Genomic DNA, 72,089 nt, shown 5'->3' with positions numbered 1-72,089 from the left:
CAATGTAAGGATTGTAACAAAACCAAATGAAATAAATATTCACACATGCCTGCAATGCTATGGAGCGATGCTTCGGTCTCAGCCAGGGATATGGTGGGAGAAATTCAGTTCAGTTCCCTTTTAAAGGCAAATCCTCATAATTCACACTTTCTGAAACAAGAAGTGAACTGAAACCTTCCTTCATCCTTCAAAATTCTCAAAATGTTGCAATGAGGTTCTGTGGCCAAGCCATGTGCGCAGAGATTCAGATACTGGGGCAAAGCACGCATAGGAATGCATGCACCAACCCACAAAAAAGCAAATTGGGGCAGTGGGGGGGGACCTGCATATTAGGCAATAATTGTAGGCAAAAACGTGTGTGTTAGGAGAAATTCGCACTACGATGCTGATGAATTTTCGTGAGGTTTATTTGTTTATTTTTAAGTCATACGCCGATGTGGGAATGTGGACATCCGAACTGGAGATTGGGGAGCGAGGAGAGAAACTGAGAGAAACTGAAACTGACAGGCTGCAGTTGACATCCTGGACTGAAACTGACATCCCTAGCCTCGGACATGGTGTTCCTAAGTATGTTGGCTCTTGAGACTTGCCAGGCAAAGCTTTGTTTAGGCAAAAATGACACCCTCTTCTCCCTTCCCTCCTCCCATGAAAGCACCGTTTCCTCCTGCAGACAGAAGACCAGACACAAAAGGCGGCAGAAATCAAATAAAAGGAAAATGCAGCAGCCACAGGTCAGGCTTGTATAAATATTTATGCTGGAGGAAGACATGGTGCCTGAGTAATGACCTTGTGGCTGGTATTAATAGAGATAATGTGGAGCTGGGAGACTCGTTGCCAGAAAGAGGGTGAGAGATAGGAAGGTTTTAAAGCTCTGGGCAGGGCACCACTTCTGTTTGATCTTTGGTTGGTGTTTTTATTTATGCATCCAAATTCCTGCCCTGCCCTGTTCCCATAAGAGCAGAGTAGGCAGGCGGATGGGCCAATAGCTCGGTGGCAGAGTGCCTTCTTTGCATGCAAAAAAAGTCCCAGGTTTAATCCCCGCCATCTCCAGGTAGGACTTGGAAAGGTTCCCTGCCTAAAAACCCCAGGAGAGTTGCTGCTGTAGAAAATATTGAGCTAAATGGACCAGCGGTCTGACACGACAATGATTTAGAGAAGTCAGAAGCAGCCTCGCTAGATAACCTGTGGAACTCACTGCCACAGGAGGCAGTGACGGCAGCCAACTTGGATGGCTTTAAAGGAGGATTAGACGGGATTGTAGGAAAAGACCTGCCAAGGAAACTGAAGAACATATTCATGTATGCGACAACAGCTGCAAGAGTCTTAATAGTACAAGGATGGAAGAATGAAGATATCCTGACAAAAGAGCAGTGGCAAGGGAAATTGATGGACTATGTGGAACTGGCAAAACTGACGCCTAAATTACGTGACAAGGACAACTGTGATTTTAAAGAAGAATGGGAACCTTTTACAAAGTACTTAAGAAATGAACTGATCTCCTTGGCAGGTTTTGAATAAACAGACACAAATTTATTATTGGTAACATATAGGCAGATAAATTAAGGAGCATTACAATTTGGGAACATGCAGAGAGTAACATGTGTTTAAAAACCAGAGAGAGGAGCTGAGGGAAGTCCGGGAGGGAGTGGGAGGGTGGGTTATTTTCAGGGAGGGGGGAGGAGAATTTATGGGGGCGAAATGAGGTTGATATGTTTTTGATAAATTGTTATGTTGAAATGTTTAATAATAATAAAATTGTAGATCATTTTAAAAAATAATAATAATAAAGGAGGATTAGACAAATGTATAGAGGAGAAGGATATCAGTGGCCACTAGCCTCAGTGGCCGTGCTCTGCCTCCACGGCTGAATACCAGTCACTGGAAACCACCGGAGGGGAGAAGCCTGGGGCCTGTTTGTGGGTTTGTCACATGCGTCTGGTCGTGAGCATAACCAGGGCATAGCCAATCAAGTAAATAAATAAAAAATACTTAACTAAAAGTAGAAATAATCAGAATACTTGAAATTGAAATGCTTGCTGAGGTCACTTATGATGTTGTGGCACATTCTAGCGATGCAACTGGCAACCCGACTGAGTGATAGGCGTGGCTTCTGCAAAATGACCAATTGCGTCACAGGTAGCTTGATTCTGGAACAGGATAGGAAGGTCTCCTGCCTCCTCTGATAACCCTGGCTACACCCATGCACCTGGTTGGCCACAGTGAAAACAGGATGCTGGACTAAATGGACCATTGGCCTGATCCAGCAAGGCTCTTATTGTGTTCGTGCATTCTTTCACACAAACATCTGCTGCTGGTTAACTTTCTCCATTTCAGCAGCCTAATTCAGGCAGAAGAGGTCAGTTGAAAGTCAGAAATCCTTGCTAATCTACTGGAAATCGTCCAGTGATTAATAAGTAGATCTACCTTCGCGCTCACCCCTGCTCACTGTGGAATTCTCTGCAATGCAAAAAAGATCCCAAAGCATGCATGAAAAGGTTCCCAATCAGATCAGTCAAAATGGTTCTTTGAAGGAAGAAAACCTGAAAAAATTGTGCCTTGGATTAAAAGGGGGGGGAGAGAATTATGGATAATTCATGAATAAAACGAGTGGATGATTTGGTGTGTGATAGCGATCATTCCCTTTCAGCTACTGCAAATGGTGTGGTTTACTGCCTCTTAATTTGCAGCTGAAGTCATCCCATCTTCTGTTTATAATGGGCACCAACAATTTAGGTAACTTATTCCGTATAATGGCTTTCTTTTATTCACTGCTTTTCTGCTGAATGAAAGCAGTAGAAAATAAAAGTCCTCCACGCGAAAATCACAGTGAAAGCTGAATAAAAGGCTATTCCAAAGCAATAAAAACCCAAATCTGAAATTAAATCCCAATTTCTTCATTCTTAAAGCAGCAGCAAAATCCTAAAGCAGGGATGGCGAACCACAGGCCTGGGGATAGAATGTGGCATTCCATACCTCTCTACCTGGCCCTCAGGACTCTCTGCCTTCCAAATCCCCTCCCCAACCACACCCTCTCTCTGCCACACCCCCCCCCCAATTAATCTTGCTACACGGTTTCTTCGCAGACCTTCCAAGTATTCCCATTTTCCAGTGACAGTCCTGGATCTACAGAAGCCGTCCCAGTTTCTGATTTGATCCCAGAATGTCCCCCCTTTTCCTTAGGATGCCCCTATTTTTACCGGATAAATGTTGGAGGGGATGTCCCTGTTTTCACCAGAGAAACGAAGGGTATGGAATAGGACGTCCCTATTTTCAATGGAGAAATGTTGGAGGGGATGTCTTCAGGCACTTTCCCCTGGCTCAGATGTGTCTCTGTGCTTCTTGCTTGTCCAGAAGGAGAATAGAGAGATGGTGAGTAGGTGTCTATAGAAACCAACTTCCTGTACAAAGGCAAAATCCCCCTAAGTTGCTCCACCTCCTTTTGCCTCTGGCTCCGCCCACCACCAGCACAACTCTAGCTCTGTAAGGGGGTCTCTTGAGAACTCTCAACAACCTTAACAAACCACACTTCCCAGGGTTCTTTGGGAGAAGGCCAATGCTGCTTTCAATGTACAGCGCAGGTAGAGCCTTAGGTTGTTTCTGCCTGCCATTTGGCTTTGCCTGTCAATGGGCTTTTGGCTCTGCCTGCTGCCTGCTGCCTGCTGCCTGCTGCCAACCTCCCTGCTTCCCACACTACCCGCCTCAAGAACGGTTTAACAACCAATCCATCTTTCCAGGGAACTATGGGAATTGTAGTTCTGGGAGGGGGGATAAGGGCTCTCCTTGCAACTCTCGGCAGTCTTGACAAACCACACTTCCCAGGATTCTTTGGGGGGAAGCCATGACTGCTCAAAGCAGCTTTAAATACATAGCGCAGATGAGGCCTGCATGTGGGGCCCACAAGAGGTTTTCTAGTTGGCAAATGTGCCCAAATGGGTCCCGAACCCCTGTAAAAAATGGCAGGTGCTCCATGCTGCCTCTGTTTCCATCGTGTTGGAAGGCAGGCGTTTGCCCAAACATGATTCTCCAGATTTTATCTTATTCTCCTTTTCTTGTTTCCTCACAATTTCTGAACACTGCAGACTGTCCAGAGCGAAGCTGAAAGCCCACCCCACCCTCCTCTGGTGTATTAATTTGCCCCCACCTGATTCCCCAGCTCAGACCCTTTTCTCCTCTTCTGTTTTTTTCTTTCTTCTTTCTCCAGAGCGAAACCAGGAGAGGACCTGCCACTCTTGATCTGTGAGAAGGAGGATCCCGGAGATGAAAGCGTCCAGTAAGCCCTGTGATTGCCTCCATAATGGACCACACGCGAGAAATTAAATAAACATCATTCATCACTGCCCTTTGTCGGCTTCCAGCTGTATTTATTTCCAAGCCGGGGCCTGTTATTTATGGGCCTGTGCTCTTTATGGAAAAGCTTTGTTGAGAAGTGGCGCTGACGAGAGAGGGGCGGCGGACGGGGAACCTGAGCGGCTCATCGCTTGAACCAGCGCTCTGCCCTCCCGCCTGGACTGAAGAGGGGCTCCCCTGCTTACCACTGTGCCGTCAGCTCTGGAAGGAGCGAGCTAGCCAAAGATATCGGAGCATGTGGGCTCCGTTCTGAAGGATAACTGAGGCAAGAGGGGCAAGAGGAACAGCTATCAAGAAGCAGCAGCAATATCTGTGGAGCCCTCGGGTCTCTAGGGGCCAGTTTGTGGAGTGGGGAGGGGTCACCTCGCTGCCTCAGTGGCAGAGCATCTGTATGGAACCCAGAAGGTCCCAGGTTCGACTCCAGCATCTCCAGGAGGGACCGGGTGATGCTCCTGGTTGGAAACCATGGGGAGCTGCTCAGTGCCGCTCGGTGTAGACTATACTGAGCAAGATGGACCAGTGTTCTGAATTGGTATACAGCAGCTTCCTATGTAACCTGTGTAAGTGTGGTCCACCAGGCATCGGGCCTTTTCCATAAAGACATAAATAGAGCCTATTGGATCAGGCCAATGGCCCATCGAGTCCAGCATCCTGTTCTCACAGTAGCAAATGCCTGTTGGAAACCACACACACAGAGAGAGAGAGTTTTTACAAATATCTTTTGCATTCAAATATAGTCAATTTTATACATACAGTGGTACCTCGGGTTAAGAACTTAATTCGTTCCAGAGGTCCGTTCTTAACCTGAAACTGTTCTTAACCTGAGGCACCACTTTAGCTAATGAGGCCTCCTGCTGCTGCTGCGCTGCCAGAGCACGATTTCTGTTCTCATCCTGAAGCAAAGTTCTTAACCTGAGGTACTATTTCTGGGTTAGCGAAGTCTGTAACCTGAAGCGTATGTAACCTGAAGCGTATGTAACACGAGGTACCACTGTATATAGGATTCTCTGAATCCTTGGACTTCCCTCCACCCTCACCCCCCCCCGGTTACCATAGTACTTCATTTTATACTACATCTTATATAATATTACCCAAATTTATATTCAAATTTCCATTTATAACCATTGAATTATTACATTACAAGTGTTATATTATTCCTGCTAACATTTTAAACTGTGTACAGTGTCCTTTAAAATTATATTTATATATATATATATATATATATATATATATATATATGCAGGTTTTGGTGTCTTCGGGTGTCTTCCCGTGTAAGAGTCGGGGTGTCTGTGCGACGTTTCGACGAGGTCTCACTCGTCATCTTCAGGCTGGTGCTTTCGGCTTCTTGTTACTGGAACAAGAAGCCGAAAGCACCAGCCTGAAGATGACGAGTGAGACCTCGTCGAAACGTCGCACAGACACCCCGACTCTTACACGGGAAGACACCCGAAGACACCAAAACCTGCATTCCTGTACCCGTGAAAATCTATGCTTTCGTAGATTTTCACGGGTACAGGAATGCAGGTTTTGGTGTCTTCGGGTGTCTTCCCGTGTAAGAGTCGGGGTGTCTGTGCGACGTTTCGACGAGGTCTCACTCGTCATCTTCAGGCTGGTGCTTTCGGCTTCTTGTTACTGGAACAGAGCAGAATCTGGTGTTTGAGTTCCTATAAATACTGTTGAGGGGTGTGGTGTATAGCCTCCAACGTTCTGGGCAGAGAGGAAGTTCCTAGATTAGTGTGCCTTTTCTTCTTTTGTTCCTTAATTACTTGAGGGATATCTTGAGTGATTTCATGAGTGATATTCTGAATACCACTGGGTGGGTCATTAAGTGTAGATTAGTTGCTAAAGCTTTTGTGTCTTGACCTCTTGAGCTTGTGAAGAGTTTTTCTGAGAAGATGGCTGTGCTGCATTTAGTTGTGCTCTGGCTTGGCTTCGTGTATAGGGGCGAGCTGTGGTTTTGTGCCTTGTGCCAGCCAGATCTGTGTAGGGATTGCAGGGGGGTGCAGCATCCGGAGGTGCCACTATAGTTTGGCTACTGGATGGAGTCTGTAATATGTCTGTGGAGAGGGTCTGGGTTTGGGTCTGGTGTGGTTGATTGGTGACGGCGTTCTGTGTGCCTCTGGTTCTGGTGTCGGTTTTTGTGGGGAGGGCTAGTTTCCAGATGTCTGGCAGGCGGGACGTGTCGTCACGCTTGTTCATGTTGTGAGGGTGTTTCTCTATCTCGATGGCTTCCATGATTATTCTCTTGTGGTGATGTTCCATGTTAAAGAGCAATTTGGAATCTGCAAAATTAATTTCGTGTCCTGTTTCTTTCATGTGTTGGAAAAGAGAGGAAGTTTTTTCTTCTTTTTTGACGGCATTCTTGTGTTCTGCGATACGTGCATTTATTCGTCTGTTTGTTTGTCCAATGTACGTGGCTGGGCAGACTTTGCAGGGTATTTCATAGACCCCTTGGTTTTCCAGCTGGATTTTGTCTTTTGGGTTTCTGAGGATATTGGCTATTTTTTGGTTGGTGCAGAAGGCTGTTTTGATATTGTGTTTATGGAGGATTTTGCTGATTTTGTCTGTAGTGCCCTTGATATAAGGAAGGAGGGCCATGCCATTGTTTTCTTCTGTGTCTTGGTTTTTGGGGGGTGTTTCTTTTTGGATTAGCTTCGTAACCCTGTTTTTCTGGTATCCATTGGCGATTAACACATTTGAGAGATTCTGTAACTCAGTTGTCAAGTGGTCTTTGTCAGCCAGGCGTTTGGTTCTGGAGATGAGAGTCTTGGCTACGGAGTTTATTTGTGCAGGGTGGTGGTGTGATTGTGCATGTAAGTAGCGGTTGGTGTGTGTTTTTTTCCGGTAGATAGTGTGTCCTAGGGAGCCATCAGGTTTTTTGTAGATTAGGACGTCAAGAAAGGGGAGTTGGTTGTTGTCTTCTATTTCCATAGTGAATTGTATTTTGGGGTGTAGGCTGTTGAGATGTGTGAGGAAGCTATCTAGTTTTTCTTTCCCGTGTGGCCAAATTACAAAGGTGTCGTCAACATATCTGAGCCAAAGTTTGGGTTTGTGTTCTGACTTGTCTAAAGCATTGGTTTCAAAGTGTTCCATGTACAAATTTGCGATGACCGGTGAGAGGGGTGATCCCATAGGTGCTCCTTCTATCTGTTTGTATCTTTGTCCATTGTGGATGAAGTACGTGTTGGTTAGGCAGTGGTTGGTCAGGTCCAGGATGTATTTGGGGGGGTTGTATTTGTTTTGAATGGCTGTCAAGGCTTCATTAATGGGCACTTGAGTGAAGAGAGATACAACATCGAAGCTCACAAGTAGGTCATCGGGATGTAGGTATTGCTTCTTTATTGTTTCTATGAACTGGAAGGAGTTAGTAACGTGTGAAGCGATGGATTCTGCATAGGGCTGAAGTTGCTTAGCGAGAAATTTAGCGAGATTTTGTAGAGGTGAGCCTATGGAGCTGACTATTGGTCTGAGTGGTGTTCCTTCTTTGTGTATCTTGGGGAGACCGTAGAGTTTGGGGCATCTGGAAGATTTTTCTCTGGGGATGATTCTTAGCTGGATTTCTTCACTGATAGGAGAGGCTTTTATTTTGGATTTGGTGGTTTTTTCCAGATAGGTGGTGGGATCTGTTTTTATAGGTTGGTAGGTAGGGTCTTGGAGTAGATTTGATAGTTTTGCTTGGTAGTCCGATGTGTTCATCACAACAGTGGTGTTGCCTTTGTCTGCTGGGAGAATGATTATGTTGTTGTCTTTCCTCAGGTTGGTGAGTGCTTTCTGTTCTTTTTTGTGTAAATTGCTTCTGGGTGACTGCAAAGTTGAAACCTTTGGAGAGTACTTTGGTTTCAGTTGGGGTGAGGATCCTGTCTGATATGTTATGTACTGTTTGTTTCATGGGTTGTTGTGGAGGGTGGCTGGGTTTCTGGCGTTTCTCTACACACCAACAAACTCTACAAACTAGAGAAACGCCAGAAACCCAGCCACCCTCCACAACAACCCATGAAACAAACAGTACATAACATATCAGACAGGATCCTCACCCCAACTGAAACCAAAGTACTCTCCAAAGGTTTCAACTTTGCAGTCGCCCCGAGACGCATCCCCACGGAAAACATCATATGCGGAGTCGAAGCTAGCCTGACCAAAATCGACCCAGATGAAGCCAATAAAATCAGACTTGAAGTCACCAACATCCTCTGCTCCAGCAAACCACCCAGAAGCAATTTACACAAAGAAGAACAGAAAGCACTCACCAACCTGAGGAAAGACAACAACATAATCATTCTCCCAGCAGACAAAGGCAACGCCACTGTTGTGATGAACACATCGGACTACCAAGCAAAACTATCAAATCTACTCCAAGACCCTACCTACCAACCTATAAAAACAGATCCCACCACCTATCTGGAAAAAACCACCAAATCCAAAATAAAAGCCTCTCCTATCAGTGAAGAAATCCAGCTAAGAATCATCCCCAGAGAAAAATCTTCCAGATGCCCCAAACTCTACGGTCTCCCCAAGATACACAAAGAAGGAACACCACTCAGACCAATAGTCAGCTCCATAGGCTCACCTCTACAAAATCTCGCTAAATTTCTCGCTAAGCAACTTCAGCCCTATGCAGAATCCATCGCTTCACACGTTACTAACTCCTTCCAGTTCATAGAAACAATAAAGAAGCAATACCTACATCCCGATGACCTACTTGTGAGCTTCGATGTTGTATCTCTCTTCACTCAAGTGCCCATTAATGAAGCCTTGACAGCCATTCAAAACAAATACAACCCCCCCAAATACATCCTGGACCTGACCAACCACTGCCTAACCAACACGTACTTCATCCACAATGGACAAAGATACAAACAGATAGAAGGAGCACCTATGGGATCACCCCTCTCACCGGTCATCGCAAATTTGTACATGGAACACTTTGAAACCAATGCTTTAGACAAGTCAGAACACAAACCCAAACTTTGGCTCAGATATGTTGACGACACCTTTGTAATTTGGCCACACGGGAAAGAAAAACTAGATAGCTTCCTCACACATCTCAACAGCCTACACCCCAAAATACAATTCACTATGGAAATAGAAGACAACAACCAACTCCCCTTTCTTGACGTCCTAATCTACAAAAAACCTGATGGCTCCCTAGGACACACTATCTACCGGAAAAAAACACACACCAACCGCTACTTACATGCACAATCACACCACCACCCTGCACAAATAAACTCCGTAGCCAAGACTCTCATCTCCAGAACCAAACGCCTGGCTGACAAAGACCACTTGACAACTGAGTTACAGAATCTCTCAAATGTGTTAATCGCCAATGGATACCAGAAAAACAGGGTTACGAAGCTAATCCAAAAAGAAACACCCCCCAAAAACCAAGACACAGAAGAAAACAATGGCATGGCCCTCCTTCCTTATATCAAGGGCACTACAGACAAAATCAGCAAAATCCTCCATAAACACAATATCAAAACAGCCTTCTGCACCAACCAAAAAATAGCCAATATCCTCAGAAACCCAAAAGACAAAATCCAGCTGGAAAACCAAGGGGTCTATGAAATACCCTGCAAAGTCTGCCCAGCCACGTACATTGGACAAACAAACAGACGAATAAATGCACGTATCGCAGAACACAAGAATGCCGTCAAAAAAGAAGAAAAAACTTCCTCTCTTTTCCAACACATGAAAGAAACAGGACACGAAATTAATTTTGCAGATTCCAAATTGCTCTTTAACATGGAACATCACCACAAGAGAATAATCATGGAAGCCATCGAGATAGAGAAACACCCTCACAACATGAACAAGCGTGACGACACGTCCCGCCTGCCAGACATCTGGAAACTAGCCCTCCCCACAAAAACCGACACCAGAACCAGAGGCACACAGAACGCCGTCACCAATCAACCACACCAGACCCAAACCCAGACCCTCTCCACAGACATATTACAGACTCCATCCAGTAGCCAAACTATAGTGGCACCTCCGGATGCTGCACCCCCCTGCAATCCCTACACAGATCTGGCTGGCACAAGGCACAAAACCACAGCTCGCCCCTATACACGAAGCCAAGCCAGAGCACAACTAAATGCAGCACAGCCATCTTCTCAGAAAAACTCTTCACAAGCTCAAGAGGTCAAGACACAAAAGCTTTAGCAACTAATCTACACTTAATGACCCACCCAGTGGTATTCAGAATATCACTCATGAAATCACTCAAGATATCCCTCAAGTAATTAATGACCCACCCAGTGATATTCAGAATATCACTCATGAAATCACCCAAGATATCCCTCAAGTAATTAAGGAACAAAAGAAGAAAAGGCACACTAATCTAGGAACTTCCTCTCTACCCAGAACGTTGGAGGCTATACACCACACCCCTCAACAGTATTTATAGGAACTCAAACACCAGACTCTGCTCTGTTCCAGTAACAAGAAGCCGAAAGCACCAGCCTGAAGATGACGAGTGAGACCTCGTCGAAACGTCGCACAGACACCCCGACTCTTACACGGGAAGACACCCGAAGACACCAAAACCTGCATATATATATATATATATATATCCATTCTTTATTAAATTTCTTATCCTCATGGTTTCTGGTTCTCCCTGTCAATTTTGCCATTTCAGTATTATCCACCATCTTGATTATCCATTCTTCTCTGGTTGGAACTTTGTCTTCCTTCCATCTCTGGATGAAAAGCATCCTTGGAGCTGTCAAGCAGGACCCCAGGGCGAAAGCCTTCTCCTCTCCATCAACTATGGAGACAGAACAGAGCCATCATGGTCAGTAGCCATTGAGAGTCTTATTTATCCTCCATGAATTGACCCAATCATTTTTTAAAGCTATTTAGGTTGGTGGCCATCACCGCCTCCTGTGGGAGGGAGTTCCACTGTTTAAATATGTGCTGTGTGAAGAAGTCCCTTCTTTTCTCTTCTTTGGATGTCCCCACTGGCCACATCCTTTACCGGCCCTACTCCAAAACCTCGTTGCCTGTTGACACCTGGCTGCAAAGTGGCCTCAAGCTCTGATCATGCCCCCCTGCTTGTCTGGATGCAGGGCAGAGTCAGGTGTGTGCAAAAACTAACCTAGTGTACAAAGGTAAGATTTGCATGTGTTGCTCCTTCCACTTCTGCCTCTGGCCCTGCCCACCACAGGGTTGTGGCCCCCAGAAGGGGATGTGGCCCTCAGGCTGAAAAGGATGGTCCCCTGTTGCAGATCACTGTGTGGAGGGAAAAAGCAGTTGAAAATTAGAAAGAAAGAAAGAAAGAAAGAAAGAAAGAAAGAAAGAAAGAAAGAAAGAAAGAAAGAAAGAAAGAAAGAAAAAGAAAACTGAGACAAGGAAAATGCAGGTGACTAACACTTGAGTGTATGTGTTTCTGTATAATTTGTTCCCTACCAGGACAGACTTTGCTCATGTGCTTAAGACATCAATTCCATAAAACATATTTTCTTACACTGTGCAAAATATGAGCAAGCCAGGGCTGAACTGATATTGCCCTTGCTGGTACCTTTCCCCGGGAAATCAGAGGCTCACTATGTCAGGTTCCTATTGGAAGACCGGACAAACGCTAGAACATTAGCAGTGGCAAAGTTTTTATCAGTGGTTGCAAGAACCAATGATCCCTATCTTTTGAACCAAATGCTTGTTTAACCTGGAGGTAGGCTGTATGAATTGTGTATTGCTTTGTAACAATTTGTTGGGTCTCCGGACCATAATAAAGATTGATTTGATTTGATAATTTGTTAATAAAAAATATTTATATGCCGCTATTGATAAAAGAAACCCAGAGTGGTTTAACCACAATTTCCAGATTTTACGCTGCCATGGTAGATAGATATATATTCATCGAAGGATGATCTATGCTACAAATCAGTCTTAAATAGAAGGTCCATATTGTTAGATCCGCACTACTGAAGCCCCACCCCATATAGCTGTTTTTAACTGATCTCTTTTAATTTCTCTTATCAGTTTTTACTCATTCATTACCTATGTTTAATCAAGTATTGTATATGTTTTAATCTACGTTTGGTTCTTGCTCCCATTTATTTAATAATCATCCACTTAGAGATACTGTTATGCTATTTATTTAGATGTTTTGCTTATGCTGGTCTGTGACCATAATAAAGTAAATTCATTCATTCCTTCATTAACCACAATTGTACATAAAACCATATGTTGAAGAGCCTATAGAAAGTTAAAATCAGAAACCAGCTATTATGGAAGGGTGTATTCCAAATTGCCTGCACAAACCGGATGGAATACAAAAGTTTTCAGCAGGCATTTAAAAGTTGGCACAGAAGGCACCTGCTGGTTCTCAAGTGGCAGAGAGTTCCACAGGGCTGGTCTGATGACACTAGAGGCTCCCCATTGTTGTCAAATGTGCCCCACCAATTCTGGGAAGGACCAACTGCACTCCTGCAAGTGACCTCAGTGTTTGAGCTGGGAAAGAAGGGTTCAGGTGATCCCTGAGGTACCCGGGGCCGAAGTTATTCCGGGCTTTGTAAATTTGTACAAGGACTTCGAACCTGGCTCCGTAGTAAATGAGCAGCCAGTGCAGCTGTTTCCACAATGGTGTCGCACGTTCTCAAACAGAAGCTTCCTTCAGCAATCTGGCCACAACATTTTTCACCAGCTGGAGCTTCCAAACCAGCCCCAAGGGCTGCCCCACACAGAGCACATTGCAGCAGTCCAGCCTCGAGGTTACTAACGCATGGACAACACTGGTCAGGAACAGCCATGGCTGGTGAACCAGGCGAAGCAGGTAATAGGCATTTCTAGCCACAGAGGACACTATCTATTAGCAAAAGAAACGGAGAATAATCAAGGTTGTCAGTAACAAAGATGAAAGGCATCCCAGACAAAAAGGGAAATGATTTCTTACCCACACGACTGAAGGAATCTCTACGGCCATCTGCTAGGATTCCTCCGGTCTATGGTTTAGACAGGAGAGGGTGCCGCATTCATAAATAAACCCACCCTAATGATCCTTTAATTGGGTATTTTCGTGGCAATCCATTTATGCTTCTCAAAGAGTGGTTAAAGACGCCTGGCTAATTAGAGAGATTTTCTGAAAATGCATGTTTAACCACACAAACACACACGTACACCCGACACACCCAAACAGACACATTTAGGCAATGCAATGGGATTGACTTAAAACCACACACACACACACACACACACACACACACACACACGTTGTCTGAGTCTGTGAGCTGTGGTTTTGGCCTCGCCATTAGCTCATGTCATTTGGGCCATTGGGCCATATTTGCTCAGGAGTAGGCACTCCCCCCATCCCCCGAATAAAAATAGGCTTTTTAAATAGGGCAGAGTGATGGCCACTGAATTGGATGAGGGGAGACGACGTTTTACTGGGATGAAAGTTGCAGGGTAGCAGGATGGCAAACTGGATTCGGGCATGTGGGCTGGCTCAAGGCACTTTGCTGAGCAACAAACCCTATCCCTCCACCCACCCCAAGTTAAGATGCATAAGACCCAAAACAACTCATTTTGGGGAGGAAATTCACAAGCTCCTCTCTCACAAGCGTAATTGCAGATCCCACCCAAGATATTTTGCTGCCTGAGGGGCAGGACAAAATGCTGCCCACCAGGGGCAGAGCTACCTGCCCTGGCACCTGGAGCGGTGCGGTGGCGGGGCTAGCTACCCGCACGGCAAGCGTCCCTAGCCGCCCACTACCTGCGTGGCAGGGGGGCAGCGCTAGCTGACCACGGCAGCATTGTCCCTAGTGGCCCGCTGCCCATGCAGCGAGCGTCTGAGGGTGCCACCTGCACGGCGAGCAGCGGGGTGGCGCGGTGATGTCACCTGCCCTCATGGCTGACACTCAGTGCGCACCTCCGCCCCCACACCCACCTTCCTCCGCCAGTCCTGCCCACCACCATCATTAAGCATAGCTGTCAACATTTCCCTTTTTTTAAGGGAAATTTCCTTATTCCGAATAGGATTCCTCACAAGAAAAGAGAAAACTTAACAGCTATGCCATTGAGAAGAACCTGCTAGATCAGTTAAACTGTGGAACTCACTGCCACAGGACTCAGCGATGGCCACCTACTTAGATGGCTTTCAAAGGCGATTGGACAAATTCATGGAGGGCAAGGCTATGGATGGCTACTAGCCTTGATGGCTATGCTCTGCCTCCATGGTCAGGGGCAGTAATGCTTCTGAACACCAGTTGCTGGAAGCCACAGAAGAGCACTCTCCTTATGTTCTTCTGTTTGTGAACCTCTGTCGTCTGCATGCCTTCTGTGTTCAAACTACGCACCTCTTTTGGAAGCTTTCCACTTGCGTTCTTCGAAACGATTATATAAGCTGCCCTCAGGCTGCACCCATGGGTGCTGATGAGGCCCACCCATCTCTCTGTCACTCCTTCTGTATAGAAAACACGACTGTTTCGGAGGAGAAAAAGTTAGCACAGAACTCTGGAAAAGGAGTCGAAGGAAAGAAGGGCTAATAAATTATCAGGGTGAAGGGCTGACACCTGGGTGGAGCGGTGCATTGTTTCGGGAGGCCTGCCCGGTTCATGTACATTTCCCACAATTTCTGATTCACGCGGTCATCCCAGACTTTCAGCAATAAATAAGGAGCTCCACCTGACAGCAGGCACATAGCACGTGAGGCAAAGCAGGGAGTCAGCAGAGATGTAGGGTGAATATATGTCGTTGAAACAGAAGAGTGCAAAAAAATGGAATGCAAGAAGAGAATTTCCCAAGATCCAAGAGCAATAGAAACACAGGATTGTCAGGTTGGAATGGGCCATGAGGATCATCTAGTCCAGCGGTTCTCAACCTGTGGGTCCCCAGATGTTGTTGGACTACAACTCCCAACATCCCTGAGCTCTGGCCTTGCTAGTTAGGGATGATGGGCATTGTAGTCCAACATCTGGGGACCCACAGGTTGAGAAAGGCTGATTTAGTCCACCCTCATGCAATGCAGGAAGCTTTTGCCCAACACATGGCTTGAACCCACAACCCTGAGAGGAGCTATCCCAGCTCTACCAATGGAGCTATCCCAGCTTTCCCTTCATATTCCAGAACTTCACTGCACAATAAATGACCCAGTGGTGCCTTTGACACTAGCAGGCTTAATTTGGCATCAACAGCACAACCCACTTCTTCAGCTATAGGAAGCCTTGTCCTCACTTAACAGGATACTTCACCTGCCAGCAGACCTGGTGCCAGCATGAGGCAGTCTAGGGCAGCTGCTGAGGCCCCGGAAGGGGCCTCCAGTGATGCCCACCCTGGGCTTTCTCCATTGGGCAGCTGGGAAGTCACAGTGCAACTCTGGCCACACTGGAGCATTGTGGGAAATCAAAATAATGGTTCCTCCCAGACTCAGCCATCGAGGGCTGATTGGACTGGGTGGGAAGTGGCCGTCCACCCCCATCCCTGACTCTGCCACAAAGTAAGCCCAACGAGGAGGCCACGGATGCCAAAGACCATCCACACAAATCGGAGACAACCCACTCCTGTCGGTTAGTCTTGTTGGTGCCTCATTGATACTTTTTTTATTAATTAATCTCATATATGTTATTTATTCATTATTAGATTGTGGCCACATTTAATGTTCTCCCATCCCAAGTGTTCTGGTGCAGGTATGCTGGTGCCTCTCTTTTCTCACCCTTGTATTATGCCCCCATAATCATCAGGAGATCAGGGGGTGGGATCTATAGAACCTTGTCCTTCTCTTCTGCAATTTCTGCGCTGGAGCACAGCAGCACGACACGTGCTCCTCGCTGAACAAACTACCAGGAAGGTCAGTTCAATGTTATGTAAAATATATCTAATGGAAGATGGAAACCTAAAGGCATCACTGGTCGTGGCTAGGAGCATTGAGAGCAAGAAAACAGCCCACCACTTGAAACTAGAAGAGGAGTAACTCAAGATATTTGTAGACTTATATGATTTTTCTTATGCTACACTTTGCAGTCTGGTTCATTCTGAAACTTCTGTGTACAGTATGCTTTCTATTTCAGGTCTGCTGACTATTATAAATTGGTTGATTGGTGTGTGTGTGTGTGTGTGTGTGTGTGTGTGTGTGTTTGCATGTTTGCGATAAGTGGCCCATCTAGTCTAGCATCCAGTTCTCACAGTCGGCCAACCAGATGTCCCAATGAGAATCCCAGAAGCAGGACACAAGCTACTGTTCTTCTTAAGCAACTTTCAGTGATGTCAGAAGCCATCAAAGCTGAGATATGGTTCCCTTTGCTCTCCGTGTGAATAAGGCCAAGGCTTATGAACCTTGACTTGTAGCACTCAGGTGTCAATCAACCCACTTCCCTGCAGAGACAACAGAGAGAGAACTTGGAGTCTGGATCATGGCCCAAGAACATGAGATAAGCTTGCTGGATCAGGCCAATGGCCCATCCAGTCCAGCATCCTGTTCTTCAAGAAGCCAACCCGATGCCTGTAGGAAACCTGCAAGCAGGACCCCAGCACAATATTGCTCTCCCCTCCTGTGATTTCCAGCAACTGGTATTCAGAAGCACTGCTGCCTCCAACTGGCAATTATGGATATCCCAACACAGAGTGGACTCCACAAAGTACTGACTCCACTCCACTGAGACCCAGTGTGGTGTAGTGGTTAAGAGCGGTGGACTCGTAATCTGGGGAACCGGGTTCGCTTCCCCGCTCCTCCACATGCAGCTGCTGGGTGACCTTGAACTAGTCACACCTCTCTGAAGTCTCTCAGCCCCACTCACCTCACAGAGTGTTTGTTGTGGGGGAGGAAGGGAAAGGAGAATGTTAGCCGCTTTGAGACTCCTTCAGGTAGTGGTAAAGCAGGATATCAAATCCAAACTCTTCTTCTTCTACTACTAGTGCCATGGCTGCCTACAGATGCCATGTTGGCAACCCTCATGGTAGAATTAAAAGGAGGGCAATATATGGGCTGCCCTGAACTCCTTGAAGAAAAGGCAGGATTTTTTTTTATTAAAAAAATGAAAGTAAGATATATTGGTCCCAGGCTGTGAAGGCCATAAACTAGGCGTGTCCTCACCTGACAAGGTTGAACATTAATAATCTGGGCTGCTTCAGAGGTGGAGAGACCAAAACTGTCATTAACATTCATTGCCATCCAAATGTGCCTGTTCTTTCCTGCTCCTTTGGGGTGTTTTGTTTGCCCACGGTGCCCTCGACAGAGCAGAGTTGAGAAGGGGACAGCCTGTACCTTGTAGCTCAGAGGACAATGTCCTGCCGGGAGAAGGAGCGTCCTTTTCTCCCTTCTCCCACTACAGGATAATTATATCTCAGCGTGTAGCTCTGCCCATCTCGGAACAAAAGGAGGAGATTCAGTGTGAACAAATTTATGGCTTTTAACAGCCCAATTGGCCTGGGCACATAATTTGGGCACCCCCGGTGGCTCAATCTTGCGGGAAAGAGGTGCCAGAGCTCAAGGCTGTGCCTGGCGCGATGCATGCCTACGCTAGCAACACAAACCAGTTTCAGACATGACAAGCCAACTTCTTTCTCTTCCTGTTCCATGAAGCGCTAAGAAGCCTTAGTAAAAGCTGCTAGCCAAAGTGAGCATGTTCTTATGCCTCTGAATGTCACGAGCTGGGAGTCACAAGTAGGGAGATAGCTGTTGCATTTGTGTTCTGCTTGCAGGATTCCCACAAGCATCTGGGTAGCGGTGGTGAATTTGCCCAATTCTCTTTTAGAGCCAATCATTGCTTTGCAAAGGAGGAGGGAGGGGAGGGAGTGTATTTTAGGTCAAATGCCATACCAAAAGATGAATCCGTTCAGGGGAATTAGCACTAAAACATTGATAAATATTCAAGCAGCTACAAAAGTTTGGAGAACTGAAGTGAGAAGTGGAAAAGCAAAAAAAAAAAAAAAGAAAGAAAGAAAGAAAGAAAGAAAGAAAGAAAGAAAGAAAGAAAAATGGGCAAATTTGTTCTTCCTTATAGGCACCAGAGTTGAAAACCTCGGTTGTCGAACGTAATCTGTTCCGGAAGACCGTTCGACTTCCGAAAAGTTCAACAATCAAAAACTGAAATCAGAAGCCTCAGTACAATAGGGAAACTCAAAATGGAAGCTGCGTAGCACGTTCGGCTTCCAAAAATCGTTTGAAAAACGGAGCAGTTACTTCTGGGTTTTCAGCGTTCAGGAGCCAAGACGTTCCAAAACGGAGGCATTCAGGAACCAAGGTTTGACTATATCCCTGAAACCACCTGAGACAAAGAGAATGGGCAGTTCAATTCAAAAACAAAATTGTCCACCAACTGCCCCTCTCTGCCCTGTCCTGTATTTTTCCAGGACAAAGGTGTCCACCCTAGGTAGGCAGTCCTCAGCTAGATGGGGCAATGGTTTGACTCAGCAAAAGGCAATGTCCTATGTTCCTAAGATCAATCACCCAGATTTTGAATAGCCACACCAAACATCAAAGGCCAATATGCAAGTGGGCGGAAAAACCTAGCGAAAGAGTGAAACCCTTCCCTTGAAACGGCACAAGAGCAGGTCCATAAATTGTGTCCTAATTTCACTCAAGCAATCCTCATGGGAGGGAAATCTTATTATATGGGTTTTGCGTGTTGCTGTTCAGATCCAGCAGAACCGATTCTGGCAGCGTGATACAGACTCCCCTTTGTGGAGCAACACCGAGAGAGCGATTTTGGCTAGGAGCCTCTGTTGTTATTTTTGGCAGGTGAGGGCAGGACATGAGCTGGAATAAATGGCTATTGCAGGCACACCGAGAACAGCCAGCGCCTGCTGGGATACTGCGTGTTCCCAGCAGTGTCTGGTATGTTTGCTAAGCGGCCGGCATAAATCATTTTCGGCCTGGCTGATCTGGGGCAAACTCACAGCGATGGCTGGAGAGGTGTTGAGAAGTCAGGACTTGCAAGGCACCTGCCTTTGCCCCACAGAGAGTGGCATGGTTGGCGTGGGAGCAAAGAAACTCGCTGGACTCCAGAGTTGGAGTTTTAATGGCCACAACCTTGTGGGATGCAGTTCCGCAGAGCCAAATGGCATGGTGCAAGGTTGGGGTTCAGTTTCGGGGGGGGGGGGGACAGCCTGACCCCAGAACCTTTGGCTCAGCTTGAGCTGCTAAGTTGGGAAGTTCACACCCTCCAACATTCCTCAGATGAAAACAGGGGCTGGACAATCTCCTCCCTGATATTGGTAGCGGCAGCACTGGTGGGAGAAATAGGGACATTCCAGAATCAAATCAGAAGCCAGGACGGCTTTTGTAATTCCGGGACAATCCCTGGAAAATTGGGACGCTTGGAGGGTATGGAAGTTGAGATAGTCATGTTGGGAAGTCAGGTACTTTCCTTTCGGTTCTCTCAGTTTCTTGTTTTCAACTTTTAAATTCAGTTCACCACATTTTCAGCAATTTGCAAATTGTTCCCCCCCACCACCACCACAATCACCCTGAAAATTCATTGGCATTTTAGTGCAAATTTCTTCAAATATACACATTTTATATGAAGTTTTTCCAAGAGGGTATGGCTTTGATGAAGATCTTCATTGGCTGAAAGCTGCCTTTGGGTCATTTGTAAACATGGTTGAGACCAAGAAGAGGAGGTTTGACAGGAGGAGAGAAAATGGAAGGGTTCTTTCTGCACTTACTAAGAAACAAAGCTAGCAGTTGACTGGCTCGGAGCTTTTCCTTTTTCTCCCAATGACGCCTGTAAAGAGTCCCCGCTGACTCACATTTTATTTTCTGCAGGAATGGCCTTGCCGAATGTGTGACAGGCACGAGCTATTCGGCGAGTTCCTGAGATACGAATGGGAAAAACATGTGGCTTCAAGGCAGGGGGGAGTCAGAAAGCACAAAATCTCAAAACAAGGTGCGTGTGAGTGTATGTATCAAGGGAACCTCAGCCCCTTTCCACAAGGATGAGAGAAATGGCTACCACCATCTTCTTTGTACCCCATGAAATTGCGTTATGGGGATTTTCCCCTCCCCACATAATTCCCTGGGGGAGATTGAGTTCTTCAACAGCTTGGGAGTTTGAAAAAGAAACTTCTCCCCCAAATTACCCTCATATGAAATTTCAGCTCATTTAAAGTTGAACGGAACTCTTCTCACATGGGTGGAGAACTTTTCTCAGCCAAAAGGACCACGTTCCCTTCTGAGCATCCTTCCAGGGGGTGCATGGCAGTGATGGGCAGAACCAGTGGGGGGCAGGGAGTGGATGCAAGCAGTGCTTTTTTCTTGGGGGATGCAGGCGGACGCATACCTCTAAACATTTTGTTTGGCCTCATTGAGGGGCAGTATTTCAATATGAGTAGGAAAATGAGAGTACCCCTAAACATTTTTTTGGGGGGGAGCACTGGATGTAGGCAACAAACATACATATTGTCTCTGTTACCACAAACTAGTTTCTACATGCAATTTCACACTCTCTACTCTCCATCCAGGCAAGCAGGAGGCATGACCAGGGTCCAAGAATGCATTCCAGCCAGGCAAATGCACTGCAGAAGGATTTTCAAGCAAGGGGTTCGGGGGGGTGAGCCTGGGGAGACAGATTAGGCTGTGTGGCCTGGGGAGAGTCCCAAGGGCCAGCAGAGAGGTTCAGGGGTCGCATTTGGGGTCTGGACTTGAGGTTCCCCATTGTTGTGAGGATAAGATGTAAAGATACTCACAGACTTTGCAACTCCCTCCCTAGAGAAGCTAGACTGGCTCTCTCCTTGTTGTCCTTCCACCAGCAGATGAAGATGGTTCATGCCAGTTTGGGAACTGACTGTGTTTTTAAATGAATAGGCTTTTAATAGTGCTGTGCTGTTTTTACTATCTGTATTTTAATAGAATTCTTTTAATATTGTTTTAATTCAAGTTACTTTTTAACTATTCTCTTTTACATGTTTTGTTTTGTTTTGTTTTGCTTTGCTTTGCTTTGCTTTGCTTTGCTCTCTGTATTTTATCTGTGTTACAATTTGTGTAAGCTGCCTTGAGCCGGGGGGGGGGAGAGAAGAAGAAGAGGAGGAGGAGGAGGAGGAGGAGGAGGAGGAGGAGGAGGAGGAGGAGGAGGAGGAGGAGGACCACGATCACCATCTTGAGCTACTTGGGGGAACAGTGGGGTAGAATCATCATTGTCATCACTGTTTTAATTTACTTTGTAATTGTATTTTCATGTTACAACAGCAGCAACAACAACAGCAATATTGACCAGGTAAAGATAATGCTTACACCCATGTGGAGTACATTACTTTCAGTTGGAAAGGGAAGGGAGGATGTAACAAGCACCAAACAAAGGGGAACAATTACAGTGGTATCATCAACTATCAGTAGATATATTTATTTGAAAACCAGCTGGTGAAGGTATCTGACCTGATGGGGGGGGCAATAAGTGTTCGTTGTTGTTACCTACTATGAGCTATAAAGAGACACTCCAAGTGTCCCTATTTTCTAGCGACAGTCCTGGATTTCCACAAGCCATCCCAGTTTCTGATTTGATACCGGGATGCCCCTCTTCTCCTTAGGACATCCCTATTTCCATTGGAGAAATGCTGGAAAGTATGGAGTTATATGACCACCAAGCCATCTGAAGACAGTCCTATATAGGCAAGGTTTTTAATGTTCAATATTTTATTATGTATTTATATATGGTGGAAACTGCCCAGAGTGGATAGGGCAACTCAGTCAGATGGACAGGATGTAAATAGTAGGAAGATGATGATTATGATGATGATGATGATGATGGAATAGGACTGGAGATATGTTGGAGTGTGTGTATAAATGGCCACCATATTATTACTATAATTATTTAATCACGAACCCCCTCCCCAAACTGGAAAAAGCGCAAAAGGAGGGGAGCAGTTCCATCAGCAGTTTTTGCAATCAATCTTCCCCCTGGGGGAAAAAATCAGGGACCAAACTTTTGACAATTGAGCCCAGCTTGGGGGGGGGGAATGTGTGGGGCAGTGAAAATGCAGGGCAATGGACCTGTGTAAGGTTCTGCTTACACTGATAGCTGGGGGGTTGGCGGGGGAAGATAGCACAACCAACCCAAACAAGAGGCTGATCATTTGGCAGGGGATTCCTTCCACCCTGCTGATGCTTAAGAAGTAAGTATAGCCAGATGGGCTTCACAAGTGGAGGCAATCACATGCCTGATGAATCTGTCTGGTAGAGTTTCCTGAGCTGCCAGGAGACTGAGTGGGAATAAGTTTGGATGCTGTGTGTACATATTGCATTATGTAGTTCCTCATGGAGGACAGCTGGAAGCGGGGTCGGTTTGGCTTTTGTGTATGTGATCATATGCTATCATGTATAATGCAAGGAAACCTGGCTGCGTCTCCTTCCCTTTCTGAAAACAATATGGCAGCGTGGTTGGGGCTTCCTGCACATCTCAGCCAGAGAAAGGCCTCCATGGTTTCAGTCTTCTCTGCCAAACCACTGAATTCTGAAAGGAAGGTTCTCTCCCAGCCCTACATGGAGATGCCATTGGGGATTGGACTTGCATGCTTAGAAGATGCTCTAATGGCTGCTATACGGCCTTTCCCATCGTAAATACCAAAGCCTGACTGGCGCTGAATCTAGCCTGCATGTTGGGGTGGTTGCTTCTTCAGAAGGTGAGGTGTGAACAGTACCAAAATATCTTGGGTCACATTCACTCTGTACATTTAAAGCACTTTGATACCACTTTAAACAGGCATGGCTTCCCCCAAAGAATTCTGGGAGCTGTAGTTTAAGAGTGCTAAGAGTTGTGAAGAATTCTTCAGAATTCTTCTCCAGATTAGATTAAAATCTGGGCCAGAGAAGATCTTCTCCCCTTTTTTCCATGTAAGGGAGAATTTTTACTCCATGGGGTTGCACAGGGCACCTTTCAGAGACTGCAGGGGGGAAAGCTGAGGATGGGGAGACCTAACCTACCTGTAGTAAACATCACTCCATCACACTGAACAGGAAAATTTTAGAAGCTGTAAGATAGGGATGGGGGCCCACCACCATCCGAACCAATTTTGACAACTGGGCAAAGTGACTTGCTGGATTATTGAAGCTGATGGTTGACAGACACATGAACACTCTGATCCTAAACCCCCTCTGCCTCGTGGAATATCTTTGGAAGAAGGAAAGGCTAAGGAGTAAACCCTACACAAATCCAGAGTGGAGTTCCTAAGATGATCGGATGGCTCCTTGTACGCCTCCTTCTAGCAACTCCTGCAGCCAAGCTGGTGCCAACCATATTGCTCTGCTTTCCTTTGGACCACATCAGCGAGGCCAAGAGCTGGGGTCTTGTCGTCTGGGCAGCCCAAGACCTCCATGCACACTGCCTAGGCTTGCACCCTGGGGATGTCACTTGGGAGCTGCAAATGCAGTAGTTTGATTTCACCCCATTGTCTCTCAGGATGGACGGATGCCAACAACAACAATACCTACACATTGGAACTCCCTGCTTATTGACATCATGCAAGAGCCTTCACTGCATTCTTTTCAGTGACTGCTCAAAAAACACTTCTATTTAGGCAAGTGGTATATAAATTCCATGAAGTAATCAGATAAATATGTTCCAGATATGTGGAGGATACGTTCCACTTATCTTTCCTTGGCTCTGATGTTCATCAGATTTCGTCACAAACCTGAGAACAGGCAAAAGCACTTTCAAGGCAGAGTAGCTGGCAATGAACATCTTCCCACCACTGCTTTTCAACACAGCACCTGAATTTGAAGGGAGTTCACCTGTTGTTATGTTGGAACAGATGCTGGCCCTTGATCTTCCCCTCCCCATAGGACAGGCCAGACATTAAAAAAAGGACTTCTTCGCACAGCACATAGTTAAACTTTGGAAGTCACTCCCACAGGAGGAAGCCATGGCCACCAACATAGATGGCTTTAAAAGAGGATTGGACAAATTCAGGGTTAGCATTGGCTAACCACAATGCTTCTGAATACCAGTTGCTGGAACCCACAGGAAGGAAGAATCACTCTTGTGCTCAGTTTCCCCATAGGCATCTGGTTGGCCACTGTGAGAACAGGATGCTGGACTAAAAGGGCCAGTGGACCCACCACCACTGTCATGTGACCCTCGGAAGGTTACCCACAAAGCAATGCAGCCCTCATGAGGGAAAAGGTTCTGTTTTTGAAAAGCAGACTAGAGCTCTCCTCTAAACCCTCCCCTTTCTTTATGTTGGGTTGTTACTGAGGGGCTTCATTCAGCCAACAGTCTTTACATACCCTGGAACTACTTGGCATGTGGCCCCCCAAAAGCTTGCCTGGAAGGCATCTGGCCCCCAGGCCAAACAAGGTTCCCCATTTTTGCTCTAGCCAGTTCACTGAGGAGTTTGCCACTTCTCCCGCCTTCTCCATCCTGCAGCCCTTCAAATCTTTTGGACTACAATTCCCATCAGCTCCTGCCAGAGTGCTTTCCCTCAACACCCAGCTGGGCAAAAACTGCCCTACATTGGGATACAGGAGAGCAGAGAACAGATAGGTGTCCACACGCCCCTGGCTTTGCACATCATTGTTAAGGCTCCATGAAGGCAGAGTCAGTGTGGCATAGTGGTTCGAGTGTCGGGCTAGGACTCAGGATAAAGGTAAAGGTAAAGGTACCCCTGCCCGAACGGGCCAGTCTTGACAGACTCTGGGGTTTGTGCGCCCATCTCACTCAAGAGGCCGGGGGCCAGCGCTGTCCGGAGACACTTCCGGGTCACGTGGCCAGCGTGACAAAGCTGCATCTGGCGAGCCAGCGCAGCACACGGAACGCCGTTTACCTTCCCGCTGGTAAGCGGTACCTATTTATCTACTTGCACCCGGGGGTGCTTTCGAACTGCTAGGTTGGCAGGCGCTGGGACCGAGCAGCGGGAGCGCACCCCGCCGCGGGGATTCGAACCGCGACCTTTCGATCGGCAAGCCCTAGGCGCTGAGGCTTTTACCCACAGCGCCACCCACGTCCCTCAGACGCGGATACCAGGATACCAGGATATCAGGACTCAGGATACCAGGGTTCAAATCGCCACTTGTCCATGAAGCTCATTGGGTGACCTCGAGTTAGTTGCTGTCTCTTGACCTAACCAACCTCACGGGAATGTTGAGGGGATGAAATGAGGAGGGGGTGGAGCTCCTTGAGCCCTTTGAGGGGGAAAGGTGAGGAATTAATGCAATAGGTAAAGGGACCCCTGACCGTTAAGGCCAGACGTGGACGACTCTGGGGTTGCGGCGCTCATCTCGCTTTACTGGCCGAGGGAGCCGGTGTACAGCTTCCGGGTCATGTGGCCAGCACGACTAAGCTGCTTCTGGCGAACCAGAGCAGCGCACGGAAACGCCGTTTACCTTCCCGCCGGAGCGGTACCTATTTATCTACTTGCACTTTGATGTGCTTTTGAACTTCTAGGTTGGCAGGAGCAGGGACCAAGAAACGGGAGCTCACCCTGTCACGAGGATTCAAACCGCCGACCTTCTGATCGGCAAGCCCTAGGTTTAGACCACAGTGCCACTCGCGTCCCAATTAATGCAATAAATAAACACAATTAATAAAGGTGATAAGTTTCGCTGCCTTTCAAATGCTGTTGGTGCTTCTCTCTAGCAAATGTATCTGAATTTGCCCTGAAATTTTCAGTTTAGGTGAAACTGGGCAGCAGTGCTAAGAAGAGGAGCCCGATTCCTTCCCAGCTCCTCCCACCGTTCTCCTCTTCGTGGTAAAGTTTCGGGAACATTAAGACACAGTAAATCAGACCATTTCTCTGAGCAACTGGGTGCTTTGTGATCCTCACGTACAGCCTCCAGATTGAATTCTGGTTTAAAATTCAGTTTCCCTAACCTGTCTTCCAGGGCCTGAGTGCCAGGAACCTTCCACTCCTTGATGTGTACGCGTTCAAGAATTTTCAAAGGTAACTGAGACTCATGGCTCACATCTAAGGTGTACGAAGGTGTTTCCCCTCACCCCAAAGGGGACTTTCTGAAAATCAAGTTCATTGCAGGTGCCTCAGTCAAGTTTTGTTTTGTTTTTAAGTCCTGGAAAAAACATAAACCACTGTTCAGAATCATAACGTACTGTATCTTTTTTCTCTCTGCCTTTATTTCTGATTTGATCTTACATTGCAAATCCTTTTTATTTCCTCCCAGCGGGACATTTTGGAAAAAAATGTCTCCCTTTAACACACACACAAACACACAGAGAGAGAGTTTTAAAAATGCAATGCTTTAAGTCCTGCACACCAAGTTTATTCAAAGTGCAGTAACTTATCAATTGGAGGGGAGGGGAGAGAAATCTTCATCGCTCCTTTGCCAAGATATTTAGGGGTTCTCGCTTTACCTTTTAACCTTCTGTTTTGTAAGTGATTCTTCTGACAAAGCATCCCGGTCTCTGTGCTGTCTTTCATCATGGTTTTCTGCTGCGAAGATTTACAAGGAGCCAGGCACCATTTCAAAGGACGAGCAGAATTTGCAAAGTAAATGTTGTTTGAAATCCACCAGACTTGATGTCTGGAAAGACGCTGAAGGCTTGTGCTCCACACACACACACACACACGTTAACATTGCCCTACATAGGTTGGTTATTTATTTATTTATTTATTTGCAACTATTCCTATCCATGGGGTGGGGGAATCTATCAGGCTTCACCTACCTCCCAGTAAAAAAAAAAAAAAAATGCTGTCTAAACATCCTGTGATTTAAACAGGGACAGGAGCAGATGAATTCACCGGCTGGCAAACACTAGATACTATTGCCAAGATGGGTTTTTTAATTTGCATTCATTTGTATTCTCTTTCTTTCTTCTTTTGCATTCTGGAAAGCCCCAGTACTGCTTCTCAGTTTGATTTCCACAGCTAGCTCTTAGACAGAAGAGAAGAGAAAGGGGAATAAAATGGTTAGATCTGCAGGTCAGCCAAAGCTTTGCCGATCTGTGGTAAGGAAGGAGGCAAAAGGTCTGCTCAAGAGTAGGGACAGGGGGATCTATTCATGTCAGTTTCTTATTTCCCCAGTCTCCCTCCACATTTTAACATCAGTTTGTGATCTATTTACCTTTTTAAAAAGATCCTCGTGAGAATCCACCAGCATTTTAGCGCAAATCTCGCCTAACGTACACATTTTAGTGCAACTCCCCCAATGCATATATATTTTCGCAACAGCTTTTCCCTAACACATCACATTTTAATATGCTTTTTAAAAACCAACACATGCATTTTTATTCACATTTTAGCCTAGTGTATGTGCTACTTGGCTGGAGAACGGCACTGAAAATTTCACAGAAGCGCAAATTTCAAAGTAGGGCTGCGTTTCAATTCTCAGATTATTTTGGAAAGTCCACATTAGGTAACTTTGCCTTTAAATGCAAACTAAAACAAATTTCTCCCTGACCTTACTTAGGAGGTAATCATTTCCTCCTTTGGCTCAAGTAGCTTTTCTCCTTCGTATATTTAGTTCCCAAGATTTTTTTTTAAAGAGTAAAACCTTTGTTTATTTTCTTTGTAAGACAATCCGCCCAGTAAAAATCTTGGATCAGAAGAAATCTTTCTTCAATGGAAGCCCCAGCTTCACCATTTTCACTCTTAATTTAATGAATGGCTCTTTCCTGCAGTCTGAGAGATACAATAACAGATATATAAAAAGACACCAAAGACCGCCCAGGACTGTTTCGCATTAGTTTGCCTTTTATTGATGCAATTGTTTTTAACAAGAAATATTCCGAGCAGTCGCAGCAAATAAAACGTGTTTCCCATAGAGCCGTGTTGCAGATCGACATTTGATAAACATTTAATTAAAGACACTCATGAATCCCAGGTATCTTTAATTTATTCCTCTGCCTTCAGTTTTGCAAATGCTATGAGATTAAGTCTCTAAAATAAATCTCTTTACCCCACCCCACTCCCCTTCCTCTTAATGTCATAATTCTTACTTTTGCTGTAATAGAAAAACCTGAAGCGAATGTGCTATTAAGAGTGCAGTCCTGGGCATGTTTATCCTGAAGCAAGTTCCACTCTGTTCAACATATCCTCCAACATTTCTCCGATGAAAATAGGGGTTAGTAATGATAATAATAATAAAAATACCCTAGCCATTTGACTGGGTTGCCCCAGGCACTCTGGGCAGCTTCCAACATATATATATATAAAAAATTAAACATTTTTAAACTCCCGTATAGAGGGCTGCCTTCAAATGTCTTCTCAAGGTTGTCTAGTTACTTATCTCCTTGGCTTGGGGGTCACATAACTCCAGACCCTCCAAAATTTCTCCAATGAAAATAGGAATAATAATAATAATAATAATAATAATAATAATAATATGCTAGCCATCTGCTGGGTTGCCCCAGGAACTCTGGGCAGCTTCCAACAGATATAAAAACATAATAAAACATTAAACATTAAAAAAAAATTCTCTATACAGGGCTGCCTTCAGATGTCTTCCCAAGATTCTACAGTTAATTATCTCCGTAGCTTGGGGGGGGGGAGTCACATGACTCCATACTCTCCAACATTTCCCCAATGAAAATAAGGACGTCCTAAGGAAAAGCAGGACATTTCAGGATCAAATGAGAAAGTGGGACAGCTTCTGTGAATCGGGGAATGTCCCTGGAAAACAGGGACACTTAGAAGTTCCATGTTCAATGGCGCTTGCTCCCAACCAAGGCTAGAATTGCATCCTAAACATTTTAGTCAAGATCCAAAGGGCTGCTTTCAGGGGTATCCAAAGCTTGCACATTCACACAGTGTTGGTTTGGTGTGTTGTTTTTTTAATGTTTCTTCAAACAGCAATAAGACCAAAAAAATGCACATGGGCTGAAGAAGTGGAGAACGTTGCTGCCCTCCTGCCCTGCTTGTGGATTTCCACAAGATAGTTTCCCTTGGTCACTTTTGGAAACGGCTGGACAAGACAAGCTCTTGATCGAATTCTGCAGGGTAGACCTCCTGCTGTTTGGCGCAGATGCATTTATCGCACCAAGTAATGCATACAAAAATTTGAGGCCTTTCTCAATTTTAAAACGCCAGTTGCTTGGTGGTATGGGTGGCTGCTGTTTTGGAAATCACAAGCCAACACCTCGAAGGGAGAACCCAGAACTCTTGCGACAGTTTCATATTTTTTATTAGTATCCATTCAGTTCTGTTCAGGCCTGTTGGTCTCATAATCAAAGGCCAATAAAAAAATGTGCAAGAGGAACATCACACATTACAAAAAATAAATAAACCCACACCAGATTCACATTCATAGAATAAGGGACCTCCAACACATTTCACAACACATTTCCCCCTTAATTTCCTTTTTTTAAAAAAATCTGCTCATAATATAGCTAGGTGACAATGGGGAAAAATAGATGGTCCAATGAAATATTTCTATTTCAATTTATATATAAATGATGGGCTCTCGCAACTATTTGGCTCTCAATACTTCCCTCCTGAAATAGGCGATGAAAACATTCGATCCCTTCTATATTCCAACAGCACAGCACTGATGTATTTAACTCAGATTACCATTATGGTGATCGTCATTATTATAAAAAGATGCATATTGACCATGTTTACATCACAGCTGATACCAGGGCAGGGAGTGACAAAAATAAAAACTGAAACATGAGAATATGATCATCAGAAGAATACAAATCAGCACAGATGGAAGTAACTAAAAATACTGCAGCAGTCACCCTCTTAAAAACACTTTGGATGTCTGAGCAAACAACGTAACAGGTTCGGTGGCAAAATGATAGCAACCTCAGCATCGCCCGTCCTGTTTGGGAGAGGAGGTTGTATTGCAAACAGAGCAGCGACATACAGAAGGCTCTATTCCCCCATCAAAACAGAGAAAGCTTTGTCTAATGGTAAAAGACCTTCTTCCTCCGCAGATCTTAAAACACAGGCAGCTAAACTATGGAATAGGTGCTTGGGAACCAAGCTGTATAGGACTTGAAAAGCAAAGTTCGTGTTAAGTTTGCTGAATGGCAGATTTCACAGGAGTGAAAATGGGCAGATGAATACACAAATGAATAGCTGTGTAAAGTCCCAAAAATATTCCCACCAAAACTGGAAAAAAAGGTTTGCTGGATCAGGCCCATCGCCCATTTCGTCCAGCGTCCTGTTCTCAAAGTAACCAGCCAGGAGCCTGTGGGAAACCCACAAGCAGGAACTGGCTGCAACAGTACTCTCCTCACTTACAAATCATCATCATCATCATCATCAGGGATTTTTTTCAGCCGGAGCTCACAGGAGCTCAGCTCCAGAACCTCTCAAGTGAGTGCCATTGTCATTCTAAGAGAACAAGGGTGAAGTTCAGGGTGAGCTCCGCCACCTCTTTTTAATAGAAAAATAAAACTGATAATAATTTTATTATTTATATGGTGGTCGCCCCAGCCACTCTGGACAGCTCCCAACAAAATATTAAAGACACAATGAAACCTCAAGCATAAAAAACCTTATCTATACAGGGATGCCTTCTTCTAAAAGTCAGATAGTTGTTTATTTCCTTGACACCTGACGGGAGGATGTTCCACAGGGCGTGCGCCACTACTGAGAAGGCCCTCCTCTACCTGGTTCCCTGTAACTTCTGCTTCTCTCAGTGAGGCAACCGCCAAGAGGGTGCAAATTATAGCCTGATCCTCCAAATATCCTGGATTTGTTTGTTTTAAAGCCATCCAAATTGGTGGCCATCACAAAATACTGTGGGAGCAAATTTTTCAGTTCAACTATGTGTGTGTGAAGGACTGTTTTCCTTTGTCCGCCCTGATTCTTGCAGCGTTCAGCGGAGGCTTCCCCCCCTGCATTTTAGAAATCTAAAGGGACTGGTCCTAGTAAGGCTCTCTGGAAAATGCAATGAAGGCACATTAGACAACTATTTTGCTGAGAACAAGCAGGTCCCTGCTGGGGTGTCAGGATACCTGGGAATGACACACACACACCTGAACTCCATAATGGAAGAAAGGTCAGATATAAATGTACGACAAATCCAAAGAAGGTCTTAGAAAAGAACAAGGGTGTAGTGGCAAATTTGGAAGTGCAGAAACTCACCATGACAGCCCCTTAGCTATTTCCCCAGGGAGACCCTACATACCAAATTGATTTGGCTCAACATTACTGAAGTCCCCAGCTTAATTTTCTGGGTGTAAACACAATTGAACTCAACTTGTGAACCCCACCAAGCTTGGGCAAAAGATCTCCAAACTGCTGAAATGCAACTTTGAGCTTTCAGCTAGAAATGCAAACTTTTTTTTGCAAAAGAGTGCTATGATTTAAGTTGCTAGCATGGAGCCGGGACCCCATGTAAGAAAAGGAAGGAAACGTCTAGCCTCTGCTTCGACATTTTCCTAATCCGTCACTTGGAGTTCCTCTCAGCTAAGGTGTCACAAACAAATGTGAAACTCCTACTGTGTAGGGACATCATGGAGTATCCCATTCCAGAACCCTAGAGCTGTTCCTCCTCCACTACATCACGGGAAATGATAAAGTACAAAGAGAGACTCTGTCTGTGTGGACAACCCTGCATTGAGGGCCTGTGCCATTATTTATTGCAGTGCCCGTTATATATAGACCCAAGAGACCGATTTATAAAACCCCTGTTTACGAATGGAACACATTTGAATAGGGTGGAAAGGGTGAAATGGCTGCTGAGCGACGACTTTGTTACTTATAAAGTAGCACTCTATGCGCGGGCAGCTAAGAAGATCAGGAGGAAAGAGCTAGACAAAATAGTGGTCAACTGCAAAGGGGATTCGGATGTTTAATTTGGCACATCTTACCTGAGAATCTTCTGCTATTCTATTCTATTTAATGAAACAAATAATTTTAGTAGCCATGACCGTGGTTTTATTGTATATCTGCGCCCAATGATTTTTATGGTTATTGTTGTTGTTTTCTTTTTGTTCTCCTTCTGAATGATGCCATGGCCTATGGCTAGTGCAATAAAAAGTTTAATTGAAATTGAAAAGGATATACAGTGGTACCTCGGGTTACATACGCTTCAGGTTACATATGCTTCAGGTTACAGACTCCGCTAACCCAGAAATAGTGCTTCAGGTTAAGAACTTTGCTTCAGGGTGAGAACCGAAATCGTGCTCTGGTGGCGTGGCAGCAGCAGGAGGCCCCATTAGCTAAAGTGGTGCTTCAGGTTAAGAACAGTTTCAGGTTAAGAATGGACCTCCGGAATGAATTAAGTACGTAACCAGAGGTACCACTCTATTCCCAAAGACATGCTGGACTGTCGCTGTTTTGGATTCTAACCAGCACAAGTCTTTTCATTCATACCCAGCACCTCCAGTAATGTGCTGAAACTTAGGGGAAGGGCTGTAGCTCAGTGGTAGAGGCTGCACCTTGCATGCAGAAGTTCCCAGGTTCAATCCCCGGAATCTCCAGGTCAGAATGGGAGAGACCCCCTGCCTTCCTACAGAAGGAAGAAGCCTCCATCAAAGAAGACAAAGAAGATCGGCAAAATAAGCTATTGAACTACGCAGGACAAATTAGTCAAATCGAAAGAGGACTTTTATTCTTTTTAAAGGGGTAAATGTATAATGCATATTTTTTAAGCTTTGTGTATAGATTTCTACATTAGTATAACTTTTAAAAGCCACTTTTAATAAGATGAAGAAGGTTTTAAAATGGGATTGTTAAGATATAAGGTTCTATGGGCATGCATGAACAAGCACTAAACAATGGAACCAAAAGAGGGAGTGGAGGGATGTCAGCCAAAATTATGGTTTAAAAATTGGTTTATGCTGTTTCCTTTTCCTTTTTCTTTATGCATTGTTGTTATTTTTATGCATCGTTATTTTTACCTTTTTGTTATTTTTGGAAAATGAATAAAATGTGTTTTTTTTAATTAAAAAAAAGGGAGAGACCCTCTGCCTCAAACCCTGAAGAGCCACTGCCAGTCAGTGTAGGCAACACTGAACTAGATGGACCAATGGCCTTACTCTGTATAAGGCAGCTTCCTATGTTTCTACGCTCTCGCTGCAACGTTCTTTAGATTCCAGCGTGGGCCTCCCATCGCCAATTTCACAGCAATGTTCTGAACTGCAGATATTTTCCAGAGATTTCTTACATCTTTGACTACTCCCCTTCCAGTTCAGACCACATTGAAAGGAAGAAGAAAAAGGAGGGGTGTTTTATAGGAGTTAGACCTAGATATTTAAAGGGGGGCGAGGTTTCCTTTAAGGAGGGGGGGCAGTGCTTAAAAGTAAGGGGGAAAGGGACATTTATGTTATAAACATTTTTAGTGATTTGTCCTTGTAATAAAAAAGCAAGAGTAGAGAAAAGAGAATAAAGTTTCTCCCGGTTTGGTTTCCTTTTTTCATTTCCTTTGCTGGAATACAATTTGGGAACATCTGAAGAGGAAGGCAGAAAATTGGATTTGCTGCCTGCCAAGATTGTCCAACATGGAAGTTTGTTATTTAACAGCGCCCCCTGGAGGGAACACCTTTTCCCCTTTTTCATTTCAGCTCATATTTTCTATTTTTTTAAAAAAAAAACACAACCCTCTGAGAGCATCCCCTCCAGAGACCATGTGTCTGGGAATTGTTTCCAGGTGTTCTCAGAACCTTACCTGTACAGTGTTGCTTTGAGAACAGAGGAATTCTATAATAGATTTCCATAACAGTTTCCTATTTCCTAATCCATCCACTCTGCTAAGTACTTTTGGACTGACGTTTTAATATCCTCCCCATCATCCCATTTTAGCTGAAAACACTGTTGTAATTTATAAAAGTAGATAATAATTTGTGACATGCCACAAAAGTTCCAGTAAAATGTATACACACACACACACACACACACACACACACACACACACTATATATATATATATATATATATGCAGGTTTTGGTGTCTTCGGGTGTCTTCCCGTGTAAGAGTCGGGGTGTCTGTGCGACGTTTCGACGAGGTCTCACTCGTCATCTTCAGGCTGGTGCTTTCGGCTTCTTGTTACTGGAACAGAGCAGAGTCTGGTGTTTGAGTTCCTATAAATACTGTTGAGGGGTGTGGTGTATAGCCTCCAACGTTCTGGGCAGAGAGGAAGTTCCTAGATTAGTGTGCCTTTTCTTCTTTTGTTCCTTAATTACTTGAGGGATATCTTGGGTGATTTCATGAGTGATATTCTGAATATCACTGGGTGGGTCATTAATTACTTGAGGGATATCTTGGGTGATTTCATGAGTGATATTCTGAATATCACTGGGTGGGTCATTAAGTGTAGATTAGTTGCTAAAGCTCTCGTGTCTTGACCTCTTGAGCTTGTGAAGAGTTTTTCTGAGAAGATGGCTGTGCTGCATTTAGTTGTGCTCTGGCTTGGCTTCGTGTATAGGGGCGAGCTATGGTTTTGTGCCTTGTGCCAGCCAGATCTGTGTAGGGATTGCAGGGGGGTGCAGCATCCGGAGGTGCCACTATAGTTTGGTTGCTGGATGGAGTCTGTAATATGTCTGTGGAGAGGGTCTGGGTTTGGGTCTGGTGTGGTTGATTGGTGACGGCGTTCTGTGTGCCTCTGGTTCTGGTGTCGGTTTTTGTGGGGAGGGCTAATTTCCAGATGTCTGGCAGGCGGGACGTGTCGTCACGCTTGTTCATGTTGTGAGGGTGTTTCTCTATCTCGATGGCTTCCATGATTATTCTCTTGTGGTGATGTTCCATGTTAAAGAGCAATTTGGAATCTGCAAAATTAATTTCGTGTCCTGTTTCTTTCATGTGTTGGAAAAGAGAGGAAGTTTTTTCTTCTTTTTTGACGGCATTCTTGTGTTCTGCGATACGTGCATTTATTCGTCTGTTTGTTTGTCCAATGTACGTGGCTGGGCAGACTTTGCAGGGTATTTCATAGACCCCTTGGTTTTCCAGCTGGATTTTGTCTTTTGGGTTTCTGAGGATATTGGCTATTTTTTGGTTGGTGCAGAAGGCTGTTTTGATATTGTGTTTATGGAGGATTTTGCTGATTTTGTCTGTAGTGCCCTTGATATAAGGAAGGAGGGCCATGCCATTGTTTTCTTCTGTGTCTTGGTTTTTGGGGGGTGTTTCTTTTTGGATTAGCTTCGTAACCCTGTTTTTCTGGTATCCATTGGCGATTAACACATTTGAGAGATTCTGTAACTCAGTTGTCAAGTGGTCTTTGTCAGCCAGGCGTTTGGTTCTGGAGATGAGAGTCTTGGCTACGGAGTTTATTTGTGCAGGGTGGTGGTGTGATTGTGCATGTAAGTAGCGGTTGGTGTGTGTTTTTTTCCGGTAGATAGTGTGTCCTAGGGAGCCATCAGGTTTTTTGTAGATTAGGACGTCAAGAAAGGGGAGTTGGTTGTTGTCTTCTATTTCCATAGTGAATTGTATTTTGGGGTGTAGGCTGTTGAGATGTGTGAGGAAGCTATCTAGTTTTTCTTTCCCGTGTGGCCAAATTACAAAGGTGTCGTCAACATATCTGAGCCAAAGTTTGGGTTTGTGTTCTGACTTGTCTAAAGCATTGGTTTCAAAGTGTTCCATGTACAGATTTGCGATGACCGGTGAGAGGGGTGATCCCATGGGTGCTCCTTCTATCTGTTTGTATCTTTGTCCATTGTGGATGAAGTACGTGTTGGTTAGGCAGTGGTTGGTCAGGTCCAGGATGTATTTGGGGGGGTTGTATTTGTTTTGAATGGCTGTCAAGGCTTCATTAATGGGCACTTGAGTGAAGAGAGATACAACATCGAAGCTCACAAGTAGGTCATCGGGATGTAGGTATTGTTTCTTTATTGTTTCTATGAACTGGAAGGAGTTAGTAACGTGTGAAGCGATGGATTCTGCATAGGGCTGAAGTTGCTTAGCGAGAAATTTAGCGAGATTTTGTAGAGGTGAGCCTATGGAGCTGACTATTGGTCTGAGTGGTGTTCCTTCTTTGTGTATCTTGGGGAGACCGTAGAGTTTGGGGCATCTGGATGATTTTTCTCTGGGGATGATTCTTAGCTGGATTTCTTCACTGATAGGAGAGGCTTTTATTTTGGATTTGGTGGTTTTTTCCAGATAGGTGGTGGGATCTGTTTTTATAGGTTGGTAGGTAGGGTCTTGGAGTAGATTTGATAGTTTTGCTTGGTAGTCCGATGTGTTCATCACAACAGTGGCGTTGCCTTTGTCTGCTGGGAGAATGATTATGTTGTTGTCTTTCCTCAGGTTGGTGAGTGCTTTCTGTTCTTCTTTGTGTAAATTGCTTCTGGGTGGTTTGCTGGAGCAGAGGATGTTGGTGACTTCAAGTCTGATTTTATTGGCTTCATCTGGGTCGATTTTGGTCAGGCTAGCTTCGACTCCGCATATGATGTTTTCCGTGGGGATGCGTCTCGGGGCGACTGCAAAGTTGAAACCTTTGGAGAGTACTTTGGTTTCAGTTGGGGTGAGGATCCTGTTTGATATGTTATGTACTGTTTGTTTCATGGGTTGTTGTGGAGGGTGGCTGGGCTTCTGGCGTTTTTCTAGTTTGTAGAGTTTGTTGGTGTGTCTGTCTGTCTTATGTGAGGTCTCAGTTTCAGCTCTCCAGACGGCTAGTTGTTTGCATTTGTCCCAGAGTGCAGGGTGGATTTTGTTGCATAGTTTGAGGTGAAGAGTGAGCAGATCTTTGTTGGTTTGGTTTAGTAGGTATCTTTTCTTATGTATTTCGTTTCTGATTAGGGATAGTTCAGTTCGTTTCAGGATCCTTTCGGTAGCTGGGGTTTTAGAGTGGAATTTAAGTTGGAAGCATGTGGGAGTTAAGTTGTTGTCTCGGCAGTTGCGTAGGAACAGGAGATCACATAAGATGGTGGCTCTTCGGATAAATAAACAAATAAATAAAATAAACTCAAATAAATAAACTCCGTAGCCAAGACTCTCATCTCCAGAACCAAACGCCTGGCTGACAAAGACCACTTGACAACTGAGTTACAGAATCTCTCAAATGTGTTAATCGCCAATGGATACCAGAAAAACAGGGTTACGAAGCTAATCCAAAAAGAAATGGATACCAGAAAAACAGGGTTACGAAGCTAATCCAAAAAGAAACACCCCCCAAAAACCAAGACACAGAAGAAAACAATGGCATGGCCCTCCTTCCTTATATCAAGGGCACTACAGACAAAATCAGCAAAATCCTCCATAAACACAATATCAAAACAGCCTTCTGCACCAACCAAAAAATAGCCAATATCCTCAGAAACCCAAAAGACAAAATCCAGCTGGAAAACCAAGGGGTCTATGAAATACCCTGCAAAGTCTGCCCAGCCACGTACATTGGACAAACAAACAGACGAATAAATGCACGTATCGCAGAACACAAGAATGCCGTCAAAAAAGAAGAAAAAACTTCCTCTCTTTTCCAACACATGAAAGAAACAGGACACGAAATTAATTTTGCAGATTCCAAATTGCTCTTTAACATGGAACATCACCACAAGAGAATAATCATGGAAGCCATCGAGATAGAGAAACACCCTCACAACATGAACAAGCGTGACGACACGTCCCGCCTGCCAGACATCTGGAAATTAGCCCTCCCCACAAAAACCGACACCAGAACCAGAGGCACACAGAACGCCGTCACCAATCAACCACACCAGACCCAAACCCAGACCCTCTCCACAGACATATTACAGACTCCATCCAGCAACCAAACTATAGTGGCACCTCCGGATGCTGCACCCCCCTGCAATCCCTACACAGATCTGGCTGGCACAAGGCACAAAACCATAGCTCGCCCCTATACACGAAGCCAAGCCAGAGCACAACTAAATGCAGCACAGCCATCTTCTCAGAAAAACTCTTCACAAGCTCAAGAGGTCAAGACACGAGAGCTTTAGCAACTAATCTACACTTAATGACCCACCCAGTGATATTCAGAATATCACTCATGAAATCACCCAAGATATCCCTCAAGTAATTAATGACCCACCCAGTGATATTCAGAATATCACTCATGAAATCACCCAAGATATCCCTCAAGTAATTAAGGAACAAAAGAAGAAAAGGCACACTAATCTAGGAACTTCCTCTCTGCCCAGAACGTTGGAGGCTATACACCACACCCCTCAACAGTATTTATAGGAACTCAAACACCAGACTCTGCTCTGTTCCAGTAACAAGAAGCCGAAAGCACCAGCCTGAAGATGACGAGTGAGACCTCGTCGAAACGTCGCACAGACACCCCGACTCTTACACGGGAAGACACCCGAAGACACCAAAACCTGCATTCCTATACCCGTGAAAATCTACGAAAGCATATATATATATATATACACACACAATATATAGATAGATAGATGATAGATAGATAGATAGATAGATGATAGATAGATAGATAGATAGATAGATATAGATATAGATATAGATATAGATATAGATATAGATATAGATATAGATATAGATATAGATATAGATATAGATATAGATATAGATATAGATATAGATATAGATATAGATATAGATATAGATATAGATATAGATATAGATATAGACACACTCACCCATATCCTGTTTCCTTCTAAACTTTTCCATCATCTATCTTCCTTGTCAATTTCTCCATCTCAAGGATATCATAAAGGTCAACAAATAAAGTCTGAGGGTTATTCCGCTTTTTTCTCAGTCACTAATCTGGCCACCATCACAAGCTTTGCCACTAGAGAGAAAAATCTTTCTGAATCCAGTCTCAGTCTAAAACTGGTCGCCTCATAAACAGCTGCCATGCATTGTGCCAGCAAATACTGCGATGTTGGCTCTGACTCCAGTGATGCATGCCTTTGTTACCTCTTGATCGGACTACATAGCCTATGGTGGGGCTGCCTTTCAAAAGTGTTTGGAAGCTTCAGCTGCAGCCAGGTTGCTGACCGGAGCTGGTTACAAGCAGCAGACGTCTTCCCCATTAAAACAACTTCACTGGCTACTGGTCTGTTTCTGGGCCAGTACAGGTTACCAACTATAAAAGCCCTACATGGCTTGGGCCTAGATTACCTGAAAGACAATTCCTCAAAAGTCTTGGCTTCCAGGCCCTTGATCATCTTGGTTGCCCTCCTCTGCACATGTTCCAGCTTGTCAATATCCTTCTTAAACTGGTGCCCAGGTTGGACACAGTATTCCAGGTATGGTCTGACCAAGGTAGAATATCGTGGGACTATGACTTCCCTAGATTGGGACAACTCGTCAGATGGCTAGGGTATTATTATTATTATTATTATTATTATTATTATTATTATTATTAACTGTGGTTTAAACCACAGAGCCTAGGACTTGCCGATCAGAAGGTCGGCGGTTCAAATCCCTACAACGGGGTGAGCTCCCATTGCTCGGTCCCTGCTCCTGCCAACCTAGCAGTTCGAAAGCGTGTCAAAGTGCAAGTAGATAAATAGGTACTGCTCTGGCGGGAAGGTAAACGGCGTTTCCGTGCGCTGCTCTGGTTCGCCAGAAGCAGCTTAGTCATGCTGGCCACATGACCCGGAAGCTGTACGCCGGCTCCCTCGGCCAATAAAACGAGATGAGCGCCGCAACCCCAGAGTCGGTCACGACTGGACCTAATGGTCAGGGGTCCCTTTACCTTTACCTATGACTTCCCTTGATCGGGACAACCTGACAGATGGCTAGGGTATTATTATTATTATTATTATTATTATTATTATTATTATCCCTATTTTTATCAGAGAAATGTTGGAGGAGGATATGTTGAACAGAGTGGAACTTGCTTGAGGATAAACACGCCCAGGATTGCACTCTTAATAGCATATTCGCTTCAGGTTTTTCTGTTACAACAAAAGCAACCCAGTAGACTGTGTGGGGTATAAATAGTAAAATTATCATTATGGAATGGGACGTCCCTATTTCCATCGGAGAAATGTCGGAGCGTATGTCCCTGCAGATCTCCACACTTGGGCAATATTTGAAAGAGTGATAGAGGGGCATTCAGGTGCTCTGAGCCCAAGCTCTCTTCCTTTTTACCACGTTCTGGGAAAAGATAATTTCTTTTCAAAGCGGGGACATGCATGACAACAAAAGACAGGAAATGCAGTCTATTCCACACACCCTTCCTATTCACAACATCATGAAGTGCAGCGCAGAAAGCCTTTCAACATTCACATGTATTTCCTAGTGTCAATCAGCTGGGATCTGACTTGTTATTGTGACTTGCACAAAGGCTGTTGTGTTCCTTTGTCTGCCCCTTATTCCCTGCATGTAAATGCCCATGTTCCGACCTGGGCTGTGAAATGCCAAAAAAGTCATCAATCTTGCATAAAAGGCAGAAGTGCAGAGGTTCTTTGTAGCGACACAGGTCGCCCCAACCACATTATATTTGCATGACTGTTGCCTTCATTCCATTGCCCCATGACTAAGGGCAAATCTACACTGTGCCTTTAAGGCACATGACTTCCCCCAAGGAATTCTGGGACGTGGAATTCCAGCACTCAGCAAACTGCACTTCCCATGATTCAGTGGGGGGAGAACCATATGCTATTCAGGAGTCAGCACACTTTTTCAGCAGGGGGCCAGTCCACTGTCCCTCAGACCTTGTGGGGGGCCGGATTATATTTTGGGGAAAAACATGAACGAATTCCTGTGCCCCACAAATAACCGAGAGATGCATTTTAAATAAAAGCACACATTCTACTCATGTAAAAACACCAGGCAGGCCCCACAAATAACCCAGAGATGCATTTGAAATAAAAGCACACATTCTATTCATGTAAAAACACGCTGATTCCCGGACCGTCCAGGGGCCAGATTTAGAAGGCGATTGGGCCTGATCCGGCCCCCGGGCCTTAGTTTGCCTACCCATGTGCTATATATTTCCCCTGAATATCCTTTTAATGCTTTGTTTTTGCTTCATGAAAATTTTTCACAGCTTGAACAACAAAAACCAAAAACCTCAGAGCAGTTTACAAAAAAATGAAACAATAATATTATCAATAAAAAAAATTAACAACAATAATTTAAGACTTTGAAGAAGTTAAAATAACAATCTAAAAACAAATCAAAACTTGCATCTACTTTCTAAATATCTGGGTAGACTTGTTTAAACAAAAAGTTTTTTGGCAGGTGCTGAAAAGAGTACAATCATACCTGGGAAATCAAACGCTTTGCGACTCAAACGTTTTGGCTCCCGAACGCCACAAACCCAGAAGTGAGTGTTCCGGTTTGCAAATGTTCTTTGGAACCTGAGCATCCAGCGTGGGTTCCGATTGGCTGCAGGAGCTTCCTGCAGCCAATTGGAAGCTGTGCCTTGGTTTCCGAACGTTTTGGAAATTCAAAGGACTTCTGGAAGGGAGTGCGGTCGACTTCCAAGGTACGACTTTACAGTGAAAGCACCTGCCTAGTATCAACAGGCAGGGAGTTCCAAAGTGTGGGCACTGCTATAACAATGTTGTTCCAACTGAAGTGGTCTGAAAACACACCATTATACATATATATCAGGGTTTGCAATGTTCCTGGTGAAGTTTTATGCATCCCAGCAGACTTCTCTGGAAACATTGTGTGCGCTTTACTGAGAGCAGGAGAAGGAAAGGAGATCGGGGGCAGGAAAGCTTTGCTTGAAAGAAGCATTTAAGATATGGCCAAGTCCTCTTTACATGGGTTTAGGAGGGGTAAAATCACTTCTTTCTCCCCTTTCTCCAAAAGAGAGGGAGAGGGAGAGAGAGAGAGCGCTCAAATTCCAAAGGAGAAAGGTTGAGAGAGTGAGGAGCTGAATCTCATTTTACCTGCATTCCTTTGTCACCGTGTGACTCGGACTAGTAAATGATTCCTTTCACTAGCCAATAAAACCAAATCAAAAGCAGACTTAGAGAAGCGGGAAGAGGGGAGATCATCTTCAAGTTAAAACCTTCACCAATTCGCTGTGCTGGGACTTGAGGCGAAGGCCTGGGATTCAAGGGGAGGCTGTACACTTTGAATGCAGACGGTTGAGTCCCCAGGTTTATTTTATATTTAAAAAAAATACTTTATTCAACTTTTTTGAAAATATAAATTAAAAATAAAGCAGCAGCACACCGAGCGAGGAGGCCTGCACTGAGCGAGTGAGGGCGCATGCGCCGCTCCCGCCAAGCATCGGCTCGGTTCTTACCCTTTTAGCCTTCTGGTGCCCCGCAGAATTCGGTGCCTGCAGGGTAAAAAGGAAAAAACAGAGCCAATGCTCAGCAGGAGCGGCACATGCACCCTCGCTCACTCAGCACGCTCGTTCGATGTTCCACGGACTTTCACCTGGCACCCTTCAGAACTTGGTGCCCTGGCACCCCACGCTACTAGTCTCTATGGGTAAGACGGGCCTATCAAGATGAAGAGAGAGAATAAAAAGTCTGTTGTCAGGAACACGTTGGGATCAGGGGAGCAGGTATTATCCTTTAGACCTGTATAACCATCAGACATTTTCCATATTTTCCTCAAATGGGTCCTTTGAATTTTGGTCCCCTGGTTCCCCTTGGTTTGGGGGTTAATTTATCTGAAAGAGCACCTTGCCAAACTTTCCTGGTGACACCAGTCAATATTTACATTCTGAAGTGTCTTCAAATTCTGAGCTGCCGCTGCTCTTGCACTTGAGAGTAAACGACTCAACAACTCTTTATGAATAAGATTTGAATGTCTATCCAGAAACATATATAACAGTACCAGAGTCACTGCTATTTTTCTAGAAAAAGAGGTGCTGGAACTCACCATGGATGCCTCCCTTGTTCTCTTATAATGGCAATGGTGCCCACCCGAGAGGTGCCAGAACTTAGTTCTGGTGAGTTCCAGATGAACAAAAGCCCTGATCAGAGTCCAAGATGGATGTCTCCATTGACTGGTAATCTCACTTATCTCGTGGGATACTAAAACACTTCTACCTGGGGTAAATCCCACCCCATCCCATTATGTTCCATTCCATTTATAAATAATTTCCTTTGTACCATCCAGAAGCAGGTAGCAATAAAAACATCAACAATAAAAGCATATCTAAATACAATTTCCAGCCCACAGCAGATGAAGATTGGAATGAAAAGATTGGTGGAAGGGAAAGTGTCTCCAGTTTTAAAGGATCAAGTAGGAGAAGATGGGAAATACCTCTGTCTAAGATCTTGGGAGAACCACTGGCAATCTAGTGGTTATTGACTACAACTCCCAGCATCCCTTTCCAGGGGTAATGTGGGAGTTGGGGGAAAGGCTCAGTGGAAGAGCTTCTGCTTTGCATGCAGAAAAGACCCAGTTTCAACCCCCAACATCTCCAGCTTGGTTTTGGAAATGACCACTGTTTGAAACCCTGGAGAGCTGCTACCAGTCAGTGTTGGTAATACTGAGCTAGCTGGACCAGTGGTCTGCCTCAGGGTAGGGCCACGTCCTATGAGTGAGCCAGTGTGGTCTAGTGGTTAAGAGTGGTAGTCTCGTAATCTGGTGAACCGGGTTCGATTCCCGCTCCTCCACATGCAGTTGCTGGGTGACCTTGGGCCAGTCACACTTCTTTCAGCCTCACTCACCTCACAGAGTGTTTGTTGTGGAGGAGGAAGGGAAAGGAGAATGTTAGCTGCTTTGAGACTCCTTCGGGTAGTGATAAAGCAGGATATCAAATCCAAACTCTTCTTCTTCTCTTCTAGTTTCCTGCTTGGCAGGGGGTTGGACTCGATGGCCCTTGTGGTCTATTCCAACTCTATGATTCTATGATTCTATGTTCATGCATAGGTTCCCCCCACACACACACACACCTGTGGCCCGTTCCACAGAACAGAGTCATTTTAATTTGGCATGAAACAGAAAGCCTAGCACCATTCACAATATTGTTTTGGATAAAATGTTTAAGGGCATGCATAGACACAAACAACCCACCCACATCCAATACTGCATGATAGAGGAAGAGGCTACCAGAGAACCTAGCTTTCTACCTGAGGGGGATTGTTGTATGTGCAAAAATGATATTCAGTTGTGTAAACGCTCCACCGTCTCAACAGAACCACAGAGTGGTTCAGCCATGACATAGATTTTAGCAGCCTGGTATTATTATTGGGACGCGGGTGGTGCTGTGGTCCAAACCACTGAGCTTCTTGGGATTGCTGATCAGAAGGTCGGTAGTTCGAATCCCCGCGACGGGGTGAGCTCCCGTTGCTTTGTCCCTGCTCCTGCCAACCTAGCAGTTAGAAAGCACGCCGAAAAGTCCAAGTAGATAAATAGGTACCGCTCCGGCAGGAAGGTAAACAGCATTTTCGTGCACTGCTCTGGTTCGCCAGAAGCGGCTTAGTCATGCTGGCCACATGACCCGGAAACTGCAGACAAACACCGGCTCCCTTGGCCAGTAAAGCGAGATGAACGCTGCAACCCCAGAGTCGTCTGCAACTGGACTTAATAGGCAGCCGATCCTCCATCTGTGGCCTTGGTTGAACTGTAGGCACATCAAAATAAGTTTCTGGGGGAAAACAGAAGCCTTTTTTATTAGGAATTTTAGGTGCAGAAATACCAAAGGATCAGAAAAGACAGTTTTCTGTACACAACGATGGCAGCGTGGATACTTTTGGCCCAGAGATAGAAGGAAGACGAAGTCCCAACCAGAGACAAGTGACTGGTGAAGATGATGGGTTATGCCAACATGGCGAAATTGGGCGTTGCCATACTAAACAATCAATTGCTTACAAATGCGGAACAAGTATTATGTGGCAGCTGACACGGGTCAACTTATTTCTCCTGTAATTTCTTTATTTAATTTTATTTTTTAAAAGAGTTTTGGTCCTAAGCAAAACAGAAACCCCCTAACCCAGGGGTCAGCAACCTGCAGCCCCCAAGCCGAGCTGCCTGCTCGGTGAGTCCCCGCACGCTGTGCTAAACCAGCACAGCGTGGAGCAGGGACTCGCTTCCGCAGCGCAGGAAATCACATCTGCGCAGAAGCGATCTGGCCCATGGAGTGATCTCCGTGGGAGTGAACCGGCCCAGGCGAGGTAAACCTTGCCGATCCCTGTCCTAACCAGACCCTGGATATGAGCTCCTTCTTTCCTCCCATCACCATGAAAGAAATTTTATATGCCCCAACTCAGTTTTGCTTTACCCATCAAGCCTTGGCAAATGTTGGGTTTTGCAAGTAATGATTACATATTCTTAATGGGAAACTAATCCTCTTTGCTCCTTGCCAAATTTCCATTGTCTCCATCGAGCCGCACACGTCCGTAATCCTATAATTTTCTTGGAACAGGGTATGTCTCAAGAAAGCCCTAGGGTTGTTACACCTCTGCATAACAGTCTCTCAGTCACACCCACAATTAACTAACACACACAGAAGTGTCGCATATTGTACCCTACCCTGCACGACAAAAATACCAATTCATAATAATCATGACATTGTTCACCTTGCTTCTTCCAATGAGCCTCATGTGAAGTCAAGAGGCAGGATAGAACTCATTTCTTAGGGTTCTTTAGCTTTATATCGGACTGGACAACCCGCCAAACTGAGCAGCGCTGGGGACCTTTTGGCCCTCCAGGTGTTTTTAGAGTACAATTCCCATAATTCCCTGGCTATCAGCCCTGCTGAGTTAGAGCCAGTAGTGTAGCGACAGATTCAGAAGCACAGGGCCCCCATCATGAGAGCTGCAACAATGATAAGAGTTAGGGACGCATTGCCATGATCCGTGTGGGTCTCTCTGTGTTGCCAGAACTACTGTTTTCTGTGCATGGGCCACTGAGTTGGAGTGCTCCAATATTTTCCATCAGAGTGAGATTAAGTTGAAGCGCCACTGCATGTAGCAGAACTTGCACCCGATTCTCTTGACATTGAAGCACCTCGTGCTTTTCCTGTTGTTGGGATACTGCCAGGGAGATAAAGTCCATCATGGCCCCCAGCCGGCTGCCGGACGATCCATCGACCTCCCGTAGACACGCAGTATCAGCAATTAGCGACATGAGCTCCAGAACATTCTAGAGCCAATGCACACTTTTTATCAGCAGATAATGCACAGCCAAAAGTTGCACTCAGGAGAGCATTATTTACAAGTTTTATTCGGCGTTGATCAGAACAAAGAAAGACATGACTGCCTGCGTCAGTGTCTCCAGACAGAGAGAAAGAAAGCAAAGACACAACAGAAACATCCTGTAAAAACAGGAAATACGCAGGCTGTGACACAAACATCCTGCTCCCTTTTAAGGTGGAACGGAAATATCCTAACATCTCCGTGTACCTAAATGCTTAGCTTTGGAGCATACAGGAACAACTCCTCCTCAGGATTCATAGGTGCCAACTCCCTGGGACCCTGGGTGCCCAAGCACCCGCAAAATTCCCCATGAAGGAGCTGGGCACCCACAAATTTTGGCACCAGTTGCCATGCATGTTGCATGGCACCCACGGCCCTGGGCACCAATGATTGTGGGGCCAAGATGGCACTCCTGTTGGGATTATTCACATGCACCTTCTCCAGAGTGACCCTAGGAGCCAATCCTCAGTGGCCGATTCACCTCCTTTCATTCTGATGGGCTCCAATCAGCATAAAGGGTGTGAAGAAGACTTCTTCTCAGTAGCTAAGAAGCTCCCCTTTCATGCTTTCATTTAGGATGCTGCAGACGGGGCCCCTGCTGCAGAAATTGTAATGAGTCTTTCACACAAACATATACCCAGAACTCTGGGCCACTACCCCTCTGCTCCCAGGTATGTGGATATTGGATTGCAACTTAAGTTACCAGTTGCAGAGTTGGAGCTGTTGGAGAGGGAGATGATTTCCATGCCCCACTTGTAGGCTTCTAAGAGGCACCTGACTGGTGACTGTGGGGAAAAGGAGGCTGCACTAGATAGAACAGGCATAAGGTGCCTAAATCCCAAGGGAGCAGAAAAGACTATTTATGTATGCGACCACGGCTGCGTGGATGTTATTGGCCCAGAGATGGAAAGAAGATGAACTCCCTTCCAGAGAAGAATGGCAGATTAAATTGATGGATTATTGCAAAATGGCAAAAATGACTGGAAGAATCAGAAATCAGGAAGACCAAAATTTTAATAAGGAAGGGGGGGTATTTAGAATGTATCTTAAAAGCAATTGTAAACAACTAAAACCGTTAGTAGGATTGGTATAATAGTTTAATGGTGAATTTTGGATCTAATGGAGATGTAAAAGAATTGGATTATCATAAAAGATGCAGAAGGAAATGATTAACAATAGGACCCACAAAGGGGAGGAGGAAAGTCCAGGAGATTCTTTGGTATCTTGTCTTTATGTTGTATGTTGGATATGTGATTGTAAAACTTTAATCTGAAAACCAGAGAGAGAAAGAGAGAGAACAGGCATAATGAGCTGCACAAACAAAGGAAAGTCCCTTAAATGCCAAGTGTAAAGTCCACCAAGGGATGCACATTTAACTAATCTTGTGCAAGGGCAACCTTGAGCTATCTCAGCATCAGGTGCTGAGGACGCTAAGCAGACTGAGCAGGAATAAGGGCCATGTTTCTTTCTGAGCCACCTTTCAGGGGCCACATGCTGGTGGCAGGCAGGGCCAACAGCAAAAGCGAATGTAATTTTAGAAGGAAAACATGAATGCACAAAAAAGAGGTGTCAACACCATTGTCTTGGAACAGGGTGCCTTTCGAATGTTGCAATAATATTCCTTTGACCTTGTCGTAACCCAGCAGCAGGGAAGCTCTAGCCAACCAGTCCTTCCCATTTGGACCACAAGGCTTTTTGGGCTAAGCCAGGCCCCAAAACTGGATGTCATATATGACATCAGATACAGAGAGGATCAGGTAAGATGTCAAGAAGCAGGTGATCAGGTGATTGGTGGCATCTGCAATGACTGGAGTGCTGCAGTAGGCAAAAACAGGTCACCTGACACCATGGTGAGGCAGAGTGATTGACAGGCGATTGACTCAGCCTACAGAGGTTGGGGAAGATAAGGCTCTTGCCAGCTGGATGGACTCGGTTTCCCACCCCTGTCATAGCCTGAGCAATATAGGGAGAGAAATAAGAGACCCAAATTCTGAACTGCAATAAAGATCTTATACTGCTAAGAACCAGTGTCAGGGGAAACCCCATTGAACACACCTGGGTTTACCTCTGAGTAAACCTGTGTAAGAGAATGTACTCTCAGACAGAATTTATGAACTCACTCCTCCTTGTCAATTTCTCTTTCTTTCTTTCTTTCTTTCTTTCTTTCTTTCTTTCTTTCTTTCTGTAATTCAGGGAGATTAAGATGTATAGCCTGTAAATTGGCTAAACTTTTCCAGACCCACTCTAATGGGGTTGCTTTTTTCCCTCTAAACTTAAAGAAAGAAAAGAAAAACCAATAACTTTCCCTTAACGTGACCCATATGGAAATATAAAGTTATATTTTCAATGTAGACTAGATGATGTGTGACATTTCGCCCCAAATTAAGACCCGTGCTCTCCGCCAGCAGCACTGCAATTCCAATGAGGCCAAATATATTTCCCCAGCCAAAGTGATTTGGGTCACCTTGAGGTGCCTTTGGTGACTCTGGAGATGTCCTGCCACAGAAACGGGGAACTGGTAGCCCCACAGATTCCAACAAGATGGACCATGGAGCCAGTGTGATGTAGTGGTTAAGAGCGGTGGACTCATAATCTGGTGAACCGAGTTCGCTTCCCCGCTCCTCCACATGCAGCTGCCGGGTGACCTTGGGCTGGTCACACTTCTCTGAAGTCTCTCAGCCTCACTCACCTCACAGAGTGTTTGTTGTGGGGGAGGAAGGGAAAGGAGAATGTTAGCCGCTTTGAGACTCCTTCGGGTAGTGATAAAGCAGGATATCAAATCCAAACTCCTCCTCCTCCTCTTCTTCTTCTTCTTCTTCTTCTTCTTCTTCTTCTTCTTTGAGTGTTTCAAGCATGAAAGGAGTGGCTGGGGTTTTTTTTGGATGGGGACATAAGAAGAGCTTTTCTGCTGACCAGGTCAAAAGTCCCATCTAATCCAGATCCTGTTCTCACAGGGACTAACCAGATGCCTCAATGGGAAGCCCACAAGCAGGCCCACACACATACCCCTTGCGATTCTCAGACTGACTACCTCAAACAGTGGAGAGGCAGAACATAGCCATTAGGGCTAGTAGTCACTGGTAGCCTTCTCTAGGTAAAGGTAAAGGGACCCCTGACCATTAGGTCCAGTTGTGGCTGACTCTGGGGTTGCGGCGCCCATCTTGCTTTATTGGCCGAGGGAGCCGGCGTACAGCTTCCAGGTCATGTGGCCAGCATGACTAAGCCGCTTCTGGTGAACCAGAGCAGTGCACGGAGATGCCGTTTATCTTCCCACCGGAGCGGTACCTATTTATCTATTTGCACTTTGACGTGCTTTCGAACTGCTAGGTTGGCAGGAGCAGGGACCGAGCAACGGGAGCTCACCCCGTCGTGGGGATTCGAACCGCCGACCTTCTGATCGGCAAGCCCTAGGCTCTGTGGTTTAACCCACAGTGCCACCCGCGTCCCTTGTCTAACCCCCCTTTAAAAGCTGTTCAGGTTGGTGGCTGTCATTGCTTCCCGTGGCAGAGAATTCCAAAGTTTAACTATGTGCTGTGTGAAGAAGCTCTTTCATTCCTCTGGCCTGAATCTCCCAAACCTTCAGCATCATTGGTTTATGACGGGTTCTGAAGCTGCCAGAAAGAAAGAAAGGAGTTTCACTTTCGGTCACTATCGCTGTTTCCAATCTGCGCCGCAGTCTTTTCCCCTCAACCTTGAGGCATTCCTTTTATCCTCGTGTCTATGCCCACCTTAGCTGCTTTGCTCTGTTCCGGAACCATCCGCAAGCCACACACATTTTATGTCGTGGAGACGGAACCCCGTTCGACACTCTCCCTTCTCTCCCCCCACCGAGCCCCCAATGCTGGTTTCTGAGATCATTTGCCTGAGGTAATTAGATTTCCACAGAGAGCTCCCTAATTGGCCTTCTCGATCATTGGGTTGTCTGCACAGTAATAGCAAAAAATGGCAGCGTTAATTTTCCTCAGCTGTATCAGGCCATATATCAAGGGCCCACTTCCCCTCACCCCCACCCTGCTCCCGATTCTTCAAATAAGATTGCCTCACTCTCTTATTTGGGTTTCATATTATAGATGATAAATTCTGCCTCCCTCCTCTCTTTTAATTTGACCCCCAACTGTTGAAACTGACGTCAAGCAGGCCAACACAAACCCTATACCCCTCTAATGGCTTCGTATGAAAGAGATGGCAGGTGGAATTGATAAGACAAGGGTCACTTTCACCTTGCTTTGCCTGAGAGCTTAGCAGAACAGTCCGCAGAATTTTATTTTATTTTTTAAGAAGGAAACCTTGTCAATTTCATGGTTTGCAGCAACAAGGCGTGCTGCCTGTATCTGTATATGCTACACACCTTAATGAAAATGAAATTGGCATGCATTTCACTCCTTCACCACACAGACAATTTTTCTAACTAAAGCTGTTGAGGTGTGTTCTTTCTCCCACCATCTAGCAGCAGAATGACAGCTCTCTTCGGCCAAATGATTGCCATCAAAAACTTCTCAAGGGCTGGAGGAACCGGTTCCACCAGGAAGGACCACTGAAGGGCAACTTCTGTGCTGGAAAAATTGACTGAAGCCAGAATTTCAGAAACACCTCCTGCCCCGGACGGAAACATTTCAGTCCAAACCTAAAGTCTAAAAGAAACGTGAATCACCGCCAGAGGTTTGGGTGCAACTCAGATTGCAGAAGACGGGTTTGCATGGAAGAAGAAGAAGAAGAGTTTGGATTTGATATTCCGCTTTATCACTACCCTAAGGAGTCTCAAAATGGCTAACATTCTCCTTTCCCTTCCTCCCCCACAACAAACTCTCTGTGAGATGAGTGGGGCTGAGAGACTTCAGAGAAGTGTGACTAGCCCAAGGTCACCCAGCAGCTGCATGTGGAGGAGCAGAGACGCGAACCCGGTTCCCCAGATTACGAGTCCACCGCTCTTAACCACTACACCACACTGGCTCTTATCACCACATGGGGATAAGTTAGGTAGAGTGAGGGACAGCCACATTCCCAGGCCATCCCTGTATCTTTCACCTATCAGCCGACTTCTGTTTCCTTGTTGTTTAGATGGATATGTCTCAGGTTGCATCCAGTTTTGCAACTTTATCCTCTTCGTATTTCTCGGACTTCAAGATGAGGGGTCATCTTTAACTATCCTCTGAGAGAACAAAGGAGCAAACATGCTTGCCTTGTTCTTCTCTAGACTAGCTTGTCAAACTAGAATGAAAAACTTTTCCTTTGCAAGTTGCGCACTTCCTACAATAAACAACTTTCATTGCTTTCTTACCTACATGCATCTCTCTGCGTGCGATTGCAACAAGTAAAGTCTAATCTTTAACCAAGATTCAGTCAACAAACACTGCCCACGCGAGGGTTTTAATAAGCAATTGACCCCTGTTATCTCAATAATCACTTTACTTTTAGACATCACATGTCAGTTAGCAGACAAGCAAATAAATGCTTTGGTGCTAATATGTGCTTCAGCACCATCTATATAAAAGAAACTGCTTGGCTTTTCATTCTATTTTTTTAAATGACCATTTTGGATGTTTCCCATGCACAAATGGCTTTGGGAATGACTTTGACATTTTCTCAGTCCAATAAGAGGCTAGCCCCACCTGTCTCGGAGCAAAATGATCAAACGTTTTAGAGAATATTTTTGATCCAGGGTCTGGATCCAGGAGAGATGGTGCCTCTGATCAACAGCTTGGGAACACTGTGTGCTGGTGGTAAGTACCAGACTTTTCCATGTATAAGATTAGGTTTTTTTAAAAAAAAAACACAGTTATGTTAAAACTGGGGGGGGTGTCTTTACAGTGGTACCTCAGGTTAAGTACTTAATTCGTTCTGGAGGTCCGTTCTTAACCTGAAACAGTTCTTAACCTGAGGTACCACTTTAGCTAATGGGGCCTCCCGCTGCTGCCACACCACCACAGTGCAATTTCTGTTCTCATCCTGAAGCAAAGTTCTTAACCTGAGGTACTACTTCTGGGTTGGCGGACTCTGTAACCTGAAGCATCTGTAACCTGAAGCATCTGTAACCTGAGGTACCACTGTACACAGATAGTGAATAGGGGGGACATGGGATTGGTTGTTGCCGTGAGCCAGAGATTTGGCGTGTTATTGGTGGCTGTGTCAAGGGCTGGTGTTAATTGGCTGTTGTTTTGGCAATTGGGTTTGCGATTGGTGGCTTCTGCCAGCGAGGGAACAGACTATAAGTGAGTTTTGCGAAATGTGAGATTACCAGTGTAGGTCAGTCGGGTAAGCAGTTTTCGGCAACCCCTCTAAGAAAAGCTCAAGAACTCTGGGCAATATTCCCCCATTTTCTAAATTTGGAGTCCCCCAAAACAGGGGGCGTCTTATATAAGGGGGGCATGTTATAAGTGGAAAAATATGGTATTGGGCCCAGTCAGCATTGAGTTTGACCCGCTTTGTGTACTGTGTTCAAGAGTTCCCTGACTCCACTTGGCCAGGAGCCCAACCTAAAGTCTTTCAGGTTGGAATAATAGACTCATAGAATTGTAGAGTTGTAAGGGATCATCTGGGACGCGGGTGGCGCTGTGGGTAAAAGCCTCAGCGCCTAGGGCTTGCCGATCGAAAGGTCGGCGGTTCGAATCCCCGCGGCGGGGTGCGCTCCCGCTGCTCGGTCCCAGCGCCTGCCAACCTAGCAGTTCGAAAGCACCCCCGGGTGCAAGTAGATAAATAGGTACCGCTTACCAGCGGGAAGGTAAACGGCGTTCCGTGTGCTGTGCTGGCTCGCCAGATGCAGCTTTGTCACGCTGGCCACGTGACCCGGAAGTGTCTCCGGACAGCGCTGGCCCCCGGCCTCTTGAGTGAGATGGGCGCACAAACCCCAGAGTCTGTCAAGACTGGCCCGTTCGGGCAGGGGTACCTTTACCTTTACCTTTAAGGGATCATCTAGTCCAGGAATATGCAGCTGTCCCATATGGGGATTGAACCTGCAACCTTGGCATTATCAGCACCATGCTCTAACCAACTGAGCTATCATGAACATAGGAAGTTGCCTTAAGAACATAAGAAGATCCTGCAGCACCAGACCATATGCAGCTGGATATCACCCTGCAAACAAGCAATCTTGACGTGGTCCTATGCATGGATTTGTGTCACAACAGGAAGCTGAGTATGGAAGCGAAACAAGTCACTCTCACTCAACAACGCAGCAGAGTAAGGAAAGGGGGAGTCTCACAAGTGTTATTGGTATGGTTGCTATTGATTTTCCGTTTCATCTTAAAACATTCATGTGTCACATTTGTCTAAGTAATGGTTAACGTTGCCAAAGTGAAAGTGGCAGGTACCTGACCACAGCACTAGCTCAAAACATCTAGAAAATGTGATCCCTGCTGCACCCGTTCCTAAGAAACAGCGGTCTCTCCTCTAATGCTCTTTGGAGGAGATTTCTCCATCATTGTCTCGCCAAAGATCAAATGTCAGCCCACCTAATGTTAACTCCAACAAAGGTGGAGAAAGGATCTCCCAAGTAACCCGGTGCGGTAGCCATTTTTCAAAGCATAAGTTATTTTGCCCCTCTCTCAGGTAGGGTTGCCACAGCTCAACAACTTTGTGCAAAAAAAAAAAAGCAGCTTGACAACCTTTGCACCCAGATGTTCACTTTTTGAAATATGGGCAACCCTATTCTTAGGCCTCATCCTTTCCCCTCCCAGAATTCTCTGCAAGAGGGATGTATTGTTAAACCACTCTGCAAATTGTAGCTTTGGGAGGGGAACAGGGGCCTCCTATCAACTCCCAGCACCCTTCACAAACTACACTTCCCAGAATTCTTTGAGGGGGAGCCAAGACTGCTTAAAGTGGCATCATAGTGCTTTAAATGTAACAGGGTGACTGCGGCCATTGCCTCCTGTGCTCTGTGGATTTGTGAAGGGGTATTTATTGAGATCTTTCACAGGGGCAGAAGCAGGTGCTGGTAGGCACCTCCTAATACAGAGAAGGTAGACAAAAATCTTCAGGAATGTGTGTAATGGTACAGAGAGCCTGAGACAGTGAGCCATGGCACATAAGAAAAGGGGTGCCTTTCATCTGAAACAGGTTGGCAGGGATGTTGTGTGTCTCAGAAAAATAAATAAAAGCAGACCTGGAATTGAACAAATGCTTCTGCCTGCTTTTGTGTGAACTCCAACGAGATGCCCCTCTCGTTTGTGGGCAGGACTTTTAGAGGTAATTATATTATAATTACCAAGACTTTCTTTCTTTCACAAGCTATAGATTTGGGGGGGTCCCCCCAAAAAAACCCCTAGAAATTAATAAATGCTAGGATGTTGATTATTTGGGATGTGAAGGGAGAAATACAAGCTACAGAGGAACTCCTGGATTAGCCAGTGCAAAACGACCTGGCCAAGCTATGGTCATTAAGGCGAGCCATTGGCAATGCAAGAGAACTGTCCTTCCCCCTTGCCCTGAGGTGTGAACAGAGACCGGGGGTTTGGAAGGTGGCCAGCGTTACTGGGTGTGAGGTGACAGGAAAACAGAGTTTTAAGCAGGGTGTTCTGGGAAGGATAAAGACTGGGATCCCTCTTGTATGGATTGGCTGGGAGAGATGCCTTGGACCAGGGGTGAGCAAACTTTTTCAGCAGGGGGCCAGTCCACTGTCCCTCAGACCTTGTGGGGGGCAGGACTATATTGGGGGGGGGGAATGAATGAATTCCTATGCCCCACAAATAACCCAGAGATGCATTTTAAATAAAAGGACACATTCTACTCATGTAAAAACACCAGGCAGGTACCACAAATAACCCAGAGATGCATTTTAATAAAAGCACACATTCTACTCATGTAAAAACACACTGATTCCCAGACTGTCCGCAGGCCAGATTTAGAAGGCGATTGGGCCACATCTGTTGCCTGGGCCTTAGTTTGCCTGCCCATGCCTTGGACTCAAGGGCTGCACTGCTGGGAAGGACAAGCCCCTCTCAAAATGACCATGCCATAAGACCTGGACTCCCTCCATGAAGACTGAAAGTGTAAATAGGTGAATGAACCATATTTTCTTAAAGCTACGGCAGTCTCCAACTGTGTCTCAATTCTCCAAAGGACCACAGACACTGGGCGAGTGCTTGGAACCCCCTGAGACCTTGTTATTGCTCAGCAGGGAGTGGGGGTGGCACCTAACTTTTGTAAATATGAAGTTGCTTGAGAGCAGGGCTGGAATAACGGAATTACATTTTCACCTTGAATTGAGCCCCAACTATTAACCGTGGGCACAGTCGTTGCCCGTTGAGGGTCAGGGCCAGGGAAACAGCAAAAGGAGCCTGTCAACAGAGCTCGAAAGGAAGAAGGGAAAGGATGCAAACTGTTTTCCTGGGAGGAGGGAGGGATGCTTATAAAGATTTATACATATTTTAAAAAGTGATATAGCCACACAGATTATGTCCCAGCACTCTATAAATCAGGAGGTGCCGTCTTAGGCCAAGGTACGCCGTGATTTGGTGCCCTGCTAAACCATGGCAGTATGGCTTTTCCAGCATCTCCCATGACATCATTGCTGTTGGATCCCTCTTTAGAATAAATAACCTCTTCCATATGTCCAGGAGTGTGGAGCTCCTGAAATACACTTTATTTGATATAACCTTCGAGGACGCCTTAAATCACTTTGGTTAATGGGCAGGTATAGGAGAGTCGGAGGAGGAGGGAAACGATCCAGTTTTAATTTTCATGATTCCAACAGAAACGTTTTGGGTGAGGTCACCCTGAAGCGTATCAGGTATGCTGCGGGGAGAGCGAGGGAGCAATGGAGCGGGGTCTACAAAATGTAGGGGCAAGCACCTAGGTTTGTTCCCCCCCCCCTGTGTAGAGCTAAGTTAAAGCCACTTAGAGGCACACTTCCTCCTCTGGCAAAATGTTTCTGCACTCCCTGAGCATTGTTGCATGAGAGGATGCGTAAGCAGGCTGCCAGCAACTGCCTTGTGCAATAGATTGCACCGTCTGACGTGCCTTGTGTTTCAGCTAGTGCATCAAGTCTCTCCATTGTGAAACATTGAAACTCATAAGGGTAGGAGAGGGCAGGGCACACAGACAGAGAGATACCATTTCCTGTTGTTCCCTGTTGCACCTGATCGCTTCTGTGTATGCATTCGTTTTCTGATTTGCTCCAGAGCCAAAAATTCAGGTAGAAAGGACACCCTGAAAAACCAAGGTGTCGTAAGAAAATCAGAACACAATAAGAGCCCTGCAGGATCAGGCCAATGGCCTGTCTAGTCCAGCATCCTGTTCTCACAGTGTCTGACCAGACGCCTGTGGAAAACTTGCAAGAAGGATTCAAGCATCAGAGCATCTCTCCACTTCCTGTGGTTTCCAGCAACTGGTCTTCAGAAAGCAATGCTGCCTTCAGGTGTGGAGACAGAGCATAGCTATAATGGCAAGTAGCCATCAATGGCCTTCTCTAAGTATTTGTCTAATCATCTTTTAAAGCCATCTTCATTGGTGGCCCTCACTGCCTCTTGTGGGAGTGAGTTCCATAGTTTAACTCCATCCTGAGTGGAGAAGTACTTTCCTTTCTCTGCCCTGAATCTTCCAAGTAAATCCTTGGTAAAAAGGGAAGGGAGATGCAGGAGATCTGTGGTCCAATATAAAAGACCAGTGCCCCAGATCCCTGCCTAACAATCCCCCAGTGTAGTTATACCCCAGTGTAGGTCCTATCGCACCAGGGGCAGGAGGCGGAGAGGGCCGAAAGCTGACAAGTTTTCAGTGTCCTCCCTCTCTTCTTGGATGAACCATGAATTTTCAGCAGTGAGATTGTATGAAAATGATGTATTGATGGTATTTAACTCTGAGTAAATTAGCAACAATGGACTAGCTCAAATATCTGCTGGAAATGTAAAGAAAAGGAAGGCATTTTTTAATCACATTTGGTGGAACTGTAAAGTAATAAAAGAATTCTGGGAAATTATATATATAATGAATTGAAGAAATTTTTTAAAATAATGTTTGTTAAAAAACCAGAAGCCTTTTTTATTAGTAGGTTCAGAAATACTTAAGGAGAAGGAAAGACTTTATGTGTGCAACGACAGCAGCAAGGATGCTGGCAGCCCAGAGCTGGAAAGACGAAAAGGTTCCTACCAGAGTGGAATTGTTGGACTATGCAGAGATGGCAAAAATGACCAGGAAAATCAGAAATCAGGAGGACCAGAACTTCAGCAAAGAATGGGGAGATTTTATATTATATTTGAGAGACCGCTGTAAACAGTTGAACTCTTTAGCAGGTCTTAAATAACTCGTGTAATGTAACAAAGACTTTGGATACAACGGAGAACTGGAAAATTTGAGTGACATAGTATGCAGCTGAAAAGGTTAAGTAAAAAACCCACGGAGGGGAGAAGGGAAGTTTGGAGATCCGGAAGGATCTTGTGCATTTGTTATTGTTTGTGATTTCGAATGTGAACATTAATTTGTAAAACCAAACAAAAACTATTTTTTTAAAAAAATGAATTTTCAGCAGTGGGTTCTCAGCTGTGTCCTGCAGATCAGCATATTGTCACTAAAATTAGCCAGATGCTTTCTCAGCATTCTTCAGCTGCATGGCTGGCTGTGGGTAGTTCTGTTCTGGAGTCCACAGTGCACAGATCTCCCTTCCTCTCCTCTTTGAGGCTGCTCCTCCACACACACTTCAGCCTTTTGCAAAAAGACACATTCTCCTCCTCCTCCCACCCCTCCACTTTGCTTTCTCTCAAATCAAGGTCCACCTTAATGACATCTGTCTGGGGCTATGGGTTCACATATTCTCCAAGGCTCAAATGCAGTGCCGGATTTACATATAAGCTATACAAGCGATAGCTTCGGGCCCCATCCTCTTGGGGCCCCCCAAAAAAATTGAAGGAAAAAAACTGGATGTACATTTCCAAAATATAAGATAAAAAGCAAATAAAATAAAACCTTTACACAGCAACAGTGTTTTGTGTTGTGTAGGCTCCTATGATGTAAGTAATGGGCCCCGCCTGCTAGCCTGCTCCCTAAAATATCACTGGTTTGCTCATTTCTATATACAGTGGTACCTTGGTACTCAAACCTAATCCATTCCGGAAGTCTGTTCCAAAACCAAAGCCTTCCAAAACCAAGGCGCGCTTTCCCATAGAAGGTAATGCAAAATGGATTAATCTGTTCCAGATTAATTTCAGTTCAACAATTACTTTGATAAAATACATATTTTGTTATGTGCAAATGGCTTTGGATACCTATTAGGTCCATTAATTACGATATAGCATATATTCAACACAAAAAAACAGAGACAATTTGTTGTTGACCAAGGACAGCTGGACATATAAAGGGCCCCATTACCTTCAGTAGCTTAGGGCCTCATCCAACCCAAATCCGGCCCTGCTCAAATGTAGGGATAGGAGGACTGGTTAATTTTGTGGGGGTTCTTTACCCAGTTTCTCATTTTTTCCCAATCTTCAGTTCTCTACATTACCATATCACCTGGTACATTTTAAGTTTCAAGTCATCATGAAAATTCACCTCTGTTTAATTGTGCATTGCCTTCACCTTACATTCCACCTAACACTGAAACGGTTTTTCCTTTCATTATTCACTAATATAGGCATTTTAATGAACATTTTACCCATATCTATGCAATTTTCGTGCACATTATTCGGTGGGGGAATTCAATGCAAAATTCAAGACGCTGCCAATTTCGAAGGCTGGCTGTTTCTTGTTACAGGAAGTGCATGTTGCTTTGCTCCAAAGAAAAATGACTCGAAGTGACTTACAAACACAACAGAGATACTAAAACCCACTACAATAATCGCAATCAAGGAAGAAGAAACACATCTATACAAAAAGAACCAGGTCTGACAGAGTTTCAGCCCCACAAGGAAGGGGACACAAGGGGTCAAAAAAAGCCCAAGTAAAATTAGTCACATTCTCTGTTCAGGGTACACTGTATTAAATTTCCTCCCAACCCAACTCAAGCTGCTCCTGACACCAAAATTCTGTGATCCTTTCCTCTATTTTGAAGAGGGGAAGGCATTAAACACATCATAGACTTCAAGCTGAGGAAGAAGGATGATGAGTAGCCTAGAGGCTGCTTGAATCTTTCTTTGCTTGTCCTTTTTGAAGGTCAAAGTCACCCTGCCCTGCCCGCCCACCAGCTACCCACACTTCCTGATGGGAAACAGTTCCATGGGGGGTAACTAATCTTATGGCATCTTCTCCTAAGAACATAAGAGCCCTGCAGGATCAGGCCCGTGGGCCATCTCGTCCTGCATCCCGTTCTCACAGCAGCCAACCAGATGCCTGTGGGAAACCCACAATCAGGATTCGAACACAGGACCCACCTCCTGTGGTTTCCAGTAACTGGCATTCAGAAGCATTGCTACTTCTATTTGTGAAAGCAGATCACAGTCACTGCAGCTAGCAGTCACTGAAAGCCTTCTCCTCAGTTGCCCAACCCTCTTTTAAAGCCCTACAGGTCAGTGGACATTCCTGCCTCCTGTGGGAGTGAGTTCCGTAGGTTAACAATGTGCTCCGTGGAGAAGTACTTTCTTTTATCCTGGGCCTTGATTGAAGCACAGAATCCTGGAAAGACTACAGAACTCAAGCCGCTGGCTAGACAATTTGTAGGACGAAGGAAAAGACACTCGTAAAATACCCGTCAGAAGCCTCAAAAGTAAGATAAAATCTTGTTTGTGGCTGGACACTGTGGGAACAAGATGCTGGACAAGTCCATTGGCCTGACCCAACAGGCTCTGTTCTTATGAGTGGGGGAAGAAGTCTAAAATGAAGCAGACACACATCCCATGCCAACCTGTGTCCTCTTCGAAGGTGATGAGTAAGCCAGTCCCCTTTAAAGTCGCCCTTCTGCCTTCACAAGCGCCAAAGAAACGGGGCAAACTAAATTCTTGGCCTACACCACATCCTGCTTGCCCAAAGGGCACCAGGAGCTCAGTCAGAATGACAGAGAAGGAGTCCAGGAAAATTGAGTGTAGCAGACTATAAATCCTGGCTCCCCTCACCCCTCCTCCTCCTCTCTTTATTGCCTGTCCATGAAAAACACAATCCGATATAAACCAGAGAGAGTGGAAGCAGAGTCATAAAACAGCACGGGCCCCGAGCGTCGAGTGTCACAAGGGTGTTATATTACTGGGCATACCAAGAAGCTGATGTCAGATACACAGGCAGGTCGGCAACCCACCGGGGTGGAAAAGAACGGTGTTCTAGGCTGGCTGGCCTAAAGGTAATTTTGGAGGGTCGTGCACCAGATCCCAAAGCGAATCAGGCTTATTTGGGCAGGTCCAGGCTTCGACTGAACGGAGATGGTACTGGGTCACCCCCAGATCACCAGGGGTTGCCTAGAATGGTAAGCAGCACCGGAATAGGGACAGCCAAGGTGGTGAATCCAAAATTCCAGCTTCTTCCTGTTCATTCACAACAGGAATGGTCTGTTCTCCTCATTGGGAGGAACCAGAGGCCAGCAAGGACAGAGTCCCACTAATCTCAATGAGAGCTGTATAGGAGAACCTCTAGGTCAGGGCTGGTGGATCTGTAGACCTCCAAACACTGATGGGACTACAAATCACTTTCTTGTCACTTGAATCTGTTGGTCTGAGTCCTACCCTCTGGAGCAGCAGAAAGGACACTTGCTCCATCTTTCATGTGACAACCCTTTAGATATTTGAAAGTGGCCATTGTATCACCTCTGTCTTCTCTTCTCCAGGCTAAACACATGCAACTCCCTCAACCCTTCTTCATAAGGCTGGGTTTCCAAAACCTTTGATCATCTTTCTTTCTTTCTTTCTTTCTTTCTTTCTTTCTTTCTTTCTAAACAGTTTTTATTTGATTTCACAAGTATATAATTATAACAATCTCTAGACTTCACACCTCCCTTCCATGGGTCCTTATATTGAACGTTTTCTACTGCATCTTTTCCAATAATCTGTATTTTATATAACAGAATGGTCTCCATAGTACTTTCTACATTACAAGTGTTATTGCAATCCTGCTAATGTTTCCACCTGCTTACAGTGGTCTCCAAGATAAATTATAAAAAATTTCCCATTCTTTATTGAAGTCAAAACCCTTGATCATCCCTTCTCTTCACAAGATCCAGCTTATCAATATCCTTCATAAACTAGGGTGCCCAGAACCAGGTGGAAGCTGACCATTGTAAAATAGAAAGGTTCTATGACTTCCCTGGAGTCTATTGTTTCAATCAGATTTGCTCTTCTTGTTGATTTGTAGCCCACCCTGGCATCATGAACCTGGTGACTCAAACAATAGATGATAAATATTATTAACAGCCTCATAGCCAGCATTGCTCAGGAATTGTAAGAAACCAAAATGTCGGTGCAGTTTTGAATTTGCCAGTTAAAACCAATGCGGTTTTGAAAAGTTCGGTCGGCCATCTTGAGTCAGTGGTGTCCAATTGTATCCGAACACAGGCAGAAACTCGCTCCTTGATCTCAGAAACCTTCATGCGAAATGTGGTTACGTTAGCCTAAGCAATATCCAAATGCCTATCAAACAAGGAGCTTTTCAAAACGTGTGGTAGATAACAATAATTCTGAAGACACAGCAACAACCACAGTTTTCTAACTGCTCAGCGCATCGGAGATATAACAAAGGCAAAGCAATCTGTGAATTAAACGTGAGCCGTGATCCTGCTGACAACCTCTGTGAACCTCTGTTCAGCCAAAAGGACCATTGAGGCAGAGGCAGAACAATAACTGAAATTATATTTCCATGTATTAAAGCAGTGTTCTACTGCAAACAAACAGCACTGAACGGCATCCCCTCCAACATTTCTCCAGTGAAAATAGGGACATCCTAAGGAAAAGTGGGACATTTCGGGATCAAATCAGAAACCGGAACAGCTTCTGTAAATCTGGGACTGTGCCTGGGGGGTGGGGAAGGGTCTGCAGAAGTTTGGGAGAGAGTTGCCAGTGTGAATCTTTTGCTTGCAGGCCTGTACTGTGCGTGCTCCCTCCCTCCCCCCAACCAAGGTGGGCCCTTTCTGTTCCTAATCTATTGTATTAGCTCCTGACTCTTCAAGCGCCATCTACCGAATTGCGGGGGGTGAAAGGTCAATGCATTAAGCACAGCAGATTAATACGCTGCAGTAAATCCCGGGGCTAGCACTTGAAGGAGCCAGCCATATTTCACACGTGATTGTTCCCCCGACTGATTGCGCCGTCCGGCGAGGGGCGTGCGTGTTTGGTTTGGTGGGGAGAGGGGGGGGCTTTCTTTTTACAAGCTTTCCCCAGTTCCCCTGTTTAGTGCCGATTGCTGTGCCCCACACCAGTTGTGCTTTGATCAGAGAAACCGAATACGTGAGGTCTGGGCTTTATAGGAAAGCAAGGTCCAGATTAAGGGAATTAGCCACAGTATATCACAACTAATAAAACGGTGATTGTGCCCCACCACAGCGCTGCCCGGGGGGATAGCAGTGGCGAGGAGGGGGGGCAGAGCCTTTGCTTATAATTAGAAGGAGCAACTGCACCCAACAGGAGTTTCAGAGCTGTTAATAATACTTCTTGATAGATTACTTATTTTTGAAAGGAAGAGGTAACAGGAAAGGAGAGAGAGAGCATGCGTGTTTGTTAAGTCTCCCCAGACTTGGAGCAATGGCATTCTTAAAATTAAATGACAAAATAAAGGCAAAGTAACTCCTAACTTAAAAGTGATTAAAGGAGACAGTGGGAGACCAAATGGTAATTTTTGTGCAATACAGTGATCGTTTATTCAAGATGCAAACGAAACTGGTCTTAAATTAAGCTCTCCAAAGTATCTTTGCAGATACGGCTATCCTGAATGGCACCGCTTGTACTATATTCTTCCGTGGGAATGATTATATGTGATGAATAGAATGATTTTTGCTCTGCCCCCGGCAAATGATGTGCTGGACATGTGGATGATTTGTGTGGATTGACAATAATCGTTCATGTTAATGTACTACCTGATATCTGTTTTGGGATGATGTTATGTTACATATTTGTTATCATGTTTGAAAATCCAATAAAAAGTTATTTTGAAAGAAGGCAGAACAAAGGCAAAAATAATACAGAGGAACTATAACTAACCTAAATAAATTTGCAATATCCATAGCAGCAATGATATTTCAAAGTGCTCTTAGTAATAAAGCACTGACGTTGGTGAACTCTTTTGGAATTAAACAATCATGTCTGATGAAAAGATCAAGAGAAGTATTGTGGTTTCACTTCAGCGTTTTGTCTTAAATGTTGGGCGAAATGTTCAAGCATCTATATTTCAGAAAAACAAATGGTGTTCAAATAACTTTTTAGAAAGGGTGACTAACAACAGCCTGTAACTTTTCTGGTAGTGATTGCTGCCCAGAAAAAACTGCTTGGAAATCTAGGGTATTAGTGTAGCTGCGATTGAGTTTTGGCATGTCCAGCCAACAAATCTGGAGTTCAGGCTCTTTCTAACTCTGCATTAATTTCATGCAGCGAGTATTATATCCTGAGGATGTGCAAGAAATAAACACTGTGTTAATGCAAACCAAATTCATCCTTTTATATCGATATTGCAAGTAGGGAGAGATTAACATGTCCATTTCGGTTTCTCTCTCATTTGTTTTTCTAATATTAAATTCAGATCTCCACATTTCCCCAACCAGTGTGTGATTATTATTTTTTAAGTCCTCATGAAAATTCACCAGCATTTTAGTACAGGTTCCTCCTGATACATGTTTGCATGCAATTATACGCCTTTGCAAAGGAATTCCCCCTGATTCGTTGCAGTTGTTTTTGCTATCTTCACTCATAACGTGCATTTACATGCATTTTTCTATGCACTACTTGCAAAATGCAGAGAAGTTTGAATACTGAAGAATGCCTGGAGTTCGATTCCCGTATCCTTTCCCAAAGTGCAAATTTTTATTTATTTATTTTTATATTTTTTATTAGAAATTTAAACAAAACATATTATCCAAAAACACGTCATATTGGGGGGGGGGGGTTTCCCCATTTTCCTCCCTCCCCTCACCCTCCCATACAGACCCCACCCAAACACACCCCACCTTCCCTCAGTTCCAATCTTTGGTTTCTCTGTAAATGCTATTCTCTGCATGTTACAAAGTTGTATAAATCCTTAAATTACCTAACTGATTATTGTCAATAAAGAGTTTGTGAGTGTTTATTCAAAACCTGCCTTGGCAGGTCCCAGAGTGCAAATAACAGAGGTTTGCCTTTAAAGGTAACAGACGACCTCGGACGACTCTTTTTCCTTGAATATTTTTGAACAGAAGCTGGATGGTCATCTGTCAGGGATTCTTCCACTGTGATTCCAACATTGCAGGGGGGGCAGACTAGATGGGTTCCTCCCAATTCAACATTTCTAAAATTCCATGGAAATGGAATTCCTTCCCAACCCCATCTCTAATTTCATCAATGAGAAAGCATTGGTAATGTCGGCCTTGCAGAGCAGCCCAGCATTGCTATATTAATATCGCTTGAGTGGCAGCTAAGAGAAAGCCGTGTGCGACAAGCCTGCAGTGTAGTGCAGTCTCCTTATTGTTTTTGTGGGTTGCTGTGAGAAAACAATGGAGGGGGGCCTAATTTGACTGCAGCAGTAACAAGCAAGCGAGCGATTGTTTTTCTCACTCATGGGGGTAGACAGGGCCAGATTTAGGTTTGAAGAGCCCCTAAACTACTGAAGGTAACGGGGCCCTTTATATGTCCAGCTGTCCTTTGTCAACAACGAATTGTCGCTGTTTTTTGTGTTGAATATGTGCTATATGGTAATTTATGGACCTAATAGGTATCTAATGCCATTTTCACATGACAAAATATGTATTTTATCAAAGTAATTGTTGAACTGAAATTAATCTGGAACGGATTATAGTTTTGCATTACTTTCTATGAGAAAGTGTGCCTTGGTTTTGGAACAGACTTCTGGAACGGATTAAATTTGAGAACCAAGGTACCACTGTATATAGAAATGAGCAAACCAGTGATATTTTAGGGAGCAGGCTAGCAGGTGGGGCCCATGACTTATATCATAGGAGCCTACACAACACAAAAGACTGTTGCTGTATGTAGGTTTTATTTTATTTGCTTTTTATCTTATATTTTGGAAATGTACATCCAGGGTTTTTTTTCCTTTAAATTTTTTTGGGCCCCCAAGGGCTATAGCTTGTTTAGTTTATATGTAAATCCAACACTGGGGGTAGGGGATAGTGTGATCCTTGGGAGTCAGTGGTTGCTGCTGGTTTAATTTCTTAAATGGATATATGCATATCAAGGGCTCTAATCGTTGTTGTTTTTTGCTCCAAAAGAAAATAAAAAGGTGATTGATGGAGCTGTTCTGAAAAACCTGCTGAAGTCATTGCAAGGCATAAATAAATAACCACAACAAATTGTATTAGAGTACAGCGCTTAGCAATTTGATCTTGACTTTATGCAGCCATGGGCTTCGGAACCTAGGCTGCTGTAAATCTTTAATCTCTTTTGACCCCCGTCCTCTGAAACACCATGCCAGGGAAAGAAGGTACCTTTCTCCATATGTGGTGGTCTCATAATAAAGTTTACTGGGAAATGATATATAATGAATTGAAAAAGATGTTTAAGTTAACATTTGTGTAAAAAAAACAAAAACAAAACCCACCAGAAGCTTTTCTCTTGGGAATTATGGGATCAGAGTTACCTAAACAATATAGAAATTTATTTATGTATGCGACTGCTGCCACAAGAATGATATTCGCCCAAAATGGAAAGCCATTTTCTACATTGAAATGCAATTATGAGAACAGTGCTGCATGCTGTCTGTAAAAGATCTTACAACTTGCATGTGCTTCCTGATTTATTTTCCGGGGGGTGGGCAAAAGAGGATGCAAATTTGAACATGATGCAAAGTCTATGCCAGTTTTCATTGGAGGCTGGTCCACTAGAGCAAGCAGGGCGCTGCCCTGCCAGCCCCAGCCTGCCTTTCGCCAGCCCCCACCTTCCATGCCTTTCTACCTCCCCCCCCCTTGCTTGTTCAGCTCCCTCCTCCTGAGTCTCAGTGCTGCCCTTGTAGAATTCAGCATGGAGGAAGATGGTGGCAGAGGTAAACTTAGTTAGCTCCACCTGCCATTGGCTCTGGCGCCACCTAGTGTTGGGCTCCTTGCCTTCAGCCAATCAAAATGGGCACCATCCACTGGTCCCAATCCTTTTTTTAAAAAAGACTTTATTAATTTTTCATAACCTAACAAATTAATTTCAGACTTCAAATTTGTTATACATCTCTCTTACAATTGGACTTTCCCCCTTCCCTTGCTTGCTGTTTTTTAAACCCATCCCTTTTGTATACTGCGTAAATATCGCACATTTCACATAATAGAATCATATGGTCTCAGTGGCCACTCCCAGTCACCAGTCTAGCTGCCGCATTCTGGATTAGTTGTACAGTGGTACCTCGGGTTAAGTACTTAATTCATTCCGGAGGTCTGTTCTTAACCTGAAACTGTTCTTAACCTGAAGCACCACTTTAGCTAATGGGGCCTCCTGCTGCCGCTGCACTGCCACCGCACGATTTCTGTTCTCATCCTGAAGCAAAGTTCTTAACCCGAGGTACTATTTCTGGGTTAGTGGAGTCCGTAACCTGAAGCGTATGTAACTTGAGGTACCACTGTAGTTTCCTGCACCCAGCTTAAGAAACTGCATCAGACGTTTGGCTTCCAAAAAACATTCGCAAACAGGAACACTCACTTCCGGGTTTGCAGCGTTCAGGAGCCAAAACGTTCAAGTCATGAGGCGTTTGAGACTCAAGGTACGACTGCATTCTGCCTCCACAGTCAGAGGCAGGAATACTTCTGAATCCCAGTTGGTGGAAACCACAGAAGGGGAGAGGGCTTTTGTGATCGAATCCTGCTTGTGGATCTAGTTGGCCACTGTGAGAACAGGATGTGGGTCTAGATGGCCTGATCCAGCAGCCTCTTCTTAGGCTCTTAAATCCAATCCTGGGCTTATTGCTAAAAGAAAAGAAAATGGCTCCTTTCAGCTCATTGTCTTGTCAACAACAACAACAGAGCCTTCAGCAAAATATAAAATAAAGGTCTGGTCTGCCGTCCAAACACCTCCTTAAGTGGCTTCCTGACCTGCACAATTTTTGCTCGTCCCTCTTTTTTCTGGTGAAGTTTTTAGTGGTCATGTTAATTGAGTCCCTGGCAGTCTGAAGAGCATTTAATAGAACGTTTAATTATTTTCCCCCCATCTGTCTCAAGAGACAAGTGTTTTAAATAAACATCGCTTGCTTCAGAAGGCTGGAGAGAGGGTTGCTTATGTCCTCTGCCACCCCCCTCCCATGGCCAGTCTCAGTATTATTCCTTGCTGCCGAATCGGGAGCCTTAATAAACTCATTTCTTTTGGAAGCATCTTGGATCGCAGGGGGGAAAGAACTTTGTGTGTTACATTGAACCTCCGCATAAAGAAAGGGCACACACTCTCTTGAACGTGAGCAAATCTGTTGATTTCACTTTCTCTCTCCTTCTCATTTTCCCCCCAATTTTAAGTCCTGTTCTCCACATTTCCACATCAGTTTGCAATTTTTTAAAAAAGTCCTAAAAATCCATCTGGACTTTAGTGTGAATTTCTCCTTGTGTACAGATTTCTGGATGCAGTTTTGCATTCCTTGATGCGGTTTTGCAAAGAAACTTTCCAGGGGATAATGTATTTCCAGGGTTTTATTTATATTCTGTTTCTTTGTTGTTCCCACCCTTTTCTCCCACCTGCTGGATCAGACCAAAGGCCCATCTACTGTATCGTCTTTCCCAACCAGGTGTACCTATGGAAAGCTCACAAGCAGGACCTGAGAGCGGAACCTAAGTAGAGTCAGCTGGATCAACCCCATCTAATGTAGATATCTGTGGGTACCCAAGCCCAAGAGCACTCCCTTGCCTGTGGTTTCCAAAAACTGGTATTTAGTGGTCCATGTACCTACAGGACCGCCTCTCCTGGTATGCCTCGTGGAGGACCTTAAGGTCCACAAATGACAACACCTTGGAGGTCCCAAGTCCCAAGGTAGTTAGATTAGTCTCAGCTAGGGCCAGGGCCTTTTCAGTACTGGCCCCGACTTGGTGGAACGCTCTGTCACAAGAGACTAGGGCCCTGCGGGACTTGACATCTTTCCGCAGGGCCTGCAAGACAGAGCTGTTCCGCCTGGCCTTTGGTTTGGACTCAGTCTGACCCTTATGTTCCCCTCCCCTTATGGTTTTGATCTATGGGCTACTATTAAAATGAGGCTGCATTTTAAATTATAATTTAACCTGTATTTTAAATTGGGGTTTTATTTATTTATTTATTGTAATTTTACTGGTGTTAGCCACCCTGAGCCCAGCTCTGGCCATGGAGGGTGGGCTATGTATGTATGTATGAATGAATGAATATATTATTATTATTATTATTATTATTATTATTATTATTATTATTCAGAAGCATCGCTGCCTCCAGCCATGGAAGCAAAGCATTGCCATCATGGCTGGTAGCCATCAATATTCCTCTGTTCCCTGAATTTGTCCAATCCACTTTTAAAGGCATCCAAGTTGGTGGCGATCACTGCGTCCTGTGGCAGTGAGTTCCATAGTTTAACCTGAGTGCTACAGCAACTCTCCCCGCTTGTGATTTGCAGCAATACATATTCAGAGCCATATCGCTCCTGACAGAGGAGGAAGAACATGACCATCATGACTAGGAAAGGTCGAAATATGTGCATCTCTAACAAAACCCGCAAAGGTGGACTTCAGCAGAACTCAGCAGGGTTGGTTTTCTGAGGCCCCAAATTCCCAAAGCTGTTTGCTGTTTCCTGTTGGTCCTGGAAGAGAAAGCAGCAGATTATGGGCCTTCCTGTTGCTATCAGCCATGTTGCCTCTTAAGGCAAGCTTGCAAAGAAACAGAGCAAGATTTCTCTGCCTATCTCACTTTCCCGGAGAGAGGTAGAGAGTTTAAGGCTAAGGTCACCCTCTCTGGGTTTATAATCCTAAATAAGCCGGCGAAATGGCCTTGTCGATTAGCCTTTATGAGAGAAGAAACAGGAAGATGGTTTATTTTGCAGACAGAAAGGTTACTGGGCAATTATATTTTTTATAGAGCTGTCGTAGGACAAATCGCCGGCCCCTCTTACCTTTGATGCTCCCCAGCAGACGGCCCAATAAAGATCAGAACAAGGCAGGGCAGAGGGGGTCAGGGACAGGCCTTTCTGTGGGGCCCTGCCTCGCCAGTCCGAAAACAGATGCCCCTGCTGAGCGTCACCACCAGAGAGTTTGGGCGGGAGCCTCCACCCAGAATCTAAAACAACAACGCAGAGTTGCAAATCTCCATAACATGAGGAGCAGAGATCAGAAAGAACTGGAAAAACATCCCAGTGTTTCACATTTACAACAACCAGGCCCGGAGCCAACACACAACATCCTTGGGCAGCTTCTGGAGTCTGTGGTTGATGGAGACACCTGCTGAAATCCACGGTCAGTGGAGATACCTGCTGGGACCTCTGCTCTGGACCACAGCAGCACTTGGAGAGGGGGCGGACCATTGCAATTGCTGGGAGTGGCCTTGGAAAAGAGGGAGTGGCCTGGGAGGAGGTGTGGTCTAGAGAGAGGACCAAGGGTCAAGTAGAGAGAACTGGAGGACCACGTTCAGCTCCTGGTCCTGAGGTTGCCCAATCCATCTTAGGTTCTACTCCACCTTCTGCTATGCTAGAGAATCAGGTTAGGACCTGGGAGACCAAATCACAGGAACACTGGGAGCTGCTTTAAGACTGAGCCCATCTCGCTCATTATTGTTTACACTGACTGGCAGAGGCTCTCCGGGGTTTCAGGCAGAGGTCTTTCCCTGGAAATGTCGGGGATCAAAACTGGGGTCTCCTGCGTGTAAAGCAGATGTTCTGCCAGTAAGCTACAGCCTTTCCTGTGCTCAGGCATGAAACTCAATGGGTGACCAGGGGCAGTCACTCATTCTCAGCCTAATAGGGTTGTTTTGAAGATAGAATGGGGTGGAGATATATGCATGTCAGCTCACTGAAGGAAAGATGAGCTATGAATGTGATAGACAGACAGATGCCAGGAGAGGTTTTGTCCTTTTGGTTAGAGATGCACTATACAGTGGTACCTCGGGTTAAGTACCATATTTTTTGCTCTATAAGACTCACTTTTTCCCTCCTAAAAAGTAAGGGGAAATGTGTGTGCGTCTTATGGAGCGAATGCAGGCTGCGCAGCTATCCCAGAAGCCAGAACAGCAAGAGGGATTGCTGCTTTCACTGTGCAGCGATTATTCTTGCTGTTGTGGCTTCTGAGATTCAGAATATTTTTTTTTCTTGTTTCCCTCTTCCAAAAACTAGGTGCGTCTTATGGTCTGGAGCGTCTTATAGAACGAAAAATACGGTACTTACTTCGTTCTGGAGGTCCGTTCTTCACCTGAAACTGTTCTTCACCTGAAGTACCACTTTAGCTAATGGGGCCTCCCGCTGCCGCCGCGCCGCTGGAGCACAATTTTTGTTCTCATCCTGAAGCAGAGTTCTTAACCCAAGGTAATATTTCTGGGTTAGCGGAGTCTGTAACCTGAAGCGTATGTAACTTGAACCATATGCAACCCGAGGTACCACTGTATACACATACCGATGGCCCTCAAATCAGATATCAATACTTCAAAATATGTCAACATATTTTATTTTATTCATCTTATTGCATTTCTACCCCACCTTCTGTTGGAGACAGAGGCATACATACTGTCTCCGATGGTGAAGAACTTGGAGACACACACACACCCGCCAAAGAAACACCCCAACTACACACATTCCACAAACATCCCCAGATCAGTTTGAAACTTCCCCAACCTGTTAAATGCATGCATAACTCTGTGTGTGTTTAAATTGCTGTTCTATTTACGCTGCGAGAGAATCGATACCGACTCTTTAAGAGCAGAAGTTAAATGCACGCATAACTCACTGGGCAAAAAGGGATTTCTTAGCACTGTCCAGAAGCCAGAACTGCTATTAAGTTGTAATCCTCGGGGCGTTGTCTTCTTATTCTTATTCTTCTTATTCTGTTCTCAAACCTTTCCAAGAGGAGCTCCACACATGGCCTGGTCCCTTCCCCTCCAAGCCCCGGAATCTTGCCCCGGAGTCACATTTGACTCTGTAATTCACCTGCCTTCAGAAACCTGCAGAATCTCACCTGTGACAGCTCTTCTAAGAAAGAGAGGAAGGTGGCGGGGGTGGGGGTAATCAGAGCCTTTTATCTGGGTGATGTACAGCCAGCTTGTCAGAACAGTGGAGCATCTGTGCCGAGAGACACACGAGGGGCAGGGGGAGGAAAGGCAGAGATGTTCGGGGTCTGACCTTGGCAAGCTCCGGGGAGAGCTTTGCGCAGCAGTGGCGCCCCAATGCCTTTGGGCACTGCGGCATGAGCCCTTGTCTGTAGCAGGGGTAGCCAACCCGGTGCCCTCCCGTTAGGGCTGTTCTGCAAAGAAATAAGCACCAGTCATCAGCCCTGACCATCAGCCATGCTGACCCAGGCTATGGGTGGAGGGGAAATTTGGTTCAGCTCACATTTAAGCTATTAATGATCCATTTCCTGGGAGCAGCCTAGATTGGAGGTTGCATTCTTATGAAAAGCCAATGTGGCGTATTGATTAGAGTACCAGACTAGGACCTGGGAGACCAGGGTTCGAATCCCCACTTGGCAATGCTTACTGGGTGACCTTGGGCCAATTATGGTCTGTTTTGGATGCAGAAGGTCCCAGGTTCAAACCTTGTAATTTCCAGGTCAGACTCATTGTCTGAAATCCTGCTAGTCAATGTGGACAATACATTGGTTTGATTTAGCATGAATTGTGTTCATTTTAAATTGCTATAACACACCCTGGGACCATATGGTGAAGGGAGAGTAATGCAATTATTATTATTATTATTATTATTATTATTATTAATCTTCCGACTTTCTAAGAAGTAACAGGCAGCCTCCCCCGGCTTTCCTAAAACAGGAAGTGCATACAAATCCAGGAAATATTGATGCTTTCAAATTAATAGTTACTTCTAGGGGA

Source organism: Podarcis vaucheri (genome assembly GCF_965113315.1).
Source record: "Podarcis vaucheri genome assembly, chromosome: 16".
NCBI lineage: Eukaryota > Metazoa > Chordata > Lepidosauria > Squamata > Lacertidae > Podarcis > Podarcis vaucheri.
This window is presented reverse-complemented; position numbering follows the sequence as displayed.